Source organism: Natator depressus, chromosome 6 (genome assembly GCF_965152275.1).
Source record: "Natator depressus isolate rNatDep1 chromosome 6, rNatDep2.hap1, whole genome shotgun sequence".
In the NCBI taxonomy this organism is placed as follows: Eukaryota; Metazoa; Chordata; order Testudines; family Cheloniidae; genus Natator; species Natator depressus.
The window spans coordinates 118,831,881-118,892,828 of NC_134239.1; the positions used below are offsets into that span (position 1 = coordinate 118,831,881).

At 38.8% G+C, this 60,948-nt stretch overlaps 1 protein-coding gene across 1 annotated transcript; it reads right to left on the bottom strand.

Moving 5' to 3' along the window:
- Positions 1-6,089: 6,089 nt before the first annotated feature.
- On the bottom strand, positions 6,090-60,405 carry PPM1A (protein phosphatase, Mg2+/Mn2+ dependent 1A). Its single transcript, XM_074956415.1, has 6 exons — positions 60,111-60,405; positions 27,969-28,822; positions 25,446-25,563; positions 20,212-20,320; positions 15,136-15,193; positions 6,090-11,828 (listed from the first exon to the last, which is right to left on the bottom strand). The coding sequence occupies exons 2-6, from the start codon at positions 28,800-28,802 to the stop codon at positions 11,799-11,801; spliced, it is 1,149 nt and encodes a 382-aa protein (XP_074812516.1). The 5' UTR covers positions 28,803-28,822; positions 60,111-60,405; the 3' UTR covers positions 6,090-11,798.
- Positions 60,406-60,948: the final 543 nt, after the last annotated feature.

Below are 60,948 nucleotides of genomic sequence, written 5' to 3' on the forward strand. Positions count from 1 at the left end.
CCAACTGTAAGAGGCTAATTAATTAAGAGGAGCTATTATCAGCAGCTATTATCACATCAGCCACACCATCAGGGGCTCATTCACCTGCACATCTACCAATGTGATATATGCCATCATATGCCAGCAGTGCCCCTCTGCCATGTACATTGGCCAAACCAGACAGTCTCTATGCAAAAGAATAAACGGACACAAATCTGACATCAGGAATCATAACATTCAAAAACCAGAAGAACACTTCAACCTCTCTAATCACTCAGTGACAGACTTAAAGGTGGCAATTTTGCAACAGAAAAGCTTCAAAAACAGACTCTTCAAGGAGAAGCTGCTGAACTGGAATATGCAAACTAGATACGAACAAAGACTGGGAATGGCTCCGTCATCACACTAATTGTATCTATTTCCCCATGTTAAGTATCATCACACCTTCGTGTCAACTGTCCGAAATGGGCCATCTTGATTATGACTTCAAAAGTTTTTTTCCCCCTGCTGATAATAGCTCCTCTTAATTAATTAGCCTCTGACAGTTGGTATGGGTTCTTCCACCTTTTCATGTTCTCTGTATGTATAAATATCTTCTTACTATATGTTCCATTCTATGCAGCCGATGAAGTGGGCTGTAGCCCACGAAAGCTTATGCTCAAATAAATTTGTTAGTCTCCAAGGTGCCACAAGTACTCCTGTTCTTTTTGCCGATACAGACTAACACGGCTGCTACTCTGAAACCTCTTTTTTTTTTTTTTTTTTTAAGAGTCATTAGTGGCTGGTTATAGGGCAGTATTTCCAACTCAGAAGAGATTATTGTTCTTGCCAAGAACAATAGTTATGGCTGCTGTTGGTGAGCCAGTAATGAATCTTGAAATAAAGCGTTCCAGAATAAAGGGAACAGTTAAAAACCTGGAGGTCCTTAGTTTGGGAACACCACCTCCAGTCACAGCTTTGGTGAGACAAGACTTCCTTAGCATGAAGCCTAGAAAGGGTCCATAGCATAAAAGGCAGAGAGAGACAAATCTGAATACCTGAATCACCTCCACTGCTAAAGAAGAGAGAGGATACTTACAGCCACTTATTTTTTAGTTTAAAAACCCTCAACATTCATTGATTTATATATATATATATTCTAGCAAACTTCTAGAACTCTCGATTGGTCAGGTCCTGAAGTGTTGACTCAAAACAAAGCTTTATCTTGTTTGCTACCCTTAAAACCTATAAAATTTGAATGCATACCAGACAGCTGTTCTTAAAAATAAGGGTATAAACAAACAAAAGAGTGGCCCATTCTTCAGGAGGGAAAACCTATCATTCTTGCAAAAGCTCTAAGATTCATGAGTTAACAGTAGGCCAGTGGACATTTGTGGAGAATTTTGCCAAGTTCTAGCAAGTCTTCCTCCTGATTTCAGTAAAAATTTTGGGAAGTCTTCAAGAAAAATCAACATTTTTAATACAAATAAATTCACTCAAATGTGAATTCTAACAAAATGGTTTTTAGTAAGCTCCTGATCCTGCAGACAAATGTGAGCTGTCCCATTGAGTTCAACCAGCTCCTTACACGCATGTTCGCAGCATTGTAGCCTAAGTTATGTATATAAAGTAGATTTTTTTAAAATGTCAGTCTTTAGTCTATAGTAAGGCTGGAAGATTTGGGGGTATGACAGGAATTTTCTAATCTCACATACTCTAATTTTTTCATCCTGTGTCAAGCCAATCAAATATTTGGCAGTACATTTAACTATTTGCATCTTTTAAATTAGCCTACGTAAATGCCTTTTCAATCGAATCCAGCCATATTAGACAACGCACATCAGCTGAATGTTTCCAATAAAATGATCAGCAGTAAAAAGTGAAGTTGCCATTCAGATCAATATTATGCTTCAAGAATTAATACACTCCTTTGAGGTGCTACCCAGATATTGTTTCAGTAGTTCTACAGTGTGAGGAAGAACACAGTGATTCAGAAAAATCTTCCCAACCAAAAAGGCCATAAACAAAACAAAAAGAACTAACTAGCAAAAGGAAAAATGTGTTTTTCCTACCCTCCCTCCACTTTAATGCATAAAGGGAGCTTGACCACCACACCCTAACCCCATAAAATAATTTTTAAAAACTGCTTAGTAATAATATTTAATTGTTTTGCTACACAACTCAGTGGTCTTAGCTGGGAACAGAGAGCATTCTCAACCCTTAACCAGGCCGGGGGTGGGGGGGGAGAAAGAGGGGTTTTTTGAATCTTTAAGGAAGACAGCTTTGATCCCAGGCATTTAAGTTAATCAGAAGATAACTAATCAAACATCCACCATTTAATCTGTTTTAATTTATATGGGACTTGATAGAATCATACCAGTTCTCCACTTGTTCATAAGTACTTCCAGTGAAGACACCACCTGAACTCTTAATGTAAGAAACAAGGTTTTTTGGTTTTTGTTTTTTTAAAATCAAAGCATCAAAGTAGGTGAAACTCATTTTCCTCCTTTCAGGTCATCTCTAAATTCTTAAGGCATTGAATTAGGACTCAGGATATTTAGATTTAACTCCTAGGTAACCTCAGCCAAGTCGCAATCTCTCTGCACCTCAGGTCCCCATTCTACTTCCTTTCTTTCACTCTATCTTGATGATTTAGACCTCAATGCTTGCAAAGATTTACACACATGCCTAAAATTCAGCACATGCCTAAACATTTACAGAATCAGAGCATTAGACTGAAAGTTCTTTCAGGCAAGGACTCTCTCTCACTCCAAGTATGTACAGAGCCAAACAAAACAGGGCCCTAATCTCAGCTGGAACCTCTAAATCAAGGGTAGTTAATAAGTGGACGGCAGCCCAAATTCAAGCCGCCAGATGCTTTTGAATGGACCCCAAAATCTTTTTATTTACTTATTTTTATTATTTCTCTGGAGTCTGGACCTTGACCAAGAAACTTGGATCTTGACAAAAAATAATTGATTGCTCCTGCTCTAAGTCCTATTGCAATAAAATAATGACACTTAAATTCATGCTAAAATGCAGCAAATTTCCATGCCACATTTCCAGCGGTCCTAATTATCAGGGTTGAGAGTTTCAGAAGAGTCTAAGGGAGTCAGGCATCCAAATCCAAAGGCTCTTTTGAAAATCCAGGTATTCTTATTTTGAGTCAACACTACAGTCACAGTCAAGTACAAACTGTTTTACCCAAAAACAACTTGTACACAGGGAGAGAAAACCCATAAACTGGGGGTCAGTATTTGTGTTGTTTTAGTATCAACAATGAGTAAGCAAAAAAATGCACAGTATTCCATTTTAATAAAAGAGACTTGAATTGTAACATTTAATTGAGGTCTCCTGTAGGCTTTTCTAATTTAGTAACAAAAAAATGTAGAAGTGAGGAGGTTTTATACCATACCAGTCCAATACACACACATTATGTAATTGTCTGTTTATTTAGTGGCACCATTTAGAAATATTTCTAATTTTCATCCCCCAACTACAATTCTCCACCATTAACAAGCTTAATGCAATTTGTTCAACCGACTCAAAAAAAATACAAAGTTAGAAACTAAATTCACACATTCTCTTTGGGACCAGGAATCTGTACATAGTACAAAATATACATTTATTGAACTTTCTGTAAACACTTTGAATTGCGTAAAACTGTAAATAGTGGGTGAATTACTGGATAATTTATTATATATTGTTATACATTTTACTTAAGGAAAATAGTTTTGCTCTTGTATATTACTCTGTTAAATTTATAAATTTCATGATGAGGCTGTGTATTCTGCAAACATGCTTTTCAAGCTTAAATCTCTCCATTCACAACACATTTATACAGGTTATCAATGAAAAAGTTACACTTCCACAAAATATATATGTATATAAAGAGTAGATTGAGCTTTCTAAAAAGACAGGCACAGCATGTCACTACAAATGAAATTTTGTTTTATGATACAATGTGGATTCACTTGTGTAAGGAGGATGGGGGAAAACTCTAATTCAGTATGTTTCTACATGGCCTTAGCACCAAGACAGATGCAAAAAACTCTGGTCTAAATGATTTATCAGCCAGCCAGTTCAAGAAACCAGACTAAAGACTTCCTCTTGAAAATAAATTGCTTTCAGTTTTCCCTAGATAAGGGAGCCCAAATTTTTGGAGAAGGCCATCTCTCACATTAACCCTTTGGCACTGGTGGTTGGGATTTCCAGGCACTGAACTACTGGACATTTTGCACTATTGTCAATTTGCTAGATTTAGCACTTACAGTAAGCACTAGATTCCTGGCACCAAAAAATTAAAGTGGGTCATCAACAAATCAGGTTAATAAATCCAAATTGGTACCCAAGGTCCCAATGAACCCCCATACCAGCAATGAAACGTAACCCAGGAAATCCTGACTTCCAGAATCAAGTGGTTATGCTGTGGTGGTAAATACTTGCCAACAAGATGTGTGGTAACATTTCACTTACAGCAACACTGGATGTACTGCTGTCTCTATTGTAAAAGATGATTTTCCAGTCTAATATTCTGCAAGCTCCAAATTGCAGTGGATTGAATCTTGTCAGCAAGAAAGCTTATTTCCTTGTAACAGTTTCCCTCAGTATCTCAGCATTCAGTAGGTCCATTACCGGACATGGAAACCGTGCTAACTCCAACTCCCACCACATAAGAAACGGGTTCAGATATTGTAGGGCTGGAGTAACTAAATCCCTCCCAGAAATTTATACCTGGTTTCACCCCTTCTCCAAGCTTTCGATGAAAAGCTGCATAATAAATAGAGAAGAAATTTCTTAAAACTGCTCATTCGATGCTTTGAAGAAAAATTGCTGAATTAGACGTTTGAAAGTTATGTAATAAGAAATTGCTATTCTTAATTTTGTATGAAAACATCTTATTTTAACACCATCATCTTTGTTCCCTTTAAAAGAACACTGAAGCTATTTAGACTTTAAAATGTTTTTCAAAACCAAAGATGAATAAAATTACTTTTGTTGTTAATTCTGGTGAAAATAGAACAGTTGAGGCTCCAATGCCACAAAGGTGCACACACACTTAACTTTACATGCTGCCATTATAGTTCAGCTTCAATGGGACTACTTGCAGGGCCTAAAGGTCAATACTGTACATGCACAAATCTTCGCAGGATTGGCACCATAGCATTTAAACTTTCCTTTGCAGTTTCTGCAAGTGAAATATTGCAATATAGTGTTAGTGCTGGAGAACCAGAAAGTGAAAATTAAATGACTACTCTATTTTCATTGTACAAACTGAGTTGAAATGCAAAAAGTAAATTCAGCATTAATAGCAAAATTAAGATCTTCAGGTTTAAATTTAATCTAAAACTGTTGACACAGGTTACAAAATGTAACATGATTTTTAACCTGGCAGTGTTCCTTTAAATTAAATGGGAAGCCTTGTAATTTTCTTTAAATCATGCTTCTGCTCTGAAAAGTGACTCTGCACTCAGTTGACCCGCTCCCTGTGTATATTCAGAGTCCTGCCTATTTACTTTGTTGACTACAGTTAAAAACAAAAACCACGCTACTCCTGTTAGCTCTTTAAAGCCCAATAGCTATGAAGAGCGAGCTGACTTGTAACCTGGCTTGTGCATAGTCAGAGTTGAGAAGTAGAGACCCAGTACTAAATAAAAAAAAAAAAAAAAAAAGCTTACTACCCAGCATAGTTCTTGCTAGCATGAATAGTACTGGTCAGCTGTAGGGGTAAGCACTATGGGCCATATTTTCAAAGATACATAGGCACCTAAAGATGCAGATAAGCATCTAAATCCCACTGATTTCAAGGGGAGTTAGGCACTTAGGTGCTTTTGAAAATCCCACTAGGAAACTAAATAATTTTAAAAACTCTGACATCTAGTAGTGCTTGAAAGATTAGGCCCAAAGTTCTGAAGGCAGAATCTTTATTGTTGGAGAGGAATGGCACAGAAAGAACCCAGCTTGACTTTCAGATTCAGGGACTTTAAGAATTTGCAGGAATAGAACTAAAAACATTTTTACTTGTAAACTGAATGGATATGATCCTTGGATGTGATAACAGAGGTAAATCAATATTAGTATCACAATTTTTTTTGAAGTAACTTTTCAGAGTAGAACCATATTTTAATGTGAATTACTGACCTCACATCCCCATAAAAGAAAAATTATATAAATCAAATCTCCTTAAACATTAAGGTTGAGAGAAACTAACAAACATGAGAAAAACAGGATGAGTCCTTTAGGTTGGAATACTAAGGGTCTTAAAACAATGACCACATATGAAGAATAAACACTTTATGGGGTTTTAAGTGTACTGCAAAGCTAAAACAAAAATTAAGTTAAACCCAGAAATATGCTGGAGACCTCCCCCAATAACAAATTGTAAACTACTTCGACAGATAATTACATTTAGTTTTAGTTTAATTTTCCCCACTCTCACTTTAATGCGAGTCATATCACAAATATTTGTCAAGCTCCAATATACTCAGTGCTACTCAGAGGAAAGAGAAAAAAAATGGACGATGCTCTCAAGTTTATAATCTAACTAGACAAAAAGAGGTGATCAGAAGATCACAGGGCAGTGCAATTTTTAGTTTATTTTTCAATAATCAGTTGACCAGGTTGATAGACTTCGCTGAAAAAGTGTGCTTTTGAAGTAGGACAGTATAAGTACAGCACCCTTGACACATCACAAAAAACAGGGCATTCTGGCATGTCCAGGGAACCTGAATGACAGGGACAGGGAGGGGAATTTTTTAAAAAAATTACTACTATGGCTTCTTACAAGAGTTGCTATGACAGCAATTGCCATGGCACAGGATTCTGAAATCACCATTACAGCACACTGACAATATAGCAAAGCAATTTCATTTAAACAGACCTAAGCAGCCCAGCAATGAACCACAGCAGGTATATTCCTGTGCCTGCACAGAGACCCACTGACTTCAGAAATGCTCCAGATCAGTTCAGGGGACCAATCACGCAGTTTATTGCAAAGTCTGATATCTGAGTTGAATTCTTCTGTAGTCTGGTCAGCACATACTTCTAAGCTTCACTCAATTTCCATGTTGACTTTGCAGTTCACATAAGAGATGGCATTCATTTTGCTCAGCACAGCTTTCAGAAAATTCACACGGTTTGAGCATTTCTCACAACACCAATTTATTTTTGAAGTGTTGAGAGTCCATCTAATCAAAAGTGACCTAATTTGAGCCAACACTGTGAAGACCAAACAACAATTTATGAACATGTAGTTTTAGATACTAACAAGGAGCTACAACGGGGGCTAAAAAAAATCATTTTCACATCTAAGTGAAGTGAAGCCTAGCAGCAAATTGGACCACTCCATTACACTAAATTTGTCAACTGCAGTTCTCTTTACCTACATATAGTACATTTTCTATTTCCCATGAAGCAACTCATCAGCAAAGAATATTTATAGTAAAAAGAGTAAAAGTTTTATAATACTCTGCTGCCTAATATTATACATCATGCTCTAAATTAAAGGTTTAAAAACTTTCACACCAATTCATAGTATTCAAACATATCAAACTATTTGAACGTAAAGTGTTACCTAATTTGAAAAAACATGTTAATATAAAGGTTCGTAAAGTAAAAAGCATTTGTCAGCATGAATGAATGCTGATATATTTGGGAATAAAGTTCAATTACAACTGATACTTATTAGTCGCCAGATGGTGGCAGCCATCTTGTCAGCCCTTCAGGAGAGGAATTATGCCTTCATGTTTGTACAGAGCTTCCAGAAGCAAAATGACCCGATTTTTTTCAGTGACACTCCTGTGTAAAGCTAAAGAAACTTCTATTCAATAGTGGTTTAACAAAAAATGAATGTTTAATACTAAAGCAAAATGCTTATATTTTAAATCCATTCTATAAGGAGATATACAAGCAAAGACCTTTACACTCCCTTGCAAGGAGCTGCTAAAGGATTTAGTCTCAAAATATTTTTTTTAAAATGATTAACAGCAGTGTTCAGCCAAAAGGTTGCCTTGTTGTCCATCCTATTCATAATGTAACAGTCAAAAGTTTAGTTTAGTTAAGATGGCACTAGCAGGAAGAAAATAATTGCAATAAATGCTATATTCCTTATTTCAGTTTGTTGAATTACCTTATGAATTTTCAAATTCTTGGACTGAGCAAAATGACCAGTAACTTTTTTATTCATATTTTAACCTATACAACTGAGGATGCATTAACTTTGCAATAGAGATAGTTCTGATGTTCAAAAGTCAGTCAATATCCATAATTACAAGATGTTAAGTGCTGTAGGTTAGAAAAATAATCATCGAGAGAGTGCTGTAGTTACTGAACTACTGGTTAATATTCTTCAGACATCTTGCTGTAATGGTCGACTGTCCTGGGATTACCCCAATTCAGCACACTATAAAGACATGCAGATGAAATTCTTTTCTCTGATTCTGACTTCCGCCGAAGGATGAAATTGAACGATGGCAAAGTGACAAGCTCTCTATAGCGGTACTGACGGACTAGCACCACAACAAGCCAACTGTGAAGGACCTAGATTTGCAATTTACAAGGCATGACAAGTGTCCTGCACCCAGACTTTTTAGGACTCTGTATGAATGCAGAGGTCTCCCACGCACTTTAAAGTGCAAATCTAGTGCCCCATTTATTAAAAATGAAATTGCATTTAAGAAATTTGACATTGGTTTTAAAAAAAGTTAATACATTTTAAAATTCTACCTTGAATAAAATACCTCCCCAAAGCTGAATTAGTGAGAGTAGTTTAAGATTATTTGAAACAGTGTTATCTATAAAGCAGTACAATATTTTCCCAAAATGATCAGTGAAACATTTAATCTGACTATAACAATATTCACAGAAACTGAAAACAGTGAAGCTGTCAAATATAAAGAAAAACACAGAAACTTGCATGGCATATGAAGCAAAATAGCTTTACAAAATGTCATTTCTTTTTAAAAACAAGCAAATTGGGACCATCCTTTTTGAACATCTATTCAAAATACATTTTTGAACAGCACATCGTTTGCATTTTTGTCACACAGGAATCTTTTCCCGAGAGAAATAAATAGCACACAATACTTCAAAAATTCTGCTGCCTTGCCCCTGAGGTGCTAATGTTTTTAGCATTAAAAAAAAAGTTTAACTGGTGCAAAAAGGAAATGCACAAAGGTGCAAAAGTGCCTTTTTAAGGTTTTTTTTTTTTTTTTTTTTTGCAGATTCATGAAAAGACCAGCTACTCCTTTGCAAGAATGTTTTTATGTACTTAATACATGTATTTTGTAATCAAAATCTGTACCGAGAATGGCAGTGTTTATGCACATATAATAGATTCAGTGCTCTGACCACACAAAAGCGCTGAACATAAGGCAGAAAAAGAAAGGATTGCAATAGACATTCCTCCTTTACCTCCAAACCTAGTTACAGCACTGGTAGCAATAGCAGAAGAATTATGTTCTCTATATTTTTAGGAAGGGCCACTCATATGAAAATGCTTTTAGTACACAGTATGTCATTATGACACATTTTAAGTGATTATATTTGAAGTATGGCTTTCTACCACAATTTTGCTTGTGATTTTTAAAGATTTTAGGTCTCAAAGTTTCCACAGTCCAGTTCAAGGTTTTGCAGTTTCCAGAACTAAACTTTAGTCTATGTAGAAAAGTAAAGAACAGAACTTTATCTGCCTAATCCTAAAAATAAGTTTAGCTTTCTGTACTAGTATACTGTGTAGTATTAAATACATTTGTTAATTAGGTGCTTGCGAAGCTATAACTTATGACATTATTATAGTTTTGCACTCTACAACAAAATTAGACATTTTAAGCATTTATTTGAAGGTAGGTAAGGAATTGGTTCTTTAACCAAAAATTGCTATAAATTTATAAATACAAATAGTGCTTATGGTTTCTTCATTCATGCTTGAACAGATTACAAACTGAATACAATGAAGTTACGTTTGTTTAAGCACCCCACATAAACAAGAGGGATAAAAGAAAGATTTTGCTGGTATATACTATACTTAATTCTGAGACACTATAAGTTACTTTTTCACTGTTCAAAGTTCCCTAACTCTGCATTAGTTTTAAGGCTATATATACAAATATGTATATTTCAAAGTTAGGGAAAAGACAAATATAGCAAAACGCATTGTACTACATTTTCCTATCGAAAAGTAATTTTACACCAAGTTTTGATTTTTTGTTTAGTTGTGGTAAGTGTTACAAGCTACTTATATTTTACTGATTTTCCTTTTGGGGACTCTGCCTACTGAATGATTAAAGTAAACTAAATATTAACAACACACACAATATCCTCAACCTAAGACGACAAGAATACAAGGTGCACAAAACAGTAGTTTTGCAAACACGACTGATTTGAAAACTTACTTTTTGTATGTTCAATGGGAGAAAGTTAAGCTTAAATCAATTTAGTTTATGTTTATTACCCTTATAAATTTTTAATTTAGAATTTAATTTTAATGACCAACAGTTACATATTGTCAACATGCTATATTTCAAATCACAAATACTGTTTAACCACTAGTTTCTCATTCTAAATAAGTGGGTCAATTAAAAACACACATGCCATAAAATGTTAAGATTGTCAGGCTTTGACAGATGTATTTTCATTAAAACAGTAGGCAAATTCAAACTGATACTCATCTCAGTGAAAAACAAAAAGCCTGAAATAAATCCATGTAAAATAGAGTAACAGATTAAACCCACTACATGTTCCAGTATCTGTCTATGCCTTGGGCAACAGTCAAAGTTCTCCCCATTTTAAAAATGGGCTACCAATTATTAAAAATATTTTTTCACATGTGAAATCTCATTTACAATGGCACAGAATTTCAAAAGGCAGGAAAAAAAGAGGAATTACACATATAAGATTAAGTGTCTTGTTTGTTAAATCAAGCTTTATTGATAAAATGGAATTCAGAATATTTTACTTGGAACAGCAGCAGACTCAGCCAATCAGGATAGTAAAAATGCTGCAGACTCCTACTGTATGTAGAAAGTTGCTCCCTCTTGCTCAAGTGATTAGTAATTTTGGGTAAGGGTTTGTAAAAAAGAGGTGCAAAGAATCAAGGCATTCTAACCTCAAAATTCATATACTTATGATTGATCTGTATTATACAGCACGATCCTGCTTCCACTGAAGTCACAGCCGAAACCCTCATTGATTTAAAGTGGTAGCAGGACTGGGATCATAGTAAATAGCAATAGAAAACATAAAAAGATAGGTTTGTTGGAGAATGAGCAGTATGTTAGTTATTTTTCCCCACTGCCAAGCAAATTCATATACTACAGTTGGGATAAACTGTCCGAATGTTCATCTTTATATATAAAATAAAAAGTAATCTTACAGTTTTGTGCACCTCTTGAGCATCTAGCTGGCTAGGCTGCTGCTCCTTGCAATCCAAAACCACAACATAAATTTAAAGGGCTATATATTTGTTGCATCACACAACAAGCCAAACATTTCTTCTAACCTTTATAGTGATTTAAAGCAATTCATAATTAAATATGAGCATTTTGTACAAGGACAATTGCACTTTACAAAAACAAAATCATACAACATAAATTGCTGGAGTCTGATTTACAACATGAATTATGGTTTGAAATCACGTTTACAGAAGTCTGTTTTACAAAAAAAACATCAGTTCCTGGGCTAGATGTCGTACTGCTGTAGTTTTCTGGTGTAGTCACTCTAACCAACACATCATAATCCCTTCTTTAAATAAGGTTGAGGATGGACGTTAAGAAGGGTCACTGAGGTTGGGCTGCACTTTCAACTGGAGGATGAATGTAAACTCCACAGCTAGATGGGCAGTTTTACCACATATCATCAGTTGATGCAGAGTCCTTAATAGAGAAAAAAGAAGGAACCCTTTAAAGTCTGGAGTGCCCAAAATTACAGCAGTTTCTGGATAATCCAGACTGAAAAGGGTAAAAATATGGATAATTGTAGGAGTCTTTCCCTTTTAATGAAGGGTTTCATACTAGATACTTGTAAAACACTATTCCTAACATGCAAAAATGTACATTCATTAAACTATTTTAATTCAGTAAATATTAGCTAGCACTAAAGCAGTTTTTTAATCCCTGGTCTAAAGTGTAATATACTTTAATGTTTTCTAAATGTTTAAAGCTGCTCAAAATAATTGTTAACTTCAAAACCAGCACATTCAAAAACATTACCAGTATAATCTAAAATGTACAGTACACTAAATCTATCTATTTGGACAATTTCTTGTAGGTGTGCTAAGTTCACAGGGAGCATATTTCCTGTTATTATTAATTATGTTCTACCTACTCTGACTGCCTTCTCAACTAGGGTAGCCAACTTTCTAATCACACAAAACTGAACACCCTTACCCCGAGGCCCCACCCCTCACTCCATCCCCCCCTACCCTCACTCACTTTCATTGGGCTCGGGCAGGGGTGTGGGCTTTGGCTGGGGCTACAGGCTTTAGGGTGGGGCCAGAAATGAGGGGTTCAGGTGCAGGAGTGGGCTCTAGGCTGGGGCAGGGGTGCAGGAGGGGTGCGAGCTCCAAGCTGGGGCCTGGGATGAAGGGTTTAGGGTGCAGAAGGGAGCTTCAGACTGGGGCGAAGGGGTTTGGAGTGTGGGAGCAGGCTCTGGGCTGGGATAGGAGATTGGGGTGTTGGAGGGGGTGCAGGCTCTGGGGTGAGGCCAGGGATGGGGAGGGGTCTGGAGTGTAGGAGTGAGCTTTGGGCTGGGGCAGGGGGTTGGGGTGTGGGAGGTGGGTTGGATGCAGGAGGGGGCTCAGGGCTGGGGTTGGGGTGTGGGTGGGGGTTCAGGCTCCAGCCGGGTGGCGCTTACCCCAGGCGGCTCCCAGTTGGAGATGCAGCAGGGCTAAGACAGGCTCCCTGCAACTCCTGGAAGCAGCCAGCATGTCCAGCTCCCAGGCACAGGGGCAGTGACAGCGTGCAGAGATTCCCTGGTCACACCTGCACTAGGGGCTGCAGGGACATTCTGGTTGTTTCCAGGAGCTGCACGGAGCCAGGGCAGGCGAGGAGCCTGCCTTAGCCCCACTGCACTGCCAATCGGACTTTTAGCGGTGCTGACTGGAGCCACCAGGGTCCCTTTTCGACCGGGCGTTCCGGTCGAAAACCAGACGCCTGGCAACCCTATTCTCAACCCTCTTGCTGTAAGGAAGGCTTAGAATCTAAGTCACATCATAAGTAATTTATTGAGAGTTAAGATTAAATTTAAAAGAAATTTAAACATGTTAAGATATGGAAAATATACAGGGCACCCAAGGCAACCTAAATTCTTCTCTTGTATTGATACAAGGGGGAAAATATTGCAAAAACTGTTGTTAAAAATCAGTATAATCTGGAACCATGAACCCTAAAATGGCCATATGGTATCACTACAGGGAAGAGTTAAGGTTGTATGGGTATCTTAATTGTACATTTCTATACTTTAATATGTTTAGGTTTGTTTTAAGTGTAGCCTTCACTCTGAATGATCTGAATTTGCAATACTTGGTTCTTGGATAATTACAACATCCCTGTAACACTTTTACCTTCAAGTTATTAAACTATTAGCCTTAACTCCATTTTAACATAGTTTTGTGTGTCTTGGAATGTCCTTATATAAGTTATGCTCTGTTCCTCTTTCCCTCCTCATACTTTTTTCATCCTCTTTCCCCTCTGCACAAAGAATTTAACAGAAAAAAGTTGAATGAGGAATACTGGACTGCCCATCAGTTTTACTGATCAGAAGTTGTTAGCAAGATTGTGTTTACACAGTCAGAGGCATCACTTTAAGAGGAAAGAGGCTGCTGTTTAGAGTATGTCTGAGCAATGCCATCTCTCGCTACTTTAGATTGGTGGAGCTGATGTAGAGCCCTGCACTCCTTATTCAGCTGTTAAGTAGAATTTAATAGGATTAATAGGATTCTCTCTCTTTGCAGGACCTGAGAGAGAAGATTGGTCATGAGAATTAAAATGAATTATTCACTTTTTAAAAATTATGATTTCTAAGAGTAATGTCTAAGCCTTCCTTTGGGACTACAAGTAGTAGAAAGCAGAAGTTAGAAAGGACTAGGATAGCCAGAGTGAGAATCTGATGTGGCCATGTTTGTCAGAGAACATGGATAAAGAATTAAGTCAGCACCAAGTCAAAGTGCAGAAATTTACTTATTGACTACATACTATGCAATTTCTGTACTAGGACTACCAATGACACTTAGATTTGCATACTGTACATTTGCAGAAGAGTTATACAATGAATGACTGCATATCATCCCCATGCAGGGATAATTCCATTTCAGTTATAGATCTGGATCAATTTCTTAGATGTGGGAGGAGACAAGAATAGAAGAGGCTCACTGTAAACTGTAGCAAATAAAGTTTAAGACCAACTGTACAGCTTCTGTTATGCCAAAACATTTGCAAACTGCATTTCACTTATATAATTTTTTGTTAATTAAAAAAATCATATTAATGGTATTAGTTGCCAGAGACATTAAAAAAGTAACTGCTTTCTTTCTGAGACAAAGCACTCCCAAGAATTTAAAGCTAAATTCAGTTGAAAATGGAGTTACTGTTCCCATTTTAAAATTGTTTTTATTGAATGTTCACTGTGAAAAATATATTAGGGAAGTTACAGCATAATATAATCCAATGATCAGAAAATTATGTTAACTGAACTAGAATTGTAAATATGCTAATCATAGCAACTATTAAACTACTAAGTATCCAGCAGAAAGTTACAAAAAGAACACTTTTGCCTCTAATTCGGGGAATTAAAATTTCACAAAATGATACCTTAATAAAAAATATTTTAACACAGATTTCCCACTATCTCTGTGGTATTAGGGATGAACCAAATAAAATTAGATATCTCAAAACAAGACCATATCTGCTACTAGTGGTGGGATCTGGCACCAGATGTGTGGAAATGAAGAGACAGAATACAATCAGACTTTCAAGTCTTGAACTGACAGAGGATAACAACAAATGAGAGTTCTGAAGGTTCAGATGAGGGAAAGGGCAGAAGAGAACTCACAGGGCACAGTCTACAGAACGCACTTTTGGAAAAAATCCCTCCCCCTTCAAAGAGTTGTGGTAGGGTCTGCACAAACAAGCTGAAAGACTTCAAAGGGTAGGACGGAAATGATGGGAGAATGAAAGTACTTACAGCATCATCATTTCTATAGGGGTTCAGTCTGTTATAAACAGCTTCAATCACACTCCGTCTAAACCAAAGCAGAAAACAAAATGTTAAGGATTTTTTTTAAATGGTCACATATTTCCTAAATGCAGTCATGACGTACTAAAACGCAAAACTTTAAAAATGGTAAAAAGATTCAAAATGTATAGAACTTAAGTTTTTTGCAAGTAAAGCTATGTTTCCATATAATTTATGCAGTGCTCTCTTTTGGATTCAGGAAGAGACAGTTTAAAAAGGTAAACACTCCTAAGGGTTTTGCCAACAAAATGGAAAATTACATATTTGCATATGAGACTTTTCAATTAGACTGTCTGCTCCTGATATACTGTCAGGGGCATGCCCACATTTTGTCTTCAAAGTAATAAGACAAGGAGGTTACAGAGTGATGAGCAGCATAAACAATATGCATTTGTGTGCTTGCGGGATATGGTGGCAGTAAATAATACACCATTGATGTAACAAAGATAATATTTTTCACAAGAGAGCACTATATTTGTATTTTCTGAATACAATTTTTTGTGCGCCCCTTAATGAAAACTCTGCATTCTTAGTTTGGTTTAAGTTAGTTTCCATTATAAATCTTGTTAGGTTTTTTTTTTTTTTTTTTTTTTTTTTTTTTTTTAAAATAGAGCAGTAGCAGCTTCCCATTGCATGCCCAATTTTCAATTCCCTTTTACAATTATCCTTCAAAAGAAACCAATTTTAACTTAAAACAGAAATTTTGTATAGCATCTCTCATCCTGTAACAGATATATTCCTGGGGAATTTGGTAAAAATCAGCAAATGAGTTTATAGTGTGTTGAAATTTACCTTTTGCTCACATCTGAACTTTAAATTTTTGTAATGTCTCACAAAACAGCTTGGCTTTGGTACTCCTCCCCTCCCCATTTTTGTGCCTTGCTGATTGCACTTTGGGGGTGGATGCAGAGTAGAGGGTTAATTACAAAGCTATATAATAAAACATAAAAATAGCTTGTGATCCCTGCTTACCTAACTGTAAGGAAAGAGATTAACAAGGGGTTCGTTAGAGCAACAATACTAAAAAACAGTGGAATGCTAAGGGAAAGAGGAAGCACTTGCCTTCCTCAGCAAGCATGATATAACTAGGAAAATGAAGGTCTAATACAAGTAAGAGATTTTAAAGACTTTTTTCCTGGATGACAGGAGTTTTTTGCGGGGGAGGGGGGAATGGGGGACAAAGCTGAAGAATGCCTCAGTTCTTACTCTGTACAATAGGGTCAGGTGGAGAAATGCTCTGCTCACATCTTCATGCCTTAAAGTGGCAGAATGTAGCCCTTCCCCTGGTCTTTCTGTTAGTCATGATTACAGACTGGGCTACACTCAGAATGAGCTATTTTAATTTTTTTCAATACTTATAAATATAAACTGACCTATTACGGACTCCAGGCATATGTTCAGGGATAGTGTAAGAAATACAGGAAAATGTAAAGGGGTCAGTATCCTGGAGGGGCCATGTTGGTAGCATGCTAGCAAGGGTGTGGGTTGGTGTATCTAGTTTTGGAATGAGGGACTTTGGGTGAGGAATAAGCAGGGAGATCCATGATAGGCAGAGAACAGCAAATGGGACAAGGGAACAAGGAAGATCCTAATCAGCACATCCACTTCCAAGAATCACCTAGTAACTTGAGGACAGCATAAACAAGGTAGGGATTGATTATAAGGCCATGGGTAACAATCTGGATCTATTACCTGCTCATTTCCAGACATCCCATTGTCTAGAATTCCAAAAGGTGTACAATTTTTGAAGAGAAAGTTATACTGTTTTAGGGTATTGCTGGACTCCACTGAAAAAATTTCAGCTTTAGCTTTTTAAACTAAACTTTTTTTGCTTCTAATTTTAATAAATTAACTTCAGCATGATAAAAACGTCCCAATAATAATGCTGTCTCTGTGAAAAGATTCTCAAAGACAAAGCAGCTAGCTATGCAATCATGTCAAACCTGAAATTTAATCAGTAGAATACTCTAAATTACTCATTCAAAAAAAAAAAAAAAAGTGTTTTATAATTAAAATAATTGAGAAAATTATTTCCTTTAACAGAGCATGGCAGTACAACAAATCAAACACCACCCACGACTTTTTCAGAACCCCATCATTTTGACATTGGTAGTACCTGAAACTACTAATAAATCTTTTATAAAAATTGACTAATGTCCTTGATTTCCCTTGAAAAATGTGTGGGTTTATCATAACATTTCTCTCTCTTTTTTTAAAAAAAAGAGTCTTTTCCTTCCCCTTTCCTTCCTTCCCTTGCTGTTTGAAAAGTCCTAGATAAACAAGGGAAACAGCAAAACTGAGCATCAAAAAGTGATATTCCATGTACAAACTGAAAAACAGACCTCGCTCTAATCTTTTAGACATAATTATCTCAGGTGTTACAAGTAGACAATTTTTAGATAAATGTGATTTTCAAATCAACAGCATCCTTTTGAGTTACATTAAGGCCCAGTTCAGTAACTTAAATAAGCACACATTTAAAAGTTAAAGGTTTCAGAGGGGTAGCTGTGTTAGTCTGTATCAGCAAAAACGACAAGGAGTCCTTGCGGGACCTGAGAAACTAGCAAATTTATTTGGATGTCTGATTTGTGTCCATTTATTCTTTTGCATAGAGACAGTCCGGTTTGGCCAATGCACATGGCAGAGGGGCATTGCTGGCACATATATCACATTGGTAGATGTGCAGGTGAACGAGCCCCTGATGGTGTGGCTGATGCGGTTAGGTCCTATGATGGTGTCCCTTGAATAGATATGCAGACAGAGTTGGCAACGGGGTTTGTTGCTGGGGTTGGTTCCTGGGTCAGACATCAAGAATTGTAACATTCAAAAACCAGTAGGAGAGCACTTCAATCTCCCTGCACTCAATAACAGACTTAAAGTGGCCAATCTTCAACAAAAAAACCTTCAAAGAGAAACTACAGAGCTGGAATTTATTTGCAAACTTGACACCATCAAATTAGGTCTGAATAAAGACTGGGAGCGGCTGGGTCACTACAAAAAGTAATTTTCCCTCTGTTGGTACTCACACCTTCTTGTCAACTGTTGGGAATGGGCCACATCCACCCTAACTGAATTGGCCTTGTTAGCACTGACCCCCAACTTGGTAAGACAACTCCCGTCTTTTCATGTGCTGTATACTCATACCTGCCTACTGTATTTTTCACTCCATGCATTTGATGAAGTGGGTTATAGCCCATGAAAGCTTATGCCCAAATAAATTTATTAGTCTCTAAGGTGCCACAAGGACTCCTCATTGTTTCTATTTAAAAGTTAAAAACATTCTTAAATCCCCATTGACTTCACTGCGATTTGAGCAGATTCTTTAAGTGCTGTCCCTGAACAGGGAATGGTTTCTTGAATCTGGGCCTAAGCTGCTATTGCATTTGTTCACTAACTAGCTAAATGCCTGCATCTCAGACTAAACAAATCAGTGTATGCTCAGTTACACAGTTGATTTCAGGTATCACAGACATTTCTTTAAAACAAAACCAATAAGCCATTACAATTGGTTTGCAAAATCATCACACACAAACACCCATGAGAGAATCCTGAAGTCAGAAACACCAACATGGGATGGGAGTAAAAGTCAATTTTTAGTCTCAACACTGACAGTCTACCTTAAAATTAGCTGCAGTCTAGGTTATTTAAATCAACCAGGTAGTCCAATTGGGTAACATACACTGTGTCCTATAAACAGATTAATAACAAACAGAACAGATCTAACATCTCAGGGTTATGTAGCTCTGCTGCAACACAGGTAACAGTCTCCCATGAAAAGGTGTTTGTTTTCACCACTTTCACTAGCACCATAAAAATACTCTTAAGTCAGGTGCAGCAGAAGAGACTTGCTCACAAGCCCAACAGAAGGGGAAAAAAAACAAAAAACAGAGCTAGAAAGATGAGTCACAAGAATGATACACATTCCAATTTAATGTTACAATATTTAGATTTGCCAAATGTATCAACAAGAACTCAGACTCAATGATGCTTCAAAGAAAAATATATTATAAAAATAGATACCATTTTGACATCTCATAATGCCTGGTCAGTTCTCTCTCTTTTTTTTTTTTAAAAATACTGAAACATTAGCATGAAAACAAGGTTTTTGTTTCTTTAGAAGTTCATTTGCTCTGGAGTCTAGCTGTTTATTGCTCACTGAAAGTCATAACTGACATCTCTAACAGAGATAATTTATTACAAAGACAACTAAAAGAAAGCTATCATGCTTAAGCAAACACCACACTCTGAAAATGATAACATTTGAAATAGATGATTTATAATGTATTCATATTACATACATTTTAAATAGAAAAATATTGGTTTGTGAGCAATCTGTACTAAAATTGCTTGGTTTACTGGACAGAGGAGCTTGAGATTTGAATTCTTTGATGGTTTAATGCTAATGTATAAAATTAGTAAGTCTGTTTCAGACTATTTCTTCAAGACAACAATCAAAATGAATCTGTATAAAGCTTTAAATTCAATCCCCTGCTTAGCCAGGGTGAAGCAGTAATTTCCTTTAAAGGGATAATTAGCTAAAGAGCTCATTTATAATTCTAGAAAAGAGATATAAATTTAACAAAAAAGCAAAAGCAAAGAAAGCTGCCAAGTGAAGCATTAAATGCACTGCGTAATCGCTGTTTGTTAACTAAGTACATAAACTACTTTTCAAAATGAGCCATTATATGCATTACATTTCCCTTACATCTTAAAAAGTAAAAGCAGTAAACATTTTAAAGCTACAATTAACAGAGGAGGCCACCCTTAAAAGCAGTCCATTCTTTCTGCAACTATAGTTTGACATTCATATATTTTTAATTTTAGAAACTATCATCCACAATCAACCACGGTCTTGTGCATGGATTTCTTTCCGAACTTAAAACAGATCAAAATGTGAAAGATATTAGTTGAGAATGGATGATGCCCTTTTGTCCCCATAAACCTTATTTCAATTTATTTTTAAGAGTGGCCTTACAAAAAGTATTAATTTAGACCAAAAGCACATTTACACTAACGTAGACTCACTTGCTTGCCAATTCACCCCCTGGCGGGAGGTTTGGGATGCTCTCAGTTGCTAACGTACGCATCACGTGGACTAAGTCTGGTACTCCTTCACCCTGCTTCTTTATGATCTCTGGGAATCAGAAGTACTTTTTTTGTAAGTGCAGTCCAAATTTAACTTGAAAAGATTGAAACACTCAGTTTTATCAAAAAGCAGTTTAACATTTTAAAAGACAGCATTTACCATGTTGGACACTAATCTTTGGTGCCACAACAAAAAAGCCAGTGTACCTGTAAAAAGCTATTGTATATTTGACAAAAAAAAAAAAAAAATACCAACTATGATCTGTTCTTCACATAGTTCTATACTTCCAAAATTTTAATCATTTTGATTAGTATATCACATAACAAAGGGTATCTTAACAGGTAAACAAACTAGGTAGTTCTAAATAGGCTTCACTAGAACATAATTATTGTATTTTGCCAAAGAAACATCCTGTGAAAAAGCCAGGTTTTAATGTCTTTTTTTTTTTTTTAATATGAATGGATGTTAAAAGGTTATTGCCATGGTAGAAAATATAATATTTTGAAGAAACAAGAAGTTAGGTGTTTTGTTTAAAATATGCTTTATATAGTTATACCAGATTGCAGATTATTAACATAAAAACATTAAAAGTCATCACGCATAAACAGACAAGAGCCAAGAATGTCAGAGTTAAGATAGAACTCTGTCCTTAACTCAAAGGGTATTTCAACAGCAGGTGATTTTACATACAACAAACACAATCCACCTCTCATCAGGTAAGCAAGAGACTCTCTACAGTAGCCACGGCAAAGTGTGCTAAGAATAAAGTTACAGATAGCTACATTTCTTAAGCCTTATCTTCTGAAGTGTTGAACACTCACATCTGCAGCTGAATTTAAGTTAGTTATCACCTCTGGAGGGGGAGGGGAATCAGACTTCTTCCAGTTTTGTGAAATCCATTAAAATTTTTTTTTTTACAAGGTAAATGAGAATTGTCTACTATCCCATGACATTTAAATGTATATACATTTCTCAATACACTATAAACTCCTTCAAAGACATTATTTAAGAAGGATACTTTATCAATCAGCTTGTAGTTGCTGATCTCCAAGTGGAAGTCATGGCAAGTGTACAAAAATGCGCATGCACAGTTAAATATTCTTTATGTAGTAAAATCTTTCCAAAATGTATTTGAAAAAAGTAGTTTGAACACATGGAGAACCCACTTTCAATTTAAATATTTTGACAACTTATCTTTTTATCCCAATACTCAAAAAAAAAAAATCAAGATGTATGATATACCATTTTAAACTCATATTGATGAGTTGTTACACTAAAGTATCTAAAACCAGTATACTTTCCTTTTAAATAAAAAAAATAGTACAAATTCATGAACTGATTTGTGTGCACGGAACAGGTTTTCTGGGATGCAACCTTCCATGCAAAAAGTTTTAGTCCAATTTGCCGCCAGATTCTATGCAAGTAATTGACACTGGAAACACTGGCATACCCTTACTTGCAGTAAAATAACCAAATGTCAAAATTTGCAGTACAAAGTATTAGCTATTTAGTTCTACATTTTAAGTAGGAAAGAAATCCAACATGTGACACTACACATTAGGCAAACATCTCAAAACTCAAATGTCCCACTTTCTCAAGAACTATGGCCAAAATTCATATTTTACCATCTAGCATTTAGTAAAGAGAATTCTAACACTATTAAATCTGAATAAAAAGCAAAGATCTCAGATTTGGTTTGCCAAGTTCCTTTATTGTGTAATCTTCAACATCTAGTATATTCTACATCATTCTAAAGCTAAAGTTCTGCTGTACAAAAATAAAGGGATTTATAGTTTGCCTAAACTACACAGTTTCACAACCTAAAGCTGCAGTACATTTAACATACAGTCACCACTAAATGAATACATTTATACTCTGATAAAACTATAGATACAGTCTGAAATAACACTGATGACAACAAATGGAACCAATCCATTGCTTTTTTTTTTTTTAATTATTAAATTATCTTTTGTTTCAATGCATCTTGCATCCCTTTCTCTGACCTAATTTAAACCTTCTAAATGTTTTCATCATTTAAGACAGTGGGGAAAAAATGTACTTACACTAAAAATAAAGAAATCAAAATGTATTTATTTTCGGTTTTGAATGGAAATTTCATATAAAATTCTTAAAAATCTAACATTTCAGGTTTTGCTGAAAAATGGCCAGTTAATTTAAAACTATCAATTTCAATTAATTCCGTGGATTACATGCATCTTATAACCAGATTTGTTACTATATTATGTATGTATATGATACAAAATGTGTTTTAAAGAATGAGTCAAAAAGTTTAAGGAATGTTAATTTAAAAAAAAAAAAAAAGTGAGTTAAACCAGCTCAGTAACTGGAGTAATAGTGCAACTAGAGTAATACATCTGGGAATGATTGATTAATCTTTTCCAGCCAGCAAGTTTTCAAAACCTTTTAGAAGCAACACTGATTTACTGGAAAGGGATTGCACAAAGATGTTTTGTCACTCTTACTTCACCTCCTGTTAGACATTTTCAGCTCTAAATGTGAGCCACAGAAGCGTCCAACATTGATGCAAGAATGTAGGTTAAAGGAGTGAAGGATAGTCAGGTGTAAGGGGGAGAGTAGAAACCTTCTTGTATCAGCCAGGTTTTTTTATTCCCGTTTGTATTTCAAGATGGCCATCAATACAGGGCCTTCTTTACAGCAGTAAGTACAACAAACTTTAATATGAAAACATTAAAATAAGATTTTACTGCACATTATGGGATGAAAAATGCTTTTATGTAATTGATCAACAAGAAAATTTATATTAAAATATAATCTAACCTCATTACTTGGACTATGTTTGCTGGTCAAACGCCTATTTTGTTATATAACTGCTATGTACTGCAGTGCTCATTCACAAAATTTCCATTTTATTGTATTTTAATTTTCTAAATTAGACATTACAGACTGGTAAAAACTACTTTCAGAATTTCTTTACATTTACCAATTTCTTCAACTGAAATTGAAGCTTTAAAATCTTAAAAACTGCATTATTACTAAGGCATTTCAAGATAACAGTAGTAAGATTATTCAGCACAGTGTTGAAAGTTTCAGCAATGGCCATATTAGTCCCACTTCAGTAGACAATACTGTATATTAAGTTTCCAGCATGAAACAATCTTATTTTAATTGCATAAATATGGTTAAGTTTAATGTAATAAAGTGACATTGTGGCTTGAGTTTACCTTTCTCACATAAAGTCCCAAAAATTTCACTCATGCTAGTGAGGACTGTAAGTTCTGAAACTATGTTATGTTATAAACTGCTATCTGGTTGCATTTTTTGCTTATAATAAAAAGTGTAAATACTGTTTCTGTGTGCATTATCAAAGGGAAAAGATGTTTAAGTCCAAGGAAAATAACTTTAAAACAAAGTGTGGACTCTATAGCAGCAATATATTTTTCTAAATGTGTCCACGGAATTCGGATTAAAGTGCTTTATGTCATGTAAATTTTCCCCATTCACACAGACAAAAATGAAGTTTCACTTGTCCCTGAAATATGTTATTTCTAAAAACGCAAGAAACTCAGCAACCAAACAAATGCATTGTTCCCTACAGCATAACCTTATGCAGTTCTAATACTTAGGATCTTCATTCAGCAATATCTGGACGTGATGTTCCCATTTCATCTACTGTAATACACACAGGCCAATGGGATCAGTTAATGGAGATGCGACCTTAACTTACTTTGGCCTTAGAGTTAAGTCAAATCTCCAATCTCCAAGATTTTTGTTAACAGTTAAAAGGGGAAAAAAAGTTCATGGGGCATTTATATAATTCATCAGTCATTGATATGACAAACCCTAAGAGCTGGGTATATCACGCCAATGTATGCTATTAGGGACTCTTACTCTAGATATTATTAACATGATACATTCATAATAACTTATGATTATGATTAATTAAAAGCTATATCCTCAATATGTTTCCATTTGAAAAATATTAATTTAATCTTTATACTAAACTGCATGTGTACAGTAAGTGTTTCAGATATTTAGGAAATTTAATATTTAGGAGATCTGAGCACATCAGTGGCAGCTGCTTCTTAAACCCCAATCTCTGCTTCAGTTTTTAATACCCAAAGGCACTACAGTCCAGATTACAAAATTATTAAATTATGTTTTAAGTCAACACATTTCTAGTTATATGGCACAAAGTGCCTGAAACAACACTTCCTTCTCTTTCCCTTTTAAAATATAAAAAACACAAATGAAAATAAAATTTGCTTTTAAAAAGGTTACTGGCAGGATTGTACATTATATGCCCAGCTTCAGTTCAGTAGGAATGTTTAAGGTTTAGCTATAACACAAATGTTGATAGGCTTTTACTCTTAAATATAATCATATTAGCAAGTGCTATTATGTTAACAGTAACATTGCTGTGACCCTTAAATTATCATACAATATATTTATTAGGGCCATGTAATTGTACATAGCTTTACAGAAAAATGGCACTCAAATTACCATCTTCAAAAATATGCTGCCAGATTTCATTCAAATGCACATGCCAGGAATCAGAATTTACTGGCCTGAAGTTAGTGATGCCAATGGACTCATCAAGAACTTTGAGCACAAGTAGATTACTTTCCTCTGCCATCCTAAATAGAATCTCCAGGGCCATAAGCTTCTGCAGTTTCTGTTTTAGTAGCATTTTGTCATGACATACAGCATACATCCAACGGAATATAGGAGTGCCTTTTTCAGAGATGTATATGCAGGCTACATCTACACCTGGAGCTAGAGGTGTGATTCCCAACTCATGTAGAGACACTCTTGTAAGCTCCAAAAATAGTAATGTTGCCACAATGGCAAGGGCAGCGGTGAGCAGCAGCGAGTAGCAGCAAAGGCTATCCGTCCTGCCTGTATATCTCAGGGTCCAGGAGCATTTGTAGTCGACGTACCTAGCCTGTGCCACTGTCCAAAGCAGCCCACGCTACCATAGCTACGCTACTATTTTTAGAGCGCTAGCTCAATGAGATCTAGTATGAGTACGTCTATGCAAGCTAGAAATCACACCTCCTAGCTCCAAGTGCAGACAGCCTAAATGTCCAACGGCACTTAAAGGTTTAATAAAAAAACCCTACAGGTGTTAGAGTTTAGTTGTTTGGGGGATTGTTTAGAAACAAAGCTACTTATTTTTTTTTAAATGATCCACCTTCTACTCTGCTTTCCAGGTACTTGTCCAACTCTGCCTCTCTCTTCACCGCCTCTGGCAATACCTTTGGTGCACTTGGAAAACAGATCAAAATCACACTCATGTTGTCTCGACTTCCCTGGTAGTGGAAAAAAACAAGAACAGATGAGACAATATCCTGTATCCAGTGAGTAATACACACTGATTTTATCCCAAGGCCATATCAAAGCAGTTTATAAAATTATTTAAAATAATTAAAATAAAAAATAAAATTTTAAATAAGTAAAATATTTTGCTGCTCATGTGAAATTAGAATACTTTTCTTCCATCATACCATTAAATAAAAAATGGTAACGTTTACAAATAACTGTTCAAGAAGTCTACATGTTGAGCATCATTCAGTACAAACAAGCTTTTAAATATACTTTGTTAACTTTTTTCTTCATGATTGATGTTTACAATGAGCCTACAAGTTGATGACTCCCGTCTTGCTGAATGCTGAAATTATTTGCAAAACTAACATGGGAGATTTATTACTGAGATTTATAAAACTTGTTTCCATCCTGCTTAAATATTAATATTGTTTGGAGGGAAAGATTACATTAGCTGTAGATATATTAAATGCTTAAATAGGAACATTTAAGGTATCTGAAGCCAGTTATAAAGCAAATCAAAAAACCCAACTTAGACACCTAAAAATATTGCTAGCATCAAGTGTGCATTTTCCATAAACAGTTCCCCACAGTAGGCCTAAGGGCCAGTCATTAAGAGGAAGTAGTGTTTGTGACATACACATTTTCATTTGCACATAGAAATATTTCTCACTATGTAAACTTTTAGAACACAAGTGAGCAAAATAAGCACAACTTTAATAAAATACTTGAATGCAGTACTGTACAACCATGCTTTGCAGAAAAAAGTACTAAATATTGATTCAAATGATTTTCCAACTGTTAAGGGCCCTATTCTGCAAACACTTACATAGATGCTGAACTTTAAACATAAGTAGTCCTATTGAAGCCAATGAGACTACTTATGTGAATAATGGTAAGCACGGATGCAAGTATTTGCAAGATTGGCGCCTAAACCTATCAGTATTGTCCCGTGGTATTTACATTTCCCGTACCAGCGCAGCTGAAATTATAAATGAAAAACTGGCAGTGAATGAAGTTTAACTTTTTAAAATGATAGAAAACTATTTATGCAATGTTGTTGTAGCTACGTTTGTCCCAGGATATTAGAGAGACGAGGTGGGTGAGGTAATATCTTTTATTGGACCAACTTCTGTTGGTGAGAGATACCAGAGTTCTGTGGAGCTCGTCTTCCGATATCTCTCACCAACAGAAGTTGGTCCAATAAAAGATATTACCTCACCCACCTCGTCTCTAGAAAACTATTACATAGTTAACGGGGTCATTGTTTCACACCTCTTTAGAGATATGGTGCCAATACTAACGATGCGATCCTGCCTTTATTTACAGCTTGCATATCAAAGCTCAGTTTTATAAATAGGATTAAATGCGTGTCTAGGGAAAGTTAAAACAAACTATGAAATTTTAACAATGTTCAGTCTGTCCTATTAAGCAACAGAACAACCTTTCATTTTGTTTATAGAAACATACGAATTCGGACTCATTGCATACAAAAACCAATCACAAAATCTGTATTCATTAAGTAAAAATTGTGCCTGTCTTCTTGAGCAGATGTAATTAGTTGGACTCTTGGACAGCTAAAAGCTATATGTAATAATCTGTAAGTAACTGTACAAGAAAAGATTTTTTTATGCAGAAGTAAAATTATATAAGGAACAATTTAAAAAAAATCAGATCAAAAATTTCAGTAGTTAATTGAAGTTCTTAATTTTAGAAACCAAAGTTCAGTCATTTTGTATGGTTTTGGCATGATTCAGCCAGAAACGCTACATTTCCCCAGTGACAGAAGAGGAAAAAATAAATTGTTTGTGGCCTTTATTTACTTCTTTGGAAGGTATAAAAGCTGCTTATATATTTTTTCCATTTCCTTTCTTTAATCTTAGAAATAGATCATTTCTCCTCAGCTACTAAATTTTCCACTCATGCCAATACCACCAATTCTCAAGTAATTCAGTCTCTATATGAAACGTGATATAAGACCTGATATTTCTATCAAATGTTTTAAAATCCATTTTTATTGCATTGTGAAGCAGCAAAAAGGGCACTGTTATTTCCATTGGTCATTTTTAAAAGTGCTAACTAGCTTGCCATACAGCACAACATATCTTTACATGATTTAAAAAACTTCTAAACAAATAAGGAGACCCATTATTGAAGTCCACGTGCCCTGACTATTTGCTGCTCCTAGTTATATCCCCAATGGCATTCTAGTAAGTGGCTCAACAGTGGAATGATTGCCTCATATAGTTATTGTTACAAAATTGTACAGAAACTAAACTTCAGTTACTCTATAGATCTGAATTGAAATTTATTTTCATCTTGTTGACAACAGAAAAACTCCTACTACTTTACTGAAAACATAATAGGTTTCTCCTCTTAAAATTCTGGCTACCTTGTACAAGCAGGTGTCGACTATCTCATTGCAAACTTTCTCAAGGTCATCAGTGACTTCGAGTCTGGATCTTACAAAGTCACAGAGCTCTTCATTTCCCATAACATCCCAGATACCATCACAAGCCAGTATGATAAACTGATCATCTTCTTCTGATCTCTCAATTTCGTAAACTTCAGGCTCAGGTGAGACAAGCTGCTCTGTAGGGCCTTTCCCATGGACACATTTGTAATCAAAGTCCCCAAGAGCTCTAGACACAGCAAGAGAGCCATTCACACGTTGAATCATTACAGAACCACCTGCATTCTGTATACGCTCTTTCTCCAGTGGATTACTTGGTTTGTGATCTTGTGTGAAGAAGTGAACCTTCCTGTTTCTACAAAGTAAACCTCTTGAGTCTCCACAGTTGATGAAGTAAGTGTGTTGAGGAGAAATCATGACACCCACTGCTGTTGACCCGCTTCTATCTGCGCCATGTTTCTTCTCAGAGATTACTCTCATATGTTCATCAATTTGCAGAAAACCTGTTCTGATTCCATTCTTTACACTTTCCACAGAGGGTGGTCCATCGGACCCTTTAAAATCCTGGTTGCTAGTGATGTGATCTAATAAATGCTCACAGCAGTATTTGGCAACCTGGGATCCAGCATGCCCATCATATACAGCAAAAAATGACCATCCATCAAGTCCATTTGGCAAACCAATAACAGCTGTATGTGCATCCTCCATCTCAACTCGCCAACCTTGCATACTACTTAGCCCATAACGTAGCCCATTACCCTGCCCTTGGGCATTATGCTTCTCCATCTTTGGCTTGTCTAAAAATGCTCCCATGATGACTTGTTCCTTCAGTTCTAAGGAAAAAAGAATATTATTGTTAAGCTATTTCTACAAAACAAAACCATTTAAACATGTTACTAGAAACTATTAAATATAGAAAATGTTACTTAAACAATATTAAGGTAAGACAAATGAAGATGGGAAGTTAAAATTTATGGCTGACTTTTGGTCCTTAACTCAATATTTTACATAATAACGAGTTAACTAAAATGTCAGCCTTAACTCTGAACTGCCTTGTTTTGCTTTTGTTGATTTAAGTAAGGACCTCACTATTAATTGAGTGTACTCTGTATGTTTTTGTAAATATTTAAGCTGTAACCATGCATGAAGAAGGTTTACACTAGTTTAGTGTCTGTGGTTTTCATCAAAACACTTGTAGTGAAAATAAGTATAACAAAAACCACCATTCAAACTATTTTAACTAGCATAGACATCTTAGACTTGGTTATTTTTTTTTTTTACAGCAACTAACTTCTCAGATGTCTATTTTGTGGTCCAGATGTGTTTAAAACTTCAAACGTTCTGTGTGCTTATAATTCAAGGAGGAAAAACTACCTTTGACATGTTTGCAGAAATCTGTTTGGAAATAAAATTACAAGTATTAGAAATTCACATTTCATGTACACAGTAAGCAAATATTTTAATATTTTCTTTATTCACTCTTCTGTGGGTGCAGAGAACCAAGCACATATTTGTACCCAAGAAACACTACTATGCTTTTAAATAGTGTAAATCGACTAGTCTATTTTGACTGCTCTGTACAGTAATTCCTCACTTAAAGTCGTCCCGCTGCTGATCAATTAGGGAACATGATTGTTTAAAGTTGTGCAATGCTTCCTTATAACGTTGTTTGGCAGCTGCCTGCTTTGTCCACTGCTTGCAGGAAGAGCAGCCTGTTGCAGCTAGCTGGGGGGAGGATGGGGGGAGCATGGAACCAGGGTGGGCCGGCAGCCCCCCATCAGCTCCCTGCTCCCCTATGTTCCCTGTGCAGCAGCCGCCCAGCAGACTCTCAATTGCCGGCAGTTCAGCTGTCCTGCCCCCCACTGCCATGTGCTGCTCCTGCCCTCTACCTTGGAGCTGCTCCCTGGAGCCTCCTGCTTGGTGTGCGGGGGGGGGGGGGGGGGGGAAGAGGGCTCATGTCAGGGTGTCCCCCCTCCCCCGTGCTCCTGCTCCCTGCTCACCCCATCTCCATAGAGCAGGGGGAACACAGGACAGGGCTCAGGAGGGAAGGAGCTTGCTGGCCACAGCTGCTCTCTCAACTTCCTGATATATTTAAAAAGGTGATGTACTCAGAGTGGGGTCAGCGTACTTAAAGGGACAATGTGCATCTCTCTCACACACACACACGCTCTGTGTGTCTCTGCCATGCTGTCTCCCCTCCCTCCATTCCTGCTGCCTTGTAGAGCGTGAGGCTACATTAACAACGAGTTAACCCTTGAGGCTCAGCCGAGTGCTAGTTCATCATTTAGCAGTAAGACATTCCCTGGGAAATATTCCACCCTCTAACTTCACCACCTCAACCAAGCTTCACAATCATCATTGCTGTGTACAGTATTAAATTGTTTGTTTAAAACTTATATTGTGCGTATGCTTGTTTTTTGTCTGGTGAAAAAAATTTCCCTGGAACCTACCCCCCCACTTCCCATTTACATTAATTCTTATGGGGAAATTGGATTCGCTTAACATCGTTTCACTTAAAGTCACATTTTTCAGGAACATAACTACAACATTAAGTGAGAGTTACTGTACTCACACCCTAGCCATTCATCTTGCCCTTTTAATCCCTACCAGTTTAATTACACAGTCATTAAATCACTCAAATCAGCTCAAATTTTGCATGCTCAGAAGTTTTGCATCATTTGGACTGTGCAACCTGTCGTGATGCAACACAAGATAAAGAAAAGCTGGCAAAGTCCTATTCCATCTGATGATTGATAGGCTACGCATAAAATTGACCAGGAAAGAGTCCTCAGCTTCAGTGTGCCACAGGCCCAAATGAGGCTGTTATGGTGGCAGAACATTTCACTTATATGTGTAGTTTTCAAGGGATAAACATGCATATCTAGAAAAGGAGGACTTGTGGCACCTTAGAGACTAACAAATTTATTTGAGCATAAGCTTTTGTGAGCTACAGCTCACTTTATCGGATGCATTCCGATGAAGTGAGCTGTAGCTAACGAAAGCTTATGCTCAAATAATTTGTTAGTCTCTAAGGTGCCACAAGTCCTCCTTTTCTTTTTGCGGATACAGACTAACACCGCTGCTACTCTGAAACCTGTCATTATGCATATAAAGGAACTGATCCACACTGTCTTAAAGACGACAGCAACACTTTATTCCAGCAGAAAATTAAATACCTATAAAGGAACAAATTAATCCTGGTAGCTTTCCAGATATTTTCTTCCTCCCCCACCCCCATCTCTGTTGGAAGCGAAACGTGCATACTCTAGCACACACAACCTGAGAGGAAAAAGGAATAAAACAGTGAAGTGGCACATTTTGCAGACGATACAAAATTACTCAAGGTAAGTCCAAAGCAAACTGTGAAGAGTTACAAAGGGATTGCACAAAACTGGGTGTCTGGACAACAAAATAGGAGATGAAATTCAATGTTGATAAGTGCAAAGTAATGCACATAATCCAAACTATACATACAAAATAGAGATGGGATCTAAATTAGCTGTTATCTCTCAAGAAAGATTTTGGAGTCATTGTGGGTAGTTCTCTGAAAACATCCACTCGATATGCAATAGCAGCCAAAAAAGCTAACAGTGTTAGGAACCACTAGGAAAGGGATAGATAACATGACAGAAAAATATAATGCCACTTTATAAATCCATGGTACACTCTGAACACTACGTGCAGTTCTGGTCACTCCATCTCAAAAAAGGTATTAAAATGGGAAAAGGTACAGAAGGGCAGCAAAAATGATTAAGGGTATGGAACAGCTTCAGCATCAGGAAACGTTAAAAAGACTGGGACTTTTCAGCTTGGAAGAGACACCTAAGGGGGAAAATATGATAGAGGTCTATAAAATCATGAATGGTGTGGAGAAAATGAATAAGGAAGTGTTATTTACGCCTTCACGTGAACACAAGAACCAGCGGTCACCCAATGAAATTAATAGGCAACAGGTTCAAAACAAACAGAAGAATGTACTTCTTCACATAATGCAATGTCGATCTGTGAAACTCATTTCCAGGGGATGTTGTGAGGGTCAAAAATATAATGAGGTTCAAAAAGAATTAGATAAGTTCATGGAGGATAGGTCCATCAGTGCCCTGGGTGTCCTTAGCCTCCAACTGTCAGAAGCTGGAAGTGGATGAATCACTCAATGATTGCCTGCTCAAGTTCATTCCCTCTGAAGCACCTGGCATTGGCCATTGTTGGAAGACAGGATGCTTGGCTAAATGGACCACTGGTCTGACCAAGTATGGCCATTCTTATGTTCTTAGAATATTTACATTTGATCGGAAAGTGACAGTATATTTAAATACCTGTATATGCTGCCTATGAACAAAATACTGTATATAGTCATATCTACATTACAGAATTGACTTAAGTTACACTGAGAATCATAAACCACTGTAATTACATTGCTTGTGCATATTCATACAACGATCCTTGTGTCTGCACAGCGCATCCACGGTTGGTGCTCTAGCACCAACAGATAGAGCAGTGCACTGTGGGTAGCTACCCCACTGTGCAAAATCACCACCATCTCCTGCTAGGAGTTCTGGGAAGGGATCGAAGTACACCATGGGGGAAGGATCATTGCCCCATGATGCAGATTTCTCTGTCCCATAATTCCAAGGGCTTCCGACTAGGTTTCGTGCTGTTTTTCAATTGCTCCCGTAAACTTTGTACCCACCATCTCTGCCTGAAAGCATGGATGCTGCACTGCTCACCAGTCTTGTGATGAACATTATAAATGCAACGTGGCTGATCCTGCAGTATTTCATGAGGTGGCATGTTTTTGGCACCATACCAGAGCGATGGTTTGCCTCCCTTGCCTTCTGGTACAACTGCCTCAGCTCCTTGATCTTCACACAGCACTGATGCGTATCCCTTTTCTGCCCCTTCTCAACCACGCCACAAGCAATCTGCTCATAGGTGTCAAAGTTCCTACAGCTGGACCAGAGCTGTGACTGCACAGCCTCCTCTCCCTACAGACCCAAACAGATCCAGCAACTCCAGTGCACTCCAGGCGGGAGTGCGTTTGCTGCAGAAAGCAAGCATTGTTAGCTAGGAAGATGCAAGGTGAGCTGTCCACACCGAGCAAACAGAAAGTGGAAATTTCAAAAATTCCTGGGGCTTTAAAGGGTGAGGGGTGTATGTCTGTGTATCTGCAGCGGAGTAGAAACTGCATACCGGTGGTCATGATGGGCACTGTGGTACGCACCCTGAAGGCTACCTAGGGCAACATAAGCAAGCGCACAGCCTATACTGACAGGTTTCAGAGTAGCAGCCATGTTAGTCTGTATTCACAAAAAGAAAAGGAGGACTTGTGGCACCTTAGAGACTAACAAATTTACTTGAGCATAAGCTTTCGTGAGTTACAGCTGACACTGTATTGCTCTAACTTTGTTGCAAAAAGCTCTATGCCGCTTGTTGAGGTGGTTTTATTATGTTGTCGCTGGAGAATTAAATCAGCAGGAGGAGCATTATTGAGTGTACACCTCCCCAGTTTTGTTGGCGAAACCTGACTTTTGTCGAGAAAACTGTGTAGTGTAGACAAGGCCTATGTATATGCACTTGTAAAAATATACTGTACATTTATTTGGAGATGCAATGGCCGAAGTGCACATTTGTTCTATCTACATTATTTAATAAGAAATATAGCTAAAATTATATTACCACAATATTCTGGATTTGAACACAATAATCAATTAAAAAATTATTCCCATAGCAACTGTAGCTAAGGCATGCACACTTTATATACTGTTACCTATGTCTTAAAAGCATATACAAAATATTACACACATGAAAAGGGTCATGCCACAATTGCTATAGAGTATACCATCTTGACAATGCATTTCTCTCTCCAGCTATAACATCAACTGAAATCATATACTGACCTAACCCCCACTCTTTTATAGTGTTACAATAAATCAAAAATGGAATTACTTCCTAGAAAACTATAGCTCATTTATTCCACTATAACATTCCTTGAATGTTTTGGAATGAAATTCTATAAAAAGTAACAATGGAATTTAATCAATTCAATAATTTCAAGTTTTAATTCAGGACTTGAAAATGTGAGTATAAAATAAGAATTTGGCACAGCAAGTTCATGTTTTGTAAAGTATTTCTTACCCCTTGCTACTGTGTAAACCATTTGCACAAAAAAGGGAAAGTGACTATACAGAGAATACAGTAAAACTGACTATACGCAAAGCGCTTGTCAAATGCAAACTACATAAACTAGATTTTTTCCTCTAATCTTTAAATTACAAGGGTTTTAGGAGTTAACTTTTAAAAGAAATAGCAACAAAATATTCAGACAGAGCTGTGCTTTTTAAGTTGGTGTTTCCCTTTTCATTAAATTTTTTTGTATACATTTTTAAAAGGACAATATCTTTGACTATGAGACCTTTTATTAAGACAGATTGACCATATAAAACTTTAGCAATCCCCAATGGAACACTGTTCAGTTAATTTTTGGAGTAGTGTATCTACCCCCACTCCAGTCAAGTTAGTTTCGTCACCAATATGAGGGTAGGTCAAAGCTCTTGCTACTTTGTCTAGACTAGAATTTAAAGGTGAGATGTTTGCATGTGTTAATTAATATATTTTTAAAATCTAATGTAGCAGTGAATATAATCAGACCGGAGGATAACCACAATGCGGTTGTGGAACTCATCGTAGGAAATTTAGTTATTCAAAGCCTACAGCATTAAAGCATAATGCTGTCTGAAGAAAGCATTAGACAAAGGTTTATCATATGTGGTTTATCACGCTTTTGTAAAAGTATGATTAATGACAACGTTACTATACATAAAATTTTAGTCAACAGGGAAGTTCTTCACTTCTGCTCCAAGCTGGGCTTTAAAAAGACAGACAGACAGACATAGATTTGCACCTTGAAAACTTTCACCTAGGAGCAAGCTGCTAAGCCTTCAGTTTCTGCAGAATTTCAGCTTTCCTTTAAAAAAAATAAATTTCTAGGCCTCATGGTTGCAAAAATAGCTTTAGATTCAGCCAAAGCACTGTCTTTCTGAGTCTGCAAACAAAGCTACAGTGCCTCTGCTGTCATTCCTAGTTTCCCCACACAGTGCAGTAGGCTGAAATATACAGGACTCTGGTCAGTATGACTACTGCTACTCAGAACCTTGTGGGAAAACAGTAGAACAACAAATCACGTTAGTTTCATTGACTGATTTAGGATGTTTTATGAATAGCAACAAAGGCAGACGAGCTATTTACAGAGAGCTAGCAGAGATCATAAAAAGATCAAATGGCCTGGGGGGGGGGGGGGAGGGCGGGGTAAGAGGGGAGAGAAAGGGAGGTGCTAAGAAAGAAAACTGCAATTTTCTCACCAGAATATTGTGCACACTTTGCTGTTTCCACCACCCATATCATTTGCCAGCATATCCCACTAATCATTCAAATATCAGTCTCTAGCCAGTTAAGTCCCTGATACATCTTTCACTCAATCATAGAGTTCTGAGGGCTTACCTTAACACAGAAGTTGCACTGGTTTAACTAAATTGGTATAAAATTACACCTTTAATTAGACTGGTACAACTTTCTATGTAGATCCAATAGCCTAAGTGAGATCATGAGTCCTTTATGCAACAACATAGCTGTGAGAGAAGTTTGAGTCAGAAGAGAAGGTTACTCACTTTGTGCAGTAACAGAAGTTCTTTGAGATGTGTGTCCCTAGGGATGCTCCACTTTAGGTTTCGGTGCCTCATGGTGCCGATCAGAGATTTATGGCAGCCGTGTCTGCGCAAGTCGGGCGTGCACAGTAGGATGTCGCAGTGCCATTTGTGCTGCATCTAGCACACACACGACTCGAGCCCTCCAGTTCCTTCTCTACCGTAGACTCCTAGCAGTGAACTCTAAAGTGGTGGGTAGTGGAGCATCCACGGGGGACACATCTCGAAAAAACCTCAGTTACAGCACAAGGTGAATAACCTTCTCTTCTTTGAGTGCTGTCTCTGTAGGTGCTCCACATCAGGTGACTATGGAGCAGTGCCCCTCAGAGGGCAGGAGGGACTTCGGGTTCATTTGCATCGTAGAAGTACGTATGGTTAGGCCAACTGTGGTGTCAGCCCTGGAGTCCTGAGTGATTGTGTACACGTTCACTGAGCACTATGCAGAGGCCCAAGTGGCCACCCTACAAATCTCAATCAGAAGATTATTGAGGAATGCTATCGAGATAGAAACAGATCACGTGGAATGTGCTCCGATATGTGTAGGAGGGTCAGTATTCCGAATACGATAGCACTGTTGAATGCATGTGGAGATCCATTTAGACAATCTCCAAGTAGATATTGCACAGCCTTTTGAAGGCTTGGTAACAGAAACAAAAAGTCTAGGAGATTTCCTGAAGTTTGGTCCTTTCCAGGTAAAACAATAACACCCGTCTAATGACCAGTGTATGCAAAACGGCCTCTGCTGGAGTGCCATAAGGCCTGGGATAGAACGTGGGAAGACGGATTGGTTGGTTTATTTTGTAGGCTGTTATCTTCGGTAGGAATTTTGGGTGCAGACGCAGCATGACCTTGTCTTTGAAGAATACTGTGTAAGGAGGATTGGTCATGAGCGCCCTGATCTCACTCATCCCTCTGGCAGAAGTAACGTCAACCAGAAAGGCCACTTTCATGGATAAATGCAGCAGGGGACAGGTGGCTAAGGGTTCAAATGGCGGTCTGGTGAGGCATTTCAACACCAGATTAAGGTCTGAGGCCGGGGTAGGTTGGCGAACTTCTGGGTTAATGTTCTGGAAACCCGGGAGGAAGCATTTGGGTGTGCAAAGATTGACTTCATAGAATATCAGGGTTGGAAGGGACCTCAGGAGGTCATCTAGTCCAACCGCCTGCTCAAAGCAGGACCAATCCTCAACTAAATCATCCCAGCCAGGGCTTTGTCAAGCCTGACCTTAAAAAACTTCTAAGGAAGGAGATTCCACCACCTCCCTAGGTAACGCATTCCCGTGTTTCAGCACCCTCCTAATGAAAAAGTTTTTCCTAATATCCAACCTAAACCTCCCCCACTGCAACTTGAGACCATTACTCCTCGTTCTGTCATCTGCTACCACTGAGCACAGTCTAGATCCATCCTCTTTGGAACCCCCTTTCATGTAGTTGAAAGCAGCTATCAAATCCCCCCTCATTTTTCTCTTCTGCAGACTAAACAATCCCAGTTCCCTCAGCCTCTCCTCGTAAGTCATGTGTTCCAGTTCCCTAATCATTTTTGTTCCCCACACTTTCCAATTTTTCCACATCTTTTTGTAGTGTGGGGCCCAAAACTGGACACAGTACTCCAGATGAGGCCTCACCAATGTCGAATAGAGGGGAACGATCACGTCCCTTAATCTGCTGGGAATGCCCCTACTTATACATCCCAAAATGCCAATCTCATGATGGAATGCAGTAATGGCCACAAGATGGACTTTGATCAAGCTCATTGCTCAACCCAAGCTCCCATAGATATTCCAACACTAATTGTAGTGGTGCTGTGGAGGCCATCAGGTGTTTTTCTTGACGCCAGGAGGAGAATATATTCCATTTTTGAAGTAAGTACTACATGTGGTCACCTTCTTACTGTTTAGTTACACATGTTTAACTTGTTCTGAGCAGTCTAGTTCGCCATGATGGAACCATGCAGAAGCCACGCTTGTATGTGGAGTTTCTCCAGATTCAGGTGAAGAGTGCGACCGTTGTTGTCTGGACCTGCTGTCTCAGAACAAGAGAGAGCTCAAGAGGCACGTATCGCCACGCGAATCAGGTAAGGGTACCATGCTTGTCTGGGCCATGTCGGAACTATGAGGATACTCTTGGCCTTGTCTGTTCGTATCTTGTATATCACACATGATATCATTGGAATCGGTGGGCAAGCATACACGAGTTGTGCATACCATGTGATGAGAAAGGCATCCCGCAGTGACCGAGGTTCCATCCCTGCTCTCAAGCAGAACATTGCATATTTGCAATTCGTTGGGGATGTGAACAAGTCCATGAGGGGAGTACCCCACCTGTGGAAAATGGAGAGCAAGACTCTCCCATTCATTTCCCTTTCATGGTCTCGAGAAAAGTACCTACTTAGCATGTTTGCCATCGCGTTCTGACAGCTGGAAAGGTAGGAGGTCAAAAAGTTTATGTTGTGGTGCCCAGTGCCCAAATTTCATGCGCACAGTGAGAGATCGAGCCCCCCCACTTGTTGACTGCCCACGTTTTAAATCAATGATGCCAGTCATGATGTGAATGGATTTGTTATTTATGTGAAGTAGGAAGCGTCTGTAGGTATTGCGGACCTGCGCGTAGCTCTGACAGATTGATATGTGGCTGAGTCTCCACAAGAGACTATTTGCCTTGAACCGTATGCTGATGCATGTGGGCGCCCCAGCCTATCAGCGAGGCAGCTGTCATGATTACTAATTGATGGGGGTTCCTGTTGGGACGGGATGCCCATGCATGGATTTTCTGGTCTTGTCCACCAATGTAGGGAGTACAGGACACAGGGTGGTACTGTAAGTCGTTTGTGAAGGCTGTGCTTGCTGGATATGTAAACTGAGCTCAACCAGCCCTGTAGGCAGTGCACACGTAGTCTTGTGTGTCGTACTACAAATGTTGTGACTGCCATGTGTCCTAGCAGTTGCAGGACAGTTTGAGCCAGTATTTGGGGGCTGACTCTTAGCTCTGAGATAAGGTTTGTCAGAGTTGTGAATCTGTTCAAGGGCAATGATGCCTTGGCTTCTATGGCACTGAGATGTGCCCCGATGAAGTCCAGTTGTTGGACAGGGATTAGAGCGCATTTTTGTTCGTTTCTCTGTAGTCCTAGATCCCTGGATAGTGTTATCGTCTGTACTAAGTCCAGTGCTTCTTGTTGAGTTGGGCCTTTGAGAAGGCAATCATCCAGGTCAGGGAAAATCATTATTCCCTGTTTGCGTAGATGTGCTGCTACTACCGCTAGGGTTTTGGAGAAAACTCTTGGTGCAGTGGATAGGCCAAATGATAGTACTCTGTACTGGAAGTATTCATGTCCTACAGTGAAACACAAGAATTTCCTGTGAGCAGGTGTATGGTAATATGAAAGTAAGCATCTTGTAGGTCGAGGACTGCAAACTAGTCCCCCTTTTCCAGTGCTGGACATATCATGCCCAGTGTCACCATTTTGACCTTTCGAGTGCATACAAACTTGTTGAGTTTCATGAGATCCAAGATAGGTCTTCATCCCCCATTCTTCTTCTGGGTCAAGTAGTGGGAGTAGAACCTCTTCACCTGGTATTGCAAAAGTACTCATTCCACGGCACCTAGTTGTAGAAGATGATCAACTTCTTGTCATAACAGGTGCTCATAAGAAGGGGGGTGGGGTTAATGGTAGGTGGTCAGGAGGTAAAGAGGATGGTATATCCCGATCGTACGATCTCCAACATCCATTGGTCCATTGTTATTGGATGCTCAGCTGTGGTACAATGGGTGAAGGCGGTGTCCAAAGCATGGGGACAGGCTGGGTGAAAGCACTGCCTGCTGACGGAGGTCGTCCGGACTCTCAACCAAAATTTCAGAAATGCGGCTTAGGCAGAGCTGACTGAGAAGTCGACAGTTGAGCTTGAGATGCTCTCTGTCGCTGTGACCATTGGTGATATTTTTGGTTCTCATATTCCACTGTTGTTGCTGTCGCTCGGAAGAGGAATCCCTATTCCTCTGATAAGGCTGGTGTAATCTTCTCTTCGCAAGTGGCATGTAGATCCCCAAAGTGCGGCTCGTGAATCCTTCATTGAGTGGAGCACCTTGTGTGTCTTGTTCGAAAATAGCTTCTCTCTGTCAAAAGGTAGGTCTTCGACCGTGGTTTGGAGTTCTTTAGGTATGCCAGAGGATTGTAACCAGGATACCCAGTGCATGACTACGGCCGAGGCCGTGATTCTGGCTGCTGTGTCTACAACATCCAAAGATCCTTGGAGGGCTGTTTTAGCTACAAGTTAACCTTCATTTACAATGACCTGCAATTGTGATGCTCTCTCATCAGGGAACTCCACTGTCCACGAGCTGAGTTTCCCACAATTATCATAATCATATATAGCCAGCAAGGCTAAATAGTTGGAGACTCAGAATTGTAATGTCACTGAGAAGTGACTTTTTCATCCAAAGAGGTTGAGCCTCTTGTGTGGTCTTGTGTGATCGATCGAAACTGAAGTTATTTGTCACGTTGGTTAGCGGCACCCATCACCAAGGAGTTGAGAGGCAGGTGTGAGAAGAGGAAGTCCACCCCTTTGGCAGGGATATAATATTTTCTATCCGCCCTTTTGCATGTCGGTGGCATTGAGGCCGGTGTTTGCCAGGGTGTCTCTGCTGGTTCCAAGATCACATAATTGATGGATGGGCAGGGCAATTTTGGAAGTAGATGCAGGGTATAAGATTTATACCAGCTTGTGTTGGTTTATCTGCACTTCCTCCAATGAGTTGTCCTGGCTTTAGACAACCTGCTTAAACAGTTCCTGGAACTGTTTGAAGTCATCCGCCGAGGTAGGCGACAGTGGGGAGGAGGAAGTATTGTGAGCAGGAGATGTTGCTTCCTGATCAGTGGCTGTTTCTGCATCATCCCCAATGTCCTGAGCCTCCGTTGGCTGCAGGGTGAGAAACGTGGGATTTAGACCTCAGATCACCTCCATGAGTCACGGCTGGTCTGGTCTGGGTTCCCCGGTAAATTTCCCAGGGTTCCCAATATACCCATTACATTGGGAAGGCCGTCGGTGGATACATCCAAGGTGGTCCGTCCCACGGTTGAGCTGGCCAGTTAAGGTTATTTAGGACCCATCTGGCTCCAGGGTGGTCATCGGTCTTTGGGTGATGAGTGGTGCAGCGAGAAAGTGCAACATGGTTCCTGCACATCATCGTCATCACCGGATGAGTGTACTGCGCCATGAGAAATATGGGAATCTCCTCTAACTTACAGGAGAGCCCTCAGTACCGAGTAGTGGGGACAGTGGTGCCGATGACACAGCCAAGTCTCTCTGTTGGAGTAGATTCTATGTCAGTTCTGATGTCGGTGCCGTTGGCACCAATGGGGACGCTCTCATCTGTGCCATCAAAGATGTGGTGTTGATTTATTCAGCACAGTCATTGCCAACTTGGTTTTCTCAGCTGGTGCCAACTGCTATGCCAGTGCCAGGGGCAGAGGCATGGTGCTTGAGAAGATGGCTCAGTACTGGGTCCTTTACGGGTGAATTCAGTGGCATGGAGGAGGCATGTTCCCATCTCCGCCTCGACCCCATCTCCTTCACTCAAGACTCAGCGGTGGTGGAGGTGCCCTGAATATCGTAGGTGCTCACCCGAGCATGTGTTGGCATCAGGAGTAGTGACCTGCAGGAGACCGCCTATGTTTCTGTGGTGCTTTCTGTGTCCTCTTCCTCCATCTTTTAGGGGAAGGCAGGTCTCCTGTGGGGGGGTGCCCAAAGAGGCAGTCAGTAGGTCTGGCTCTGGTTCAAGAGATTTCCTCATCAGTATCATTCTCAAGTGGAGATCTCGGTCACACCGGGCTCTCACTTTCAGATTACTGCAATGGGTGCATTTATGCAGGATATGCACTCCCCAAGACATCGGAGACACAGAGTGTCTGTCAGAAATGAGCACTGCTTTGCGACAAGAGCTGCATCACTTAAAGCCTGGGGAACCCGGCATCTCTGACAGTTAACCAACCTCAGCACAGGGAGGATAAACTAGAAAAGTAAACTTCCCCCCACAAAACTATCACTAACACTTACAAAAACTAATTATAACTTTTAAAAGACTAACTATTTAAACGGCTATTTCTTTTTTAAAGGTTTGGCGAGAGAAACGAACACTGCCCCTGAGCTCCATCTGCAGTAGAGGACAGTTGAAAAAGAACTGGAGGGTTTGGGTTGTGCGTGTGCCAGACGCAGCACCAAAGGCACCACGGGACACCTACTGCGCATGTGAGACCTGCGCAGACACCGCCACCATAAATCTCTGATCAACGGCACCACGACACACACACACACACACACACCTGAAGTGGAGCACCTACAGGGACAGCACTCAAAGAAGAGTTTAAATATCTTTGCAATATGCTTAATTTTTCAGTACCTACACAGGATAGGTTGATTTGAAACAAATTAATTTATGCAATTCATTTTAATCATGAAGTCAGTCAGTCAGCAGGAAATCTTAATTTAAATAATCAGTTTTAATCATATTTTGCTTTTGTACTTTTTGGTTATTTTCCTAAAGAAAATTTGATTCTCATTAGTTGGTAACCACTAAAACATGCTGATTTGCAACTAAATATAGCTTTTACATTAAATTTGGTGGTCCATTATTGCTAACCAGGAGGATACACAATGTCTATACATTTAAAGAATTATATAGCTTAATGTACATTTATTCAGATTCTCGATTTTTACATTTTTTATGGTTACAAAATGGTGAATGATTTATTATTTATTACATAATGATTAATCTTTACTTATGACTTGTGCCAATCTATTCAGAAATTCAAATTAAATTAAAATTCAAACATAGTATTTAATTTTTTGTATTAAATAGACCTTAAAATGATGGATACACAAAAAAAGTTTATCAAAACATTATGCATGTAAAACTGTTTTATTAAACAAAGGAAGCATTATCTGCAGTCAGTGAATTGACCTGATTGTTTCTGGTCACCATGTGATTCAAGACTGCAGAACTAGTAGATTTCACTCTCACACCTTGTTTTTATTCATAGATTAGAAGAAAACAAGCTTTCCTGATTTTTCAACCCCAAATTGGTTTCTCAACTTTGAATAGACTAATCATTGAATACACTGGAATGAAAAAAATATTCTCTCTGCACCTGTGGAAGTGGCTACTGCTGTCTAAAGCTGATTTAGCATTTGCAGAAAACATTTATTGCTTAAATATTTTTTGTATTTAACTTGCATGACAAATATATTATGAGTAGTTTAGGCCATAATATAAGTTGTCAATTTCAAATTTTTTTAATAAACCTGTATTTAATATAAATTTTTAAAAAATCTAGGGGGTGAGGGCTTACATTAAAAAGAAGTCTATTTTTAATCCACCCTGATCTTTAAAAAGAAAAGAGAAAAATATAAGAAGGCTTCCATCTGCCAACGTGCTAAGTAAAAGCATAATATGGCTTACTTCAAAGTAAGGTCAAAACATGGCTCAATTCAGTCAAGTTCCAGAGAAAGAGGACCCTCCTTTCTCTTCAGTCACCTTCCTAGATGTGATTCCTCCCTGACCCACTGCCACATAGCCCCTGACTCTCCACACCACAATGCTCTTATATAGTCGCTTGCAGGATTATTTCTCCACCCTGACCCAGCCTTGCTACCCTGCACTGACAGCCAGAAAAAGCAGTCCTCTCTGAGTCACTGAGTATTAACCTCTTCCCTGCCTACCTCAAGATGGTCAACACATCCTACCATAGTATCCAAAATTGCTAATGAAGACTGATGAATCCCTGCTACTTCTCCTACAATTAGGAAAGAAGTAGTGAACTCTGGTTATGAAGATCAGGACCCTTCTAATGTCCAATTTATTTTGGCAGGCTTTGAACCGAAGGAAGGTGCCATTGCCCCGAGACCAATGGAAGAGTGAAATATGCAACATGCACAATTTTTCCTTGGACGCTATCTAGTTCCAAAACATTTCTTTGCAATGTTCTTGCTACAGAAATGCTGTATTTATTGACAAAGAGGACAAATTGATAATATATTGCCATAAATAGATGACAAACTCAAAAATGTGTATTTTGCCAGTGTCTATAAAACTAAGTTCTAATTCTAACTCGGGTGGAGCTTCCCTTGTCACTATCTCAACCTCTAATTTCCATTTAGGTCCTTCTTCATGAGGAAGCTTCCTGCAGAAGTCATGTTAGTCATTCGAGGAAGGATTTGAGGTGCTTTATACAAAATGTAACAATTATGGGCAACATTTTGAGAGAGACCTGAGCTGCATGAATATGCTGGTCTTCTCCAAGGCAGAAGATGAAGCTATTGTGCTCATCCATGACTGAAGTACTTTGTTTCCTTCCTTCCTTCATTCCTAAAAGTCAACTGAGAGGACAACATCCTACAACTGAAAAAAAGTGTAGAAAATTCAAGTTGCAATGTGCAGGCAGTGCACGGAACTGCAGAGAATATTATAAAAGGCTAGAAAAGCCAGCAAAATATCTAACCAGCCATAGTGCCAACTGCGAGGTGATGACCTAAGGCAGGATGCAATGGCGCTGCACAAAATAAACTGGCACAGAAAAACAGGGTTGTTACTAATCTGGACCATGGACAGCCATGGATACCTCAGAAGAATTCATAAGATTCCTTTGCCCAATCATGTGTTTCCCTAAATCTTACCAGTCAAGCGAATGGCAAAGCTCTACTGCCTCCTTGTCCATGAGACAAGAAATTGATTGTATTGCTCTTTGTACTAACAGTTGATAGAGGAGGTACATATGAAGCCATGAGGCATTCTTATAAATTCTACCGAGTATCCCTTACTGATTTATATCCATGTATTCCTGTCAGAGGAGGCCCATTTGTCTGAAGAAATTCAGTCACAGGCTAAGAGTAAGTCTTGTCCAAAGAAAACCTGAAACTCCTATCTGGTTGTCCAAACAGGAAATTATATTTAATTAGTCTTTTTAAACATTGAGTTCTGTTCCGCTCTCTAGGACAAGCTTCTTATCTGAGCTGCACTTAAGTTCCAGGTGCTGACTGACATGTGTGACTCAATGCTTAAACTAAAACTGTCCTCATGCCAGTTTCCTTGAAAATTTCACCAAGTGGAATTATGCCCAGTATTGGAGTGTGTATACATGATTAGTCCTATCATCTCTACCCTGAGCAGCAGTATGTGCTGCAAATCACTTATAGAAGCCAGAGCATAAACCCCACAAAGTAACGGGTAGGACAAGCAAATCATTTGTTTCTTCTACTTTTCTGGAGCATTTACAAGGAAACCAACAAGGAACTGGTTTTCATTTTCAGCAACAGCTTGGCTATAACGACCAGTCAGTGTATAAACAAGTGATCATGTAGCAATATTCTTTTCCTTTCTACTGATATTCAAAACAGCAAGAATGTTTGTGATAATGCCCCTCTAATAGGGAAAGGAATAAAATCCGGGAACCAGAAGGATCTGTGGCAGGAGCAATGGGAAGAGGTGGGAAGATGGACAGGAAAGCAGAGGAATGAAGAAAGTGCAGTGGCAGTAACAAAGTAGTCAGAGAACAAAGGCCATAGGAAGCAGGGTTAGGCATGGGAAAAGCACGATCAAGAACAGGAAAGTGAATAAAGGATAAGGCAAAACAAAAAGCCAATAAAAACAGGAATTGAGAAAGGATAGAATTGATTACCTGAAGAGGCAAGCTTATGATTACTGCACTGAAGGAAAAGGGTATAAAAAAACACATGAACTACTTCCTGATCCATCTAAATCAGGGTGGATAAAAATCAATGATTTAAAAAAAAAAAAGAAGATTTTGATAAAATGCTTTTTGAGGAAAAAAACCTATCTAAAGATAGCTTTAATTAAGATACATTATAGCTCAAAGATCTCATTGAATAGGGATTATAAATTCTAATTCTATAGTATGAGACTATATATTCATGTAATGTTTAAGAAAAGTTTAGTAAAGGAGTTCCAATAGTTCATGGATTAGGGACCCAATTTTATGGGATTCCACAGGCTTCTGAACAGATTATTTAGGTAAATCTTTCTATCTACCCAAGGAGACTCAGTGCTCAATCTAGAAGATACCATCATAGATGCTTAGTTTTGCAGTTATCAAACTGTGGATTTGTCTCTCCAGCGGTAACATGCTTGTTAACAGCAAAAATGTTTTTAAATAAATTATATAGAGAGGTGATAAATAACAGACCTCAACCCTACTGTCCCTCTGCAAATTTGTGTACACAGAGTCAATCCCTTACCTCTCTTTTCTAAAAGTGCAAAGTTTCAAAAAGTTCAATGAATATTGTTGGTGGCAGAACAGATCTGGACAAGGAGAAGAAGTCTGGAGATAAATGTGAGAAGGGAGGGACATATGCTTTTTTGTTAAATTATTATAGGTTTGCTGTTGAAGAAAAAAAATCCAGAATACTTAACATTGTGGTTTTAGTTAAATAAAACAATTTAAATGTTTGTCTGGTGATGTTTTCCTAATACAACATGGCAAGAAAATCCTCCAAATATTAATGATTAACCTGCTGAATTGGAGATAGTTCACCTCCCAATGACTTCATAAATATCTGCTTCAATTACCTTTGGTAAATGAAATAACCAAACAATCATTCAGATGAGTTTTACAGCTATATCAGAAAACGAAAGGTTTTCAAAATAATCACTGTTCAAAAATGTATAGCGTGTACCTTCTAAAAATGAAACCTACATCTATCTCGTAGTTGTGAAGAATATGTATTAAGGTTATAACAACCAACAAGAATGCACTTTTATGTAGAAATCCATGATTAAATCGAGTCTTCCTGACTAGCGATTTAAATAATGTTTTAAATCAAATCCACCCTGATCTAAATCATATATGAAAAACATTTTATTTTCTTCCCCTGCCCTCCAACTGAGCAAGTTATTTTGTTTCACACAGTAATTGACAAGTGAATATGGCTATTTACCTAACAGTGGGAAGATTCAAATATCACAGTCAAATCTACCAGAGTAGTGAGCTCTAGTCTAGATCATCATTCCTTTGATAAAAATGCATCTTGGATTCTGAACTCAGATCAACAGTATGTCAAACACAAAATTAAAATTCACTTTGCTGGGCTCGGTTTTTCATTTCTCTAGGTTGCTGGACCACAGGATATTTTCTTGTTTGGTCGAAGGATCCCCACCCACCCCCATTTCTGCCCCAAAGGTGACCTTTGAGGGAGATTTGACAGTCATGCTGGGCTCCTACTGGTATCAGGTGATGAACTGTGTTTTATCTTAATTGCTTTTCTGTGCGAGTAACTCTTTTCCACTTGTTTTGGTTATAGGAGCCACAAAAGAATGGTCTGATCCTCCAAAATCTTAGGAATCTCTCCTGGGGGTTTAAAGAACAACAGACATTTCTTAGTAAAAATCGCAGAAAAAAATTTCAATTTCTTCCTCCAAAAAAAAAAAATATTTTTTTTTTAAATTAATTTAGTTGAATTTGTTGCAAGTGGTTATCTACTTTCCATATAAACAACAAATGCTGCTTCTACATTAATGCACAGATCAGCACTCAGTGAAAAAGTACAGCTGATCTGACTTTCTTAAAAGACGCCCTAGACATGGAAATCTGTAATATGTCCTGTCAGAGTAGTGTTACCCTAGCAAAGCAAGTAGTTACTGCAGCAGTTTGAAGACACGATGATGTAATTTCAACATTACTTAGTGAAGTTCCTTTCATTTTACTAGCTGTTCAATAGCAGAAAGTAACTGTCTCCTTCTGAGATCACTATAACCTTGGTCAGACAAGCAACTGCTCTGCTGACCTTAGGAGAGGATATTATTAGTTACTATTTGTATCACTGTAGTACCTAGGAGACCTATTCATGAACCAGGACCCCATTTTGTTAGGTGCTGTACAAAGAGAACAAAATTACAAGAGAACAGATTGATAGACAGAAAGATAGGGGTAATATAAGGAAACAATGAGACAATATTGGTCAGCATGATAATCAGTGGCACACCAGCAGCCTAACTCTTGACAACGTTCTTGAAGGCATCACAGAAAAGGAGATTTTTAAGGAGGTTTTTGAAGCATGAGGAGGTTGCTTTGTGGACGTTTACAGGGGGCAGCATGGGAGAAAGCATGAAAGTGCTTGTTTGAAAATTGAACAAGTGTGCAACATTACCAAACTGACTTGTCTTACTTTATAATGCTGCACCACTTTGCTGGTTAGTTTCCTTCATTTATTTTTCTTTCTCTTTCAAAAAGTTGAAATGAAGACAAATACACCCTTCTTAAATGTAGATATGGGAATTAGTAGAAGCATTATGGTAGCACCTTCTGGCTACAACCAAAATCAGGGCCCTATTATACTAGGCACTGTAGTAAAAGACAGAGCATGCCATAAAGAACTTACGATCTAAAGTAGACAAGACAGATAGCATTTGGGAGAAAGGAAGTATTCTCCCCATTTTACAGATGGGAAAAATGAGGTATAGCCAGATTAAGACCAACTCTACAAACTTTTTCAGCATAGCTATGTTGCTCAGAAGCGTGAAGAAGTATGATCCCTGATCGATAAAGCCATGCCAGCAAAAGCCCTTAGTGAAAGGGGGGGGGGGGGAAATCGGAGTGGTGCAGAAAGAGCTATACCAGCACAAGTGCAGTTTTGCCACAATAAACTGCAGCCACGCTATGAGCTCTTTGCTGAAATAGCATACAGGTATAGCTATGCAGGCAAAGTGCTCTTACCATAGACCTGGCCTAAGTGATTTGTCCAAAGCTCCACATGAAGTCTGTGACAAAGCCCAAGAATTGAACATAGATACTGCATCCTAACCCAGAAGATCGTTGTTCTTCTGTTTATATGCTTTCCGTCCCTGCAGTGCTAGCTTCTTGAATTTCAACCGTAAGTACTGAGTCAAAAGACTTAAGGAAACAACGTCTTGGTTTTCCTGGTTGGAAATGGCAGATTTCAGTTCTTCAGCCACCTTCTTAAAGGCCACTCCACCCCAACTCTTCCATTTTCATTTTAAAATAGTAGAAATTGTTTGCTTTTTTATTCATTTTTTCTTTTAAAGTTGTTTTTCACCCAAACCTTATTCAGAAGAAGGAAGGATGCAGTCTCCCCTCTTCCCAGATGAAGCAATTATAAAAGTGATGAAAAAAGTTTCACACTCCACAAATCTGTTGCTTGTGCACATTCAAAGTCTATGTGAATACTTTACTGACAACTACAGGTTTAGTCTACTTTTGACTCTATGGGAAAGTGAGCTGGATTCTTTTCTGGCTCATTCAGAGTTGTTAGCCAAGTTCTAATTCAAAGTAGTTTTATTATCGGTACACAAGCCAGAACTACACAGATTGATTTTCAGATCGATGGCTGGGTTTGCAGCACTGGCAGTTAGAAAAGACATTTTTATTTATTTAGGAACTTATTTAATTTGATACAGAACTAACAGAGAAACATGGGATCCCACATGTATTTTTTCAAAATATAATTCTAGTTTAATTTCTTGGCTGATATACAAAATAATTTTCCTATGGACCTTTTTAGGTATCTAGCTCCTGCTGATCTGTGCGCCTCAACATTTCAGTTAAATAGTCTTAAATTACACACTGGCATTTGGAGTGAGACTATTTGCGGGAGAAATAGTCTCAGAGTTGGGTATGGCTGGAAGTTAAGAATGCTAAGAGCAATAATACAGCCTCCCTTATAGAACTTTACCTTAAAGAAGGTGAAACAATACTTCCAGTCGCTCATTTATTGGTGGAGGTTCAGAAATCTGCCATGATGTTGGTCCAAGTTACAATATGGTAGCCTTTGACATGGCTAAAATATGGTTTGGTTTTAGCATGGATGTGAACAAACAGTAATATTAATGGGTTCTGTTACCTTGCAATACAAAAGCTTTCTGTACCATGGAGGACCTTCTGTGAAATAAGTGGTTTGTTGCACAGTTTAAATGATGCTTTCATTCAATTTTCCCTTGTCCTCACTGTTTAAATAAAAGTTAGGGTGCGTAATCTCTTGGTATGCGCCCAATCGCCAACAGAATTTATTTATATGATACTTATTTATGGTATTAATCTGCATGGTATCAAAGTGCCTCAAACACTGATGAAGCATGTTTCCAGCAAAAAATAGCCTCATAACACTAGCCATATAACGTAGTATGACTCAAGAGATACAATCTGTAAGAACTCTAATCTGCTGAATTTTTTATCTGCTGAATATTTTTTTTGTTTTTATCAGACTACACCTCTACCCATTCTGCTAACGGTGCCAGCTTCTGCACCCCGATCGTCTATTTCTTTACAACCACATCAAGGGTTATATGTGAAAAAACCTTCCTCAGCTGCTGAGCAAAGCAAATAACCTTTCCTCATTTAACTCTCAGAAGTCCCACATCTTAATTGCTTTTTTGTAAGCATCAAAGAAGTCATCTATTATTTCTCACTAATCTTATGACTGTCCTCTCCCTTTTATGTTGCAGGAAGGGGCAAAATATTGGGTGGAAAGGATGCAAGTTCAGTAGCACAGAAGCTGTATGTGGGGAGTAGATGGGGTAGAGGCAGGAGATGTACTGTGATTAGCCTAAACAAAACAAAAAAAAAAACACAACAAATGTGTTCCTATTACCATTGATAACTTTTCTTGGAAGCTAGATCCCTTTCCTTCACCTGTCTTTTTAATGTAAGTTTTTAGCAAAGGTAATTGGCATATACAATAAAATGTGTAACACAATTGTGCAACTGTTCAATGGGGTGTTATAGTATGATTTGATCACATGTGTAAGTAAACACTGCATCAGTGACATAATTAGCTTATAATTGAAACCTGACAAACTGTCAACTAAACTTCTCACCCCCAACTTCTGGGGGAAACTGCAAATACAACCTAAGAAGAAGTCTTTTGAACCAAAAAGGTCTCTGAACAAGAAGGAATTCTGAAATAAAATACAGGGTAAAAAGATATTTTGCTTGAAGTACAATTTGCTGTGCCCTCTGAAATCTCATCTATGGATTATAAATCTATTTCTTCTTGCAGACATTTAAAAAGGTATAACCACAGCCTAAATATACATCCCTAGTATTATTAAGTGATGTAATTCAGTCTACCTTTGTCCTACTTTTTCAAAATTAAGAGCATGGACAATGACCAGAGGGACTGATTTCTTTATACGTGGGTCTGAACTTCCTGCTCAATCAAGTTGTGTATATTATGAATGAACTTCTCATTTACATACCAGATGAAATCCTTCACGCAGATCAGAGCTCCTATGGGGTACAGGACCCCAATAAGGTGCCACCAAGAGGAGCAACAGCATCTGAGAGGGATAACCTACAAGATGATCATGCATTCGGGGGAGGGGGGGCAGAGAATATCCCACATATGAGTTGTGTACAGATAACATTCAACACCGCTCCCTCCCCCGCAATTATTGATTAGTAACTACTCTTGTTGGTGATCTTATCAGTTTCTGAATAATTTAATCTTTCATTACAATGAAAACTATTTCTAGCCTTTATGGCTGCAAAAGATCACCTGACTCTGACAGATGTAATGCTATCTTCCAAATTCCGCAGACATAGACTGAAACATCACCAGGTGTGAACTGTGCTCTATTACTTTCAAAAAAAGAAAAGGAGTACTTGTGGCACCTTAGAGACTAACCGTACTCCTTTTCTTTTTGCGGATACAGACTAACACGGCTACTACTCTGAAACCTGTCTATTACTTTCAGTAGCATATTGGCAATGAGGCCAAATGAAGAAAATTCAGTTGCCAATATTTAACTTTCACTGATATTAACAGAATTAACAGTCACTTTGGGATTGTAATCAGAATTAGAGGATAGTGCAACCACTGTCTTCTCCCCCTTCTATATGAGTACAACATTTTCTGCTTTCAGGTAGCTTTTCCTGATGCAGTAACAACTGCTTTGATTACTTTATATATAAATGTTCACAGTAATTATTCCATAATAGGGATTGGTTCATTTGGCCTAATGGTAGTGCAATAAAGAACACTGCATAGCTGAACAGTGGCACTTTCAGTTGAGTGATAATGTTGACGGAACTCCCCTTTGGTTTCTGTCCAGTTCCAGTTTGGACATCTGAAGTGGAACCATCAGGAAAGTGGCAGTGGGATAAAAAAAATGGGAAGAGCGGACTCACAGAGAAGTCCATTCCCACTTGAAAAAACTGATTAAGTATTTAACTTAAATATCACCATTTGGGGCTTGTTTTTTAAGTCTCAAGCTTACAAACAGTCCCACAGGTGAGCTGCAGTTACAATACAACTTCAGAGTTAGGAATACCAGAGTTACAAACTGACCAGTCAACCACACAACTCATTTGGAACCGGAAGTATGCAGTCAGGCAGCAGCAGAGATACTTTAAAAAAAAAAAAAAAGCAAACAGCACAATACTGTGTTAAACGTAAACTACTAAAAAATAAAGAGAAAGCATTATTTTTCTTCTGCTTAGTAAAGTTTCAAAGCTGTATTAAGTCAATGTTCAATTGTAAACTTTTGAAAGAACCACCATAACATTTTGTTCAGAATTACGAACAACCTCCATTCCCGAGGTGTTCATAACTCTGAGATTCTACTGTACTTTCATAACAAAGCCTAAGGATTTTCAATTCATGACCTTGCTTTTTAACCTTCAAACACATATTTGGAGCAGTAGAGCATACTGTTTTGCTATGACATATTCTTATGGCACTGAAGAAGTCATCAATGAGCCACAGATCTTGGGAAAGCCTCACTGGCAAACTTCTGAGATGTAACGATCTTGATGTAAAAAAAACCAAACAAATTCAAGTTACACTATCTTTTTAAAGGTGACCTACAGAAGGAAAATAATTGGATCTGTGCGCCCTATTTTGCTTTGTTATAATGTCTAAAGAAGGCTTTCATTATATTCGGTTTGTTTTTTACATTAGAAATTCAGGGCATGTCTAACCTGGAAGACAACACAAGAACTAGGAGTGAAAGTTCAGCAAATTGAGAGGTGAAGACTGTTTAAGTGCAATGACTAATCTTTTGGAGAAATAACACTTTTGTTAAAGATTACTAACCCCTGTTCTCTTCAATTAATGTGTGAGTTTATATATATATATATATATATATATATCCCAAAATCTGACACCCACAATCCAGCTGGCAAAACTGGGGAAGAATGAACTGTTTCTGATATTTCTAAAGTAAAAAGACAAGCATAAAGAAAACCATTTAAAAAAAAAAAGGTTTTCAGGACTCCTGTATAACTCAGAAAAGTTACCCTCAAAAGCCTTTTAAAAAACCTTTACAGATCTTTAAACTTTGTTTGTTTACATCTTTAGACTTTACATTAAGTCAATTTAAAATACTGACATCAAAAAATTTTAACTTTTTTTTACTCCATATCCTCAGGAATAACATCTTCTGGAGAACAGCGTTGTATACTCTAAATGCTAGATACTGGTCCAGCACTGAAAAGACAGACTTGTGAGCCCATGTCCGCACCTAGTGCCCAGAACAGTAAAGTCTACAAGAATGAGCAAAAAAAGTAGCTATAAACTTCTCCTTGTACACATTCAGAGTCAACTTACTTTTCACTCTTGTTAGCACTGTACAGCCAATTCAGCTACAGAAATGTGAGCTAGTTTCTTTTCTGTTTCACAAGTATACAGATAATCTTCACAGAGCTTAGTTAATACAGTAGTCATGATTCATGCAGCAGAAAAACACAATTTGACCTATAGATTCCAGGTTGAATTTGCAGGGTCAGCAAGTTAATAAAAAGGCCATCTTTCCTTTCTGACACAGAAGCCACTGAGACACAAACATGGAAGCATACATATGTCATCTTCTAGGTCCCAATACAGTAAAGCACTTAAGCACATAAGTAATTTTATGAATGTGAACAGTCCAACAGAAGTCAACTGGATTTCTCACATGATTAAAGTTAAGCACATGCTTACATGCTTTGCTGGACAGAGGCCATAATTGCTTATCAGAATGTAATGACACTTTATATTTGAATTTCCTGGGTTTTGCAATGAAAACTACATTTTAACAGGTTAAAATTCATTTTTAGAAATCAAGACCTCCTTACAGATATTGCAAACATCTTTAATTAGTAAAACTGAGAATTAAGAGTCAAATTTACTTTTCACTATTTTTGCATACTTTTGGCATTTCTCTAAACTGCAACACTGAAACTAGACTAGTCAGAGTTCCTTTTGTTTATATTAAGATCTAATTTAATCTCATTTTCAGATACCCTTTCATTACTAAAACCATAAGGAACATAAGGATGGCCATACTGGATCAGACCAAACGTCCATCTAGCCCGGTATCCTGTCTTCCAACAGTGGCCTATGCCAGGTGCCCCAAAGGGAATGAAGAGAACAGGCAATCATCAAGTGATCCCATCGCCCATTTCCAGTTTCTGGCAAACAGAGGCTAGGGACACCATACCTGCCCATCCTGGCTAATAGCCATTGATGGACCTATCCTCCATGAATTTATTGAGTACCTTCTTCAACCCTGTTATATAGTCTTGGCCTTCACAACATCCTCTGGCAAAGAGTTCCACAGACTGACTGTGTGTTGTGTGAAGAAATACTTCCTTTTGTTTGTTTTAAGCCTGCTGCCTATTAATTTCATTTGGTGACCCCTAGTTCTTGTGTTACAAGAAGGAGTAAATAACACTTCCTTCTTTACTTTCTCCATACCAGTCGTCTTTTTTCCAAGCTGAAAAGTCCCAGTCTTATTAATCTCTCCTCATATCGCACCCATTCCATACCTCTAATAATTTTTGTTGCCCTTTTCTGAACCTTTTCCAATTCCAATATATCTTTTTTGAGATGGGGCAACCACATCTGCACGCAATAGTCAAGATGTGGGTGTACCATAGATTTATATAGAGGCAATATGATATTTTCTGACTTATTATCTATTCCTTTCTTAATAATTCCCAACATTCTGTTTGCTTTTTTGACTGCCATTGCACACTGAGTGGATGTTTTCAGAGAACTATCCACAATGACTCCAAGATCTCTTTTCTGAGTCGTAACAACTAATTTAGACCCCATCATTTTATATGTATAGTTGGGATGTTTTCCAATGTGCATTACTTTCCATTTATCAACACTGAATTTCATCTGCCATTTTGTTGCCCAGTCACGCAGTTCTGAGAGATACTTTTGTAGCTCTTTGCAGTCTGCCTGGCACTTAACTATCTTGAGTAGTTTTGTATCATCTGCAAATTTTGCCACCTCACTGTTTACCCCCTTTTCCAGATCATTTATGAATATACTGAATAGGACTGGGCCCAGTACAGACCCCTGATGGACACCACTATTCACCTCTCTCCATTCTGAGAACCGACCATTTACTCCTACCGTGTTTCCTATCTTTTAACCAGTTACTGATCCATGAGAATACCATCCCTCTTATCCCATGACCACTTACTTTGCTTAAAAGCCTTTACTGAGGGAATCTGTCAAAGGCTTTCTGAAAATCTAAATTCACTATATCCACTGGATCCCTTTGTCCACATGTTTGTTGACCCCCTCAAAGAATTCTAATAGATTAGTGAGGCATGATTTCCCTTTACAAAAACCATGTTGACTATTCCCAAACAAATTATGTTCATCTATGTGTCCGACAATTTTGTTCTTTACTATAGTTTCAACCAGTTTACCGGATACTGAAGTGAGGCGTACCAGCCTGTAATTGCCAGGGTCACCTTTGGAGCCCTTTTTAAAAATTTGCATCACTTTAGCTATCCTCCAGTCATTTGGTTCAGAAGCTAAATTTAAATGATAGGTTATAGACTGCAGTTAGTAGTCCTGCAATTTCATATTTCAATTCCTTCAGAACTCTTGGATGTATACCATCTAGTCTGGTGTCTTACTACTATTTAGTTTATCAATTTGTTCAAAAACTTCCTGTAATGACACCTCAATCTGGGACAGTTCCTCAGACTTGTCACCTAAAAAGAATGGCTCAGGTTTGGGAATCTCCCTCATATCCTAAATTGTGAAAAACGATGCAAAGAATTAATTTAGTTTCTCCACAATGGCCTTATCGTCTTTGAGTGCTCCTTTAGCATCTGAATCGTTCAGCAGCCCCACTGAAATGTTTACTGTAAACACAGGGGAGTACTTATTTGATTAAAAACTCTCATTAGAATTATTATTCTCTCATCCTTGAAGAAAACACTTCTATTGTCTTTGGTCAAATTTGACTCTAAGTTTAGTTTTGGTAAAACTTTATTTTTACAAAACCTGAGTTTCCCTTTCTACTACTAGAGAGAACTTATATAGTCCTTTTCCCCTGAAGATTTCAGCAATCAATTTAAACACCCTGTTAAAAACTACTGTTCACATATCAACCAAAAAACAAGGCCAGAAAACATCCTTTTTAATGAAGATCTCATAAAACAGGTTTCTATACACCAACAACTGAAAAAACCCAATAAGGGACCTGATAAAATATATGTTTAATAAGTTACAAATTTCTGCTGAAACAGCGATCTAAATTGCCTGTTTACTGGATGAGAAATTTTAGAATTTTTGGACTGTATACTATTTGGGACAGAGACTCTTCCAACTGGGCAGTACAGTTGTGCAATAGCACTTCTCACCCTTCCCCGCATTTTGGTTCCCTCTCCTTTTAAATGTTCTTGCTAGTCTTATGAATTCAAGAATTCACCACCTTACCATGAATGCTTATGAAATCCCCTCCTACCTATACCACAATATTACTCAGAGAGCCATGGAAAGACGATCTCCCTATGTAGCTGTGACACGCATTGTCTAGGTATCATGAAATACAGCAACACTTGGTGAACTGCATTTCATGGACCTACAGCCAAACAAACCAACAAACATTCTCAGTCCACCAACATCCTTTCAGGAACTATACTATATTTAAGGAGGCTTTACACTTTGTACCCTGGAATTATCACAGTGATGGGCACTTTACTGAAGGGACAGTCAACTTAAACTTGACAGAAGTGAGATTTTTGACTTATATTATAATATATTATTATATCTGAAAGATGTTGGAGGAAAAACATTTTTAAAAATGTGAAGATGTGATCATAAAACCACAAAAATCTGCAAAAAAACTGAGGGACTTTTGCATATGAAAACTAAACCAGATTTCAAGTTGACCGTCTCCATTTAAAGCACCGACGATTTCAGTGAACGGAGGACTAAATTGCCAGGGCCACACATAACATGGCAGGAGCTGCACAAGCTTCCCCACAGAGCTCTGCCAAGGCACTAGCATCTTGACCTAAGGCATCTTTTATAGAGACCAATTACTTGAATAACAAACAGCAACTCATGCCAAAGTGAACATTTTTATGGTGTGGATCAACAGACACTAGGATCAAGGATGGAACTAAACTTATTCTCATTTGTGACCCAAATAGCATTTGAACCCAGATTTCCACAAGTAAAAACCTAGGGCAGTAAATCCCTGAATTAAACAATAGTCAGATTCATTTTATAAAAAGAATGAACATTTGTTACAAATACTGTATATTCAGTTGCAGTAAGACTGTACTTCCCAAGATGTTAGAAGGCATTTACAATGTGATAAAATAATTAAATAAAAGTTATGGACACACCTTTGTTTTACCCAATTCTTACACAACTTTTGCTGAACCGATAAACTCAAAAAATCTTATGACATTAGAATAGGCCTGATTTTAACATTTAATTAATCATGGTTATTATAGTTACATAAAGTTTATATTTAATTCATCTTTGGGAAGCAGATGCTTAATAATCTGAATTCCACTAAAATGGCAAAGTGTAATAAGATCTCCCTTTTATCGACAGCTGCGGTCTAAAACATATAAATTGCATAAGTTTACAAATTAAACCACGCCCAACTGAAATCTTTAAGAAGTATTTTGGGGCCAGCTTTAAAAGGCTGGTCTCAGCAAGAATGTGACTCAGTTTAACTGTGTTTAAACTATACTCTAGGTAAGAAACAACCAGCTTGATTTCACGGGAGGGGGAACGGGGGACGGGACGGACGGACGGGACACTTTGTATAATATACTGCTTGTAATGGAATTTGCATCAAACTATCAAGTGAATGCCTGTTCAGACATGTTAACTTCAACCAACTCTCACCAATCCCTTGATATCTCCATCCTCCTCTGAGTTTTTCACTGAAACATCTCTACAAACCTTGCCACAGAAAGCCCAATACTTGTTTTCCATATATTCACTTTTAAAAAAAAGAATAAAAGCACTGAATACTGACCACGAAAAGCTAAGATTTACCAGATAACTACTTTCCAGAGCACTAAGCCTATTAGCAAGAGTTAGGCCTTGTCTACATTAGAAAGGGTTTGCCAGTATAGCTGTATACACCAGAAGCATCTTATACCAGCAAAAGTGTTCCCCAACAAAAAACAACAACAAAATAAGTTATACTAGCAAAAGAACTTCCCCCCCTAGTCTAACTGCATCTACCCTAGGGCTTTTGCCAGCAAAACTGTGTTGGCTAGGGGTATGATTTTTTCCAGTCCACTAGCTATGCCAGCAAAACTGAGTGTAGACTAGGACTTGGATACAAGAAACAAGGGGGCAGGTTAGAGGAGACCCCATAAAGCAAGCGAGATTCAGGGACAAAATACTTATGAGATGCCTAATCCCTACTGCAGGGAAGGATGAAATTTCTACCAAAATGTTTTTCTTCTTCAAGGGTTCCATGTTTATGGATGCTGACAGGAAGAATCTGATACTAAACACGAAGCTCCTATCCCTCCTCACCCCAACTGTTGGAAGGGAGCAGGAGCTTAAAGAAGGGTCTCTGCTACTTCACGTCTCCCGCAACCCCAATTTTCTCACTCCTCTTTCCTCTGAATAATTCTCCAGTTCTTGCCTCTGCTGCTGTTCATAGCTTTCCCAAGCAGGAGGAGGAATGTGAAACTGACACAGAAAGAACTGTGTGAAACTGACACAATTCTTGATAGTTGCTTCCCACAGGTTTTAACAGTAGTAAACCTTGTTAGTTTCACATTACCAAGGCTTGGCAAAGCCTGGATCAGCAGCAGCACAGGCATTGGAACAATCTTTCTGAAGACACCAAAAAATACTGCAAGGGTCCACATTTGGAAGGCCCTCTCTCACGGTCATAAGATTATAAAGCCTTATTTTATAAACGAAAGCTTAAATTTTGAAGACACTGATGACTTAGGCCCCACGTCGGGGAAATCTTTCCCCTCATCACTGGTGAATTGTGTGTGGAGCTTGAAGCCTTACTACTCTCAATGTCTTTCCTTTTAAGATAGGCATCTGCTTCAAAGAATAACTCCTTTGTAGGAAATACTGGGCCCTAAACTGTAATGTTATCACAATAGTGATTCTCAACAAGCAACAGACTTTCTAACTTGTCAAAGGACACACCAACCCTAAAACTAGTCCCTCATAAGCAAGACAGCAAAGTTGAGGGTCCCTTATTGTTCACCAGTATGTATGTCAAAGAAACGCTTATCAGATCAGTTTTTTCAAAACTATTAATTTGCAGCACATCTTAAACATCTCTCTGACTAGTACAGTTCATGTTGGTTGCAGAAAAAAAAAAATTCTCAGCCCACATCTCTGACATTTAAAAAACCAAAACCAGCCAAGATTACCAAGTACGTCAATGGGCAATAGCTTTACAAGGGGCCTAATCTCTCCCACCCACTCTTAACATGGGAAATGAGACAGCATATGCTTCATCTATGTAACCTTTGCTTTGGTTCCCACATTTGTTTTTAAAGACCTTAATATGTAACTCTAACTTGAAATGGTTCGCCTTGGGAGGCGAGCGAGGAGGAGGTGACGGCTGCTATGAAAATAAGAAATCACTATCTGGGAGTGTTTATGCAGCGACCCTTGGTGGGGTGGGGTGCTTTATAAATAGATGTGTTCCTTAATGGTGCCCTGCCCCAAGTGCTGTGCGGCGGCTGGTGTGTGTTTATAACCATTATTAATGAAGCTCGGCTGGCTAGGAGCGCTGCTGGGTTGTTACTTGCAGCAGGCCCGGGGCCGCTCTCACCCAGGGGAGCGGAAGGGGGGGCGTCACCCCGCTATCCCCCACTCCGCAATGCGGGGCTGGCGCCCTGGGGACAAGCCCCTAGTCACCTTCGGCCCCTTAAGTGCAGCATCCCAGGCAGGGGCAGACTCGCTCGCAGAGCCCGCCTCGGTGCTGGCTGCGGCCCGCGATGGCAACTCCGCGGGGGGCGGGAGGGGGGGTGTCACACCCCCCGCCCGCCTCTCTCCGTAACCCCGCGCGGGCCGCCCCCGCTTGTTTACAGGCCCCGGGGCCCAGGCGGCGGCGCGGCCCTCAGCGCCCTAGCGTACTCCGCCCCGCCGCCTCCCGCTCGGCCCGCCTGGCCCGCCTCCCCACTCGAGCCCCGCACTGCGCAGCAGCACTTACTTACCCCGCGGCGGCGGCCAAAGGCACCGGCTCTCCGGGGAGCGCAGGGGGGGCAGGGCCGCGCTCCGAGCGGGCCGCGGTAGAGAGCGATCCGCGGCGGGGCTGGGCCGGCGGGCCGGCGGCCTCGCTTCAGTTCATTCACAGGCAGCTGCGGAGAGCGGCTCTCTGGCCAGGGGGAACCAAGAGCTCATCCCCTCCTCTCGCCCCCACCCCGCTCGCTCGCGCTCTCTCTCTCTCGCCCTGCCGCGAGCCCAGCGCCGCCCGCCGCTGACTCGCGCAGACCCCGCTCCCCTCCCTGAGCGGCACACGCGCGCTCCCGAGCCGCCGCCGCCGCCGCGCGCTCGCTCTCTCTCTCTCTCTCTCTCTCTCCTGCCACCCTGCTGTGTGCGGCGCGCGCGCGCTCCCCGCCGTCCCCTCGCCAGCGCGCACGCGGCTCCTTCCTCCTCTCTAAAGCCTGGGCTCAGGACAGCTGCGACTATTGCTGGTGCACCGTAAAGAGCCCGGATGTTGGTTGAGCTCGGAGAACTGCAAGGGGGGAGGGGGAGCAGACTGTTGAGCTATTACATCACCTCCCGGCTCCCTACTGCGCATGTGCTGCCCGGGGTTCTGGCGGGGAGGGTGGTGTGTGTGTGTGTGTGTGAGAGAGAGAGAGAGCGCGCGAGAGGCGCTGCGCGTGGGGGGATGGGCGGTAGAACCGCCCCGCTCATTGGGCGGGGGAGACAGCAGCTCTACCCCGGTGTGGAGCAGCCAGCCAGGACACAGAACCCCTCCCCCCAGCATGCTCTCAGGCGGGAAATGGGGGAGAGATACTGTACTGCGACCCCCCCACACACACACACACA

Coding starts and splice junctions, on each gene's coding strand:
- PPM1A (XM_074956415.1), bottom strand. CDS start 28,802: ATGGGAGCATTTTTAGACAAGCCAAAGATGGAGAAGCATAATGCCCAA. Junction 20,321..25,445: donor CCTGGAAAGCAGAGTAGAAG/GTGGATCATTTA, acceptor TCTGATTCCCAG/AGATCATAAAGAAGCAGGGT. Junction 15,194..20,211: donor GGGGGTGAATTGGCAAGCAA/GTGAGTCTACGT, acceptor GCTTTGGTTTAG/ACGGAGTGTGATTGAAGCTG.